A 72,089-nucleotide genomic window follows, 5' to 3' on the forward strand; every position below is an offset into this window, starting at 1 on the left:
ATAACATGTTGTTACTTATCATTGGTTTAAATTACTATCAACAAAATGAGGTTTTAAGTTACCGTTGAAATATTAAAAAATATTTGTAATTATGCATATTTTACATATCGTATTGTTCTTGCATTTAATTTCATTCGTTTAGATTCGAAGAAAGTGTCTGACAGGAATCAGTTTTTAAAAGTTTAAGAAAGTTCTTAAGGAAAATATAAAGAAAAGTTCTTGCTATTACGAAATGAATCAACTTTCTAGTTAAGTTGTTCAATTTTTTAAGTTTTGTTTATTGATACCTTTTCGATTGCATAAATGTCGGTATTAGAAAATGAGTTCACTAAGCGAAACACAACAGGTAAGTGAAGAAACACATACATTTTAAAGTGATCCATTTTTTCAAGAGAAATAGCCCTACAAGAAATTGTTGTGTCATTGTTTTACTTGGCGGAGTATATTTACAGATACTTCATGTTCCCTGCGGTCTGAAGACCGCAGGGTATTCGTATGCGTTTAACTTTTGATGCATGGAGGAGCACGTGACCTGTTTTCGGTACATGGAGGAGCATGTGATCTGTAAACCGTACATGATTGGTTAATTAACCTTTTCGAAAACCTAGCTAGATACTGTTTGCCGGTACGTACGGATTTACCTCTAGGGAATTATTCCGAATTACACTTAATTAACAACAAAAAACTATTACGTGATATTTCTAATTTTCTATAATTATTTTACCGTTTATTGGAAAAAAAATTTGAAAGATGTGTTTGAAAATTATCAATGTTTCTTGAGTATCTCTCTCAAATTTTACAAACAATAAATTGTTTATACTGAAAATCTACAAAATTAAAATATTCGTAGTGGCATCTGCCATTCTAAATAGAGATATTTTTTTGCTTATACTTGTGTGTTCACTTTTTTTTTGCTCGGAATTATTCATAATAATTGTTTTAAGTTCGACCTTCTCCGGTCTCAGGTCTCAACGGTCACCAGTTTCAAAAGACCTTCTCCTATATTGGTCGATTATTGTCAACTTTATTCCTGGTACAAACGTTTATATATTCCCCAAACAATATTGAAAATACTTAAATCAAACATCTTTATATCATTAAAAATGTTCCCCGCAGGAAACCATTTTACTTGTTTTATCTTACTCATGTTAAGAAGTTTTCAAGACTTGATAGGACGAGGTTATCTAGTAACAATACATAACACAAACATATGGTCGCACCTTCAAGCTTTTTTATCATAGTTCAGCAGTTTTAAAGTAACGGAGAGTGCTCAATAACTTATAAGTAAATGACTTAACCTCAATTTTTTTATAAGTGATATCCTCAGGCTATAAATAAAATGAAATCACGAGTTCGTGTTCTATTCACATAAACTTTCCCCACATTACACGAGCTTTTGTATATCTCTAGGGTAAATTACAAGAATGAGGTCAAAGATCTTCATCACGTTTAAACTTATTGCTCTTGTCTGATTTGGTTTAAAAAACTTTTTCATAATGTTGCATCTATGACTTTGATAACAATTACATTGTAAGGAATATATTTTATAAGCTACATCTAGATTTATCAGACTTATGGGTAATTGGACTTAAAAGAGTGCAGCATATGTATACATATATATGATTATGTGAACTAAATCAAAGGTGATTAGTTAAATGTATGACTTTAATCAAACAGAACCGGCAACATTTTCAATTTTGTAGTTTTGGGCGTTCTTTACTCTGATATAGACCGTCCGCTGAGCTAAATATGAGAAGCAACGGATTTCTGTGGTAAGGCGGGCTTTTCCCGTGACACATTTGAATTTAGATATTTTGTCTCTCCCTCTGACCACATAAATCATGGAGGATAAAGTAGTTGACCAGCTTTGGAGACATGGTAGTTATCCATAAAAGTTGGCTAGATGGACACACTGTCGAGATAACACAAACATTGTAACCAAATTCGGGGAAAAAAATCATATAAACAATCAAACATTAAGGAGATTGTTATTAAAGATATATTTATAAGATTGTTAATAACATATAACTCGGATAAGATACAAATAAATATACAAAACAAACAAAGTTCAAAAAGTGATTTATTTTAAAAAAGGTCTGATACTAGTGAGTATAAAAAGATCATCTATTTACGCAGTTTGCTGCTAGTGATAATTAATAGTGTATTGCTTAAATAAGTGCAACTTAATAAATAAAGAAAGACTGTACTTCTGCAATTAATAGCTAAAGAGTTCATAGCGTAAATACCATAATTAATGACAGTAAACAATCTAAATACACTTGTATTCATTTGAAGTTGAATCTGTTCTCATTGACTTTAAGGATATATGTAAGCATATCATTGACACTTTAACTTACTATGATATAGAATAATATTTTTGGAGTGAAATTGCAGTTATCTCGCATTGTTTGATTGTATTTGTCTAAACAAATAAACAAACAAATAAACAAACAAACAAATAAGTAATAAAGTAAACATAAAAAACGAATATTGCCGTTTTAGCAACATTAGTTCGGAACACAATTTCATACCTTAATAACATACATTTATAAAAGAATAACTTTCTGACTGATATATGCACGCACGATTCAAACGGATTAACTGAAAGTTAAATCGAAAATTAATGATATTTTATTATACATGTAACAACAATCTATATAAACATAGTGCATAAGTTATACATATATATGATATAATAATATTAATAATACTACAAAAATTAATGTTCTATTACTTCGTTAAAAGTATATTTTTCACTTAATTTACAAAATTAGATTTCAATTAACCAGTTTTTGTATTCTATCTTATTCAGCCACGTTCCACATTATTCACAGGAAAACTGTAGTAGCTGGAAATCGATTTTATTAATCTAATTGTTATGGAGGTAATTATTTGTAATGCACGCACTTTAATTCAACCCTATTATTTATTGTATGGCTTCAATAAATACATTGTGATCACTGGAAAGTTTGTCTATACACATAAAATAAATCTTAACCAAGTCAGACTAAGAAAGAATTTAACCATATTAGATTTTAGATTAAAATGAAGAGACGCAATAGGGCAAACTATGTCTCTCTATAAGTTTTTATTTTCAGTTTAAGCTACAGTCTCACTAACATCCCGGCAGAGCCCCGGTTGACGTCCGGGGTGATCCGGGATCGACAGGGGTACGACCTGGAACAACCGGGGATACACCGTAACACTGCCGGCAATAACCGGCATTCGACCCCGGATGGAATTAAATATTTAATATCACCGGGGTGGTCCGGGATGATCCGGGAAGTATAGCATTGCCGGCTTCATCCATAGGTCTGCCGGGAACGACCGGGGTTACACCGGGGAAGCACCGTAGCTATGCCAGCACAATCCGGGGATGATCTGGGGTATGATGTAGCCGGTAGAGCTACGGTAGAGCCCTGGTGAATGCCGGCAGAGCCCCGGTGAATGCCGATAGAGCTCCGGAGGATGCCGGCACAGCCCCGGAGGATAACGATGGAGCTACCGGTAGAGCCCTGACAATGCCCGGTTTATTTCAAAAGAATCACGACAATTTGCAATGGTTGCACTTGTTTGTATTAAAACCCTTCCCATTTCCCTTCTTGCATAAGGATTTTTCAGAAAATGATCATGAAATGCTATTCTGGAACAATATATATTATATTTAGTGAAAATTATGTATCAATGGAATCATTTTCGCGTGTTTTTAATCCACCGGGGTTCTGCCTGGATCGTCCTGGCCTCTGTCGGGGCTCTGCCTAGATCGACTGGGGCACTGCTTGGGTCAACTGGAGCTCTTCCGGCGTCACCCGGAACTACCGGGGAAGCACCGGCAGGAACAGTAGCTTCACATGGTCTCTACCTGGATGATCCGGAGCGCATCCTTGGTGGTTAGCTGGGAATTACCGTAGTGCTGCCGGGGAAAGTGTGATCTCAACAATAAGTTCTGCCCAGATCGTCCCGGATCATCCCAGTAACTTATCGGGATGGGCATGGGCTCTACCCGGAGTAAGTGAGACCGCAGCTTTATGTTGAAGCTCAAGAAAACTATAAATGTCTAATTAACGACAATAATACATGTTGAGAAAAATTCATAAAAGTTGGGCTAAATAATATCTGTTCTTTGGAATATAGAAGATTCAATAAAGGATTCGTTACACTCATTCAAAATCAAAATATAAGCACAAAAATCTAAAACACCACACAAATCAACAAAACAACAGAAACTCTTCATGCATAACAAACAGACAAACAACAAAAGTATAATTTTACAGACAATGCAAAGCGTATAAATTAGCATTTTCTATTTGTTAATCAGGAAGAACAAGAGATAATTAGTCAATAAAACATAACATTCAGGTACATATTCTTTTACCAATTTATTTATATTCATACACGTACATGCCTACAATTAAATATCAACAATGCTTAAAATACAGGACATTTTGTTTGAACATAAAAAAACGTTGTTTTTCTTCGTTTTTGTTTTAAATGGAATCATTTGCTAGTTGCTAATTGTGTTGTATGCTCATATGTATGAACGTGGCTTAATTAAAGAACAAATAAACACACATTTTTATCATTTTATTAAGTATTTAACTGGTGATCTCCTTAGAGTGAATAGGTCCATATTGGAAGGTCTGCAATGTCATAATTAATTATGTTGATAGTATTTACTATTATATATTGATGACAACAATTCGCGAAAGAATTCAATATATTAAATAGTTTTGAAACTATATAAAGGCTCTAAAAGAAAATAAATGTTCTACATGTTCTAGAAACAAATATTTTTATGCATTGTATAAATATTCACACTTAATCACTAAGAACCCAACAATTTATCATTATAATTTTTTTTTTCCACAGACATATTTAAGAAGAATACCTAAATGGTACATTTCTATTAGTTCTACTCAGGTGCCCGTTCGTGCCTGAAATAATGCACGGAAGGACATCTGAGGTCTGCCTGAATCTGCCCATTGTAGATCAATCCACTTGATTAGAATCATTTGCAAAATAAATCTAAAACATATTTTAATTAGGAACTTTATTAGATACATTACCAAATTATAAACGCATGGATATACATGTACTTAAAGAAACATATGACTTGTAACATTTCATGACTAAGTATATTTTCGTATTCTATAAAGCGTCAAGAAGCATAAATAACGTCATTGTACCTAAAAAGGAAAACAAGCACAATTGCTCGAGGAACGATGCCAAAACATTTGCTGACAAAAAAGAAAACAATATAGTTAATGATATCGGATTGTTATGGAGTGTAAATAACGTATATCCTAAAATGAGTTTTATGTATATTACAGTATTTTTGTTTCGTAAAAACATTTTGTTGATGTATGTACCAGCACATGTTGTAGAAAAACTTATTAAGATGTTTGTTTTTTTTATAATTTTCGTCTATATATCTATTAAGCAATAACTTCAAATTTCCCTGTAGGTTAGTTTAGTGTTACAAACATCAAGATAGAGGACTTTCGATAGTTTATCCCACTTTATGCTGACATATAATACACGATCGTTTGCATGGGAAGTACCATTAGTTGCATGGTTTTTTATAGATAACATCGGCGTACAGACACTTGTATCAATCATTCTGTTCTGTATCCTCTATGTTGTATGTTTTTCATAACTAATTACGTCTGAACACCACGTTGTTTATGAAGTAAAATGAAAGTTCAACTCAATTAATGCAAAAGTTTATAGTAAAATGAACGTGGCAGAGAAATATTTGTTAGTTATTAAATGCATAATCGTAATGAATATCGCTAAACAAAAAAAGAGAGAAAAGAACAAACAAAAAAAAACAGCAACAAAAGAAAAAAATAAAGAAAATAGATACAGTTATAAAAAGAAAATCTTACAATATTTAAGATGTATGCATAGGTAGCATTTTTAAAATTGTGTGCCCAAAACAAAAAAAGAAGACATTTTATACAAGTACGGAAACGAGTACGCAATAAAATCAGACAAATGGTATTTTGCTCTAGAAAATGGCGTTTTTATACAAAAAAGTGTACATTTTATTTAATTCAGAAAGAACATATAGCAGGTACAAAAAACGATCATTTTTGGTTTAGGGTTTTGTCGCTCATATGCATACGAATAAATAAATAAATAAATAAATAAATAACGACAGAGAAATTAGAGAAACGTATTTTAGTATTCTACAAATTTAAAGACCACATTTTTTGTATTTATTACTTAATAAATATATACGTCATAGTAATTTTCTACAGGAATAAAATAGAGAAAAGCAGAATCCTTTAGAATGCCAAAAACGACGACATTGAAAATGTTGCAGACTCGGTTGGATTGAATGTACCTAAAATATGACCAGACAAATAATGACTCATTTTGTCTCAAAAATAAATAATAATGTTTTCAGTAAAACAAGCGATTATCATAGGCGCGATTATCTTATTAAGGGATACAGCCTCTAAGACGTGGAAGTTAAGCACTATTTGCTTAAATTCTCATCAATCATAGTAAAGAATAAACCAGTATTCAGTATGATTATTATTACCCATTCCTAAGTATTGTTAGAGTTCCTTCTTAAATCCCTAAAATCTTAATTTCACCCCAGAAAGATTAAGAAGTATTTTTTGATACAGACAGAAAATCATTGCCACGTAGAAATCTTTTGGACATATTGCTTGGGTCAGGGCTTTTGTCTTCATATTTTGTAAAAAAAGATCCTCCAAACTAATACAAAAACGAATCTGCAAATGATTTCAATTTAATATCTGTAGTTTTTGTTCGAGACTTATTTCATAAATCGTCATTATCTTAGAAAATGCTCTAATTGAAGTCATTATTAAATTGATTAATCAGAATTGCTAGATAGTTTATTGATATTCTTGAGCTATAATAATATGATGTTTTATAGCGTATGCTAAGATTAAGGTGCACTTTACCAACTAGCATTTACCAAATTCTTGTAATCTACATTACAACGATGCCTGACAGAGTTTGAAGCAAAGTCCATTCTTTCCCTACATTATTTTTATCAGATTTTTGATAACGATTGTTATTTATATATGAATAAGGTGCGAACGGTGCAATTTGTGTACTCATGGTTTATAACACAACACTATTCATCTCACTTTTCATTAGGCTTCCGTATTTGAGCGGTCAGGTTCCCTGATCTCGAATCCCTTGTCCTTCACCTCTAAGGGTTCTTTCATGTGATGAAACTATCCAATCCATCTACCTCATGGAAGATCAATAATTCTACTAAGAAACCTTTTCGCGCTTGAAATAATGCAGGAAGGGGCATACCAGAATAAGTCCTCCTCGACCAATAAAGCCGAAAAGTCGCAGTATGATCAAAGTGGGACTTTGTGGCTAAAACAAAACTGTTACAGCAGTTCATTATGTTGTACACACAGCTGAAATGTCGCGATATGATCTAAGTAAGGCCTTGTGACTAAAACACAACTGCTACCGCTGTTAATATGACTTATTGCGACTTAAAACAGGCATCAGCAATTCACAGATAAATTGTACATAGCCCATTGACATCATTAGATTATCGGAGAAGTTGATCTAGTTCTGAATGAGGACTGAGGTAATTATTTATATTTCACGCAATTTCATTCAATGCTATTAATCATTCGAGGGTTACAGTTAATAGCCTGTGAATCGCCAGTTTTTGTAAAACATTACTGGTAATATTTTTGTTCACATGAAATTATTTTGCACTTTTGAAGATCAGCAAAATGAGAACATTTTATTCTGTTGTCTTGAAGGCAAAATATTGTTGTCTTTTCCCAGAGTATAAAGGAGTATGATAAACGGCAGCCGTCTCAAAATGACATGAAGGAACAGTATATCCGATTTTATAATTCGTTTATATTTGTAATATTTCTTACTTTTCGTTGAGAGTATTTTCAAAGAGAATTAAACTAATCTTGATTAAAATCGTGAAATGAATTTACAAACTTTTGCGTGTGAGATGTATGGAAAGAAATCTTTATTATCTTACATCTAATACAAATGATCATAATACGTAAGTACAAAGGCTATATCAATAAGTATATATAATTTTAATCTAATGATTATATTTTGAATTAAAGGATACAAAATAAACATCGTTGCGCATATCACATTTCGATACTTTAAAAATAATGACAATAACAACAATGAAAATGTTTACGCGCAAAATTTTCCTTTCTAAATATAGTTATACATAAACAAGCTAATTGATATCAATGAAATTATGCTAATGTAACATTTCTTATATAGGGTTTCCTTCATATTGTAAGACCAACGAGTTATTCTTAACCCATTGTTGCATTTTGTTCCAAAGCGAATTAATATCAAAGCACTAAAAGTGTTGTTAGCGGTAAGCCCCTAAAATTATCTTTCAAATATATAATCTAATAGAAAAGTAGCTGTTTAGCTTACGACTATTCCTGGTGTAAATCCGGTGGTAAATACATTTTTACGAGTGCAACCGTATGGGTTTTGTATGGTGGCTGATTTGGTCCGCTTCTGTGTGTCTAGTTGGCGCTAGCTACAACACGACAAAGCGCAAAACGGTGCGTTGTCGCGCTATCGTCTTGTCGTTCTGTCTCTAGCGCGGTACGCGGTACGCCAAACGGCGCGTTGTCGTGTGGCGTGTTGTCGCGATGTCACATTGTCGCTCGGTTAAAATTGAAGGATTGGCTTATAAGCCAAGCGACAGGGCGACATCGCGACAAAGCGCCGCACGACAACGCGCCATTTGGCGTGCTGCGCTAGAGACAGAGCGAGAAGACGACAGCGTGACAACGCGCCGTTTGGTGCTTTGTCGTGTTGTCGCTAGCGACAGGACGACAAGACGAAAGTCCGACAACGCGCCGTTTGGCGCTTTGTCGTGTTGTCGCTAGCACCAACTAGACGAACAAAAGCGTACCAAATCAGCCACCAAAGTTTGAGCTTACCGATGCCATTTTCCAGCGTCTGATGAAAGCGTGCTAGGGGTATTCTTTTACAGTACAAATGGGGCACAATATGTTACACATTCTAAGGTATATAAAAGGTAATACGTTAATGTAATTTCATATAGCATTTATAATACGCGATCGGAATGTGAAATAAATAAGTTTTAAAAAAATGACCAAAATAAAATTGGATACCAAAAATAAAAGGCTTAATGAAAAATGCTTAAGAATAGCTGAGTGGAACACATCCGGTAATTTTACATAACCCAAACATTTGGTCGCACTTTCAAACAAATAAAAATATTAGAATATTTCAGAAGTTTTTAATTAACGAAGAGCGCTTCCAGCAAACAGTTGTCAATAACTTTTCCTTAAACTTCTTTTATGTTGACCGCTTTCTGTTGTATAATTACCTGTGTTTATACATTTTTATACGATTGATTATCTATAGGATAAACATATAATAAAATTATATGCTTAAAACTAATTTATGTAGACACGTTTATGCTATATTCTCGCTATAATTTTCCCCACTGTTCATGAGTCAGGTTGTATACCTCTAGAGCGATTATAGGCAACGATCTTCACCATGTTTCAATGTACCACATTTTTCTTTGGTTTAGGGATCACTTTGTTTCCATATTTTTATACTTCACAACAGCAGGTGTCAAGTGCCGTGTGGCAGCTGTAAAAAGTTGCCCCAAACTTAATTTCAGTGTTGTTATATTTTCCTGGTCCTTTGGGATCATTGATGCCAGCAAGTGCGAGGGGGTCATGAGGGATGTTGCACTTATTCATAATCCCTCATGTACGGACTCAATCAAACCGAGTCTGCAATTCTTATGTTATTTTGTTATGCTTAATGCTTCCGAGGGATCACTTTTATAGAAGTAAAATATATATCTTTATGTTGCCTCGATCTGCAACATAAAAGATAATTTTGGTGATGGCGTTGGTCCGGTCCGGATCCTGGTAGTAAGCCACAGCACAGTTCAGCCACCGCATCGTTCCTGAGCATTCTGTCAAACAGCTTATCAGTTTAGTTGCCTTCACTTTCGCAAGGAATTGATTACTTCTGTACGTCTGTACGTACCAGAGTAGAGGTACAGTTCGAGTGACCGTAGAAAGGAATTTCGTGATCAATCACAACGAAAGTGACATGCACCGTCGGAAAATCGAACGATTCACAGTCCAAAACTCTACCGATTGAGCTTATAATGAAGGCATTTAGGTACGTAACATCTAGATTAATCAGGAATTGAACGTAGAAGAAAAAGAATGAAGAACAAATTATATAGACGTATTTACATAAGGTAACTTAAAGTTGTTATTTCTTCCAGAAACAGTTTGTGATAAAGATTTGTAAATTTTAACAAGAGGGCCATGATGGCCCTGATGTCGCTCACCTGTATATAGGCCCCCCACCCCGGGCCAATTTTTATCCAAGGGCTTTTATTTGTTTATTTGAACAGACTTGGTAGACACCCATAAGAAGATGTTTCATGCTAAACATCTAAGTTCTAGCTCATTGGCTTTTTTTAAAGAAGATTTTTAAAGTTTTTACTATACACATATAGTTAAAAACAATGACACCCCTGGGGCAGGGCCAGTTTTAACCCCCGGGCGTTTATTTTAACAAACTCTGTAGGTATTTACTTAAAGATTTTTCATGCTTAATATCTAAACTCTAGCTATTTGGGTTTTTCCAAAGGAGATTTTTAAGTTTTTGCTATACACATATAAGGAAAATCAATGACACCCCGGGCGGGGCCAGTTTTGACCCCAGGGCTTTTATTTGAACATACTTGGTAGACACCCATTAGAACATGTTTCATGTCTAAATATCTTAGCTCTAGCTCTTTGGGTTGTTTAAAAGAAGATTTTTTAAGTTTTTACTATATGCATTTAGGGAAAATCTATGACCCCCCTGGGGCGGGGTCAATTTTGACCCCAGGGCTTTAATTTGAACAAACTTGGTAGACATTCACTAAAAGATGTTTCATGCCAAATATCTAAGCTCTAGCTCTTATGGTTCTTTAAAAGAAGATTTTTTAAGTTATTACTAAATGCATATAGGGAAAATCAATGACCCCCGGGGAGGGGCCAATTTTGACCCCAGGGCTTTAATTTGAACAAACTTGGTAGACACTCACTAGAAGATGTTTCATGTCAAATAACTAAGCTCTTATGGCTTTTTAAAAGAAGATATTTAAAGTTTTTTTTCTTTTGGTTGCCATGGCAACCAGAGTTCTGCATGGAATTAAATTCTTTGAACAATTTTTAAAGGAGACCAACAAAGAAACATTCCTGTGAAGTTTGGATGAAATTGGCTCAGTGTTTTATGAGGAGATGTCATTTAAAGCAAAAAGTTACGGACGGACGGACGACGGAAGGACGACGGACGGACGCCGGACGAAAAGCGATCACAAAAGCTCACTCTGTCACTTTGGGACAGGTGAGCTAAAAATAAGTCGATACATTTTTGTATCAGTGGAAATTCGTGATTTCCTTTAGCGAAAACAATGCTCAGTACTTGATCCATGAACGGATACGAATTTTTAAGTGTCCATCACAATCGAATTAAATTCTCAAAGACTAAATAAACCAAAACAGGAACTGATTTTCGTACTTGATGAAAAATATAAGCAGCTAAAATGCTCCGTTTACCAATTATAATTATTATAAATTCATTGCTGTACATGCAATGCTGACCTCTCTGGTTTATTTCAACTCATTTCACAACAATGATGTATATAGGCCACTGAAAGCATTAAATAATCAATGTAGTTATCTAATTATATCTGAGCATTTCGAGGTAATTATCTATAATTCAAGCATTTACATTCATTGCCATAAATCATCCTATGGTGAATTTTAGTTGTCTGTAGAATATTATAGGAAATCACTTTGTAATCGCTAGAATTAAAAAACTTTGGACGTTTGAAGATTTTCAAAACATAAACACTAACTTGTTTTAAAGTCCTTGAAACAAAAGCTTGCTTTTCGTAAGCACAAAGAATTAATGAAGGGAAAACCTGCATATTTATACAGGAAATCAAAAACAGAAAAATATTTGCGACAACTCAAAATAAAAATCGAAAAATACTTTGTTTTTGTTTTTAAAAAGATCAAGTAAAACGAAATAGCAACAGATGTTTAATTTTCCTTAACCGTGTTTAATAAACATTTATTTGTATTCTGAAATGGTTTTACAAATGTTTGCATTTGAGCTCCATTGTTCAACTGGGGCTCTTCCGGCGTCATCCGGTAACGACCGGGGAAGCACCGGCATGAACCGTAGCTTCACCTGGGCTCTACCTGGATGATCCGGAACGCATCCTGGGTGGCTAGTTGGGAATTACCGTAGTGATGCCGGGGAAAAATGTAACTTACCGGGGTTGTTCTGGGCTATAATTCCCCCATTTACATTCATTGCCATTAATCATCCTATGGTTATAGTGAATTTTCGTTGTCTGTAGAATATTATAGGAAATCATTTTGTTATCGCTAGAATTAAAAAAACTTTGGACATTGATACAGGAAATCAGAAAAATATTTGCGACAACTCAAAATAATAAAAATCGAAAATAATTGTCAATATGTGAAAAATACTTTGTTTTTGTTTTTAAAAAGATCAAGTAAAAAGAAATAACAACAGAAGTTTAATTTTCCTTAACCGTGTTTTATAAACATTTATTTGTATTCTGAAATGGTTTTACAAATGTTTGCGTGTGAGCTCCATTGCAAAAAATCTTGATTACGTTACATGTTAAACAAAGGATTGCAAATAATTAAGTACAAAGGACACATCAATAAGAATATAACATTTCAATCTAATGATTACATATAGAATGATATGATATCAAAATTGATATCATGTAGATACAATATTACGTGTCGATCCCTTTTGAATCTACAAACAAGTTTCCAATATCAAATTGTGCCTAAATATTCTTGCTATTCAAGACGCTAAAACAATACACAGAAATTAATTTTATACGTATATAACACGCTATCTGAAATATTATTAAATAAATTCATAATATTAAGATTTGATGTTTTTGATAATAGTTTTCTCTCTCTCCCTCTATTTCTTATATTAAGTCATTATGTTAATCGGAGGACATCGCGTTCAAGTTTTGATTTATATTTAGTTCTTGAGAAAATAACAATAATAGTATTTAACCTTTTGATAAAAAATCTTACATTACAAAAACATATTTATGCAAACATCTGATGTTGCAAGAATAACCATACCTTGATATTTCATCGTATGCGAATCGACGTTATTTTGCTGACACCGGAAATATATCCCTGCTTCACAGAGCCATTAATAGTCTTTTATCATTTGTTGTTATTAGCCCCTCACTATTTTTGCAATGTTGATTTACCAGGCCACTGGGAGTTATTCTTACTGTTGATTCACGTGACTAAAGTTTTTGCACTGTTACATATGTAAAAGTACTTATTCAAAGTAAATATTTGAAAAATGAAAATCTATAGAAACGGGATAATAACAGTATTTTCCTCGGGATAATATTTTCTACTATTACTCTCAATCCGATGTGTTATTTATATACTGTTACATCACTACATTTAAATAATAAAAAATATTGTTTATGACCAAATCGTGAAAGACTACAGTGTCGCATAATATGTTGTTACTCATCATTGGTTTAAATTACTATCAACAAATTGAGGTTTAAAGTTATCGTTCAAATATTAAAAATATTTGTAATTATGCATATTTTTCATTAATATAAAGTTCTTTTATTTAATTTCATTCGTTTAGATTCGAAGAAAGTGTTTTACAGGAATCTGTTTTTAAAAGTTTGAGATAGTTCTGGGATAGTTCTAAAGTAACATGTAAAGAAAAGTTGTTGCTATAAATTATGAAATGAATCAACTTTCTAGTTAAAATGCTCAATTTTTTAAGTTTTGTTTAACGATACTTTTTCGATTGCGTAAATGTCGGTATTAGAAAGTGAGTTCACTAAGCGAAACACAACAGGTTAGTTTAGAAACACATACATATTAAAGTGTTCCATTTTTTTCAAGAGTAATAGCCCTACAAGAAATTATTGTGTCAGGGGTATATTTACAGATACTTCTTGTTTTATCTAACTCATGTTAAGAAGTTCTCAAGACTTGATAGGGCGAGGTTATCTAGTAATTATACATAACACAAACATATGGTCGCACTTTCAAGATTTTTTTAGAATAGTTGAGCAGTTTTAAAGTAACGGAGAGCGCTCAGTAACATATGAGTCAATAACTTAACCTCAAACTTTTTATACGTGATGTCCTCAGGCGGCTATAAATAAAATGAAATCACGAGTTCGTGTTCTATTCACATAAACTTTCCTAAACGAGCCTTTGTATATTGCTCTTGTCTAATTTGTTTTTTTTTAAAAAAACTTTTCATAATAGGGAACTACCGGGGAACGACCGGGAACAACCGGGGTACATCCGTAACTCTGCCGGCAACGTCCGGGATGATCCGGGAACATCCGGCATTCGACCCCGGATGGAATAAGATATTTAATATCATCAGGGTGGTCCGGGATGATCCAGGAAGTATAGCTTTGGTGGCTTCATGCTTAGCTCTGCCGGGAACGACCGGGGTTACACCGGGAAAGCACCGTAGCTCTGCGGGCAGCAACCGGGGATGATCCGGGGTATGATATAGCCGGTAGAGCTAAGATAGAGCCCCGGTGAATGCTGGCAGAGCCCCGGTGAATGCCGACAGAGCCCCGGAGGATGCCGGCAGAGGCCGGGAGGGGAGCTAGGTTGATCCTGGTAAAGCCCCGACAAAGCCCGGTTCTTTCAAAAGAATCATGACAATTTGCGATGATTGCACTTGTTTGTATTAAAACCCTACCCATTTCCCATCTATCCAGTCTTGCATAAGGATTTTTCAGAAAATTATTCTGAAACAATATATATTATATTAAATAAAAATTATATATCAATTTTTTCATTTTCGCGCGATTTCAATCCACCGGGGTTCTACCGGGGCTCTGACTGGATCGTCCTGGGTTCTACCGGGATCGACAGGGGCTCTGCCTTGGTCAACCGGGGCTCTTCCGGCGTCATCCGGGAACGACCGGGGAAACATCGGCATGAACCGTAGCTTCACCTGGGCTCTGCTTGGATGGTCCGGAGCGCATCCTGGGTGGTTAGTTGGGAATTACCGTAGTACTGCCGGGGTAAGTGTGACTGCAACAATAATTTCATCCCGAATCGTCCAGGATAATCCCGGTAACGTACCGGGGTGGTCCTTGGCTCAGCCGGGAGTAAGTGAGACCGCAGCTTTAAAGGAATATCTTTTATAAGTGACATCTAGATTTATGGGTAATTGGACTTAAAAGAGTGCAGAATATCTATACATTTATGCTTGTGGGAACTCAATCAAAGGTGATTAGTTAAATGTATGACTTGAATCAAACAGAGCCTGCAACATTTTCAATTTTGTAGTTTTGGGCGTTCCTTTCTCTGCTATAGTCCATCCGCTTAGCTAAATAAGAGTAGCAATGGATTTGTGAAACTGCAGCCGCTGGTTCGATTCTCTCGCACCCGTGACACATTTGAATTTCTCACCACTCACCACATAAATCATGGAGCGTAAAGTAGTTGACCAGTTTTGGAGACATGGTAGTTTTCCATAAAAGTCGGCTAGTTTGAAAAACTGTCGAGATAACACAGACATTGTGACCAAATTTGGGTAAAAACAGATCAAAAATCCATATAAACAAACAAACATTGAGTAGATTGTTATTAAAGATATATTTATTGGATTGCTATTTACAAATAAATCGAACAGGATACAAGTAAATATACAAATAAATATACAAAACAAAAAAAGTTCAAAAAGTGATTTATTTTAAAAAGGTCTTAGATTAATATTAGTGTATATAAGAAGAACATCTATTTATGTAGTTTGCCGCAAGAGATTATTAAATTATGTATTGCCAAAATAAGTGCAAATCTATAAATTAAGAAAGACTGTACTTCTCAAGTTAATAGATAAAGAGTTCATTGCGTAAATACCATAATTAATTATAGTAAACAATCTAAATATACTTGTATTAATTTCAAGTTCAATGTGTTCTCCTTAACATTAAGGATGTGTAAGTTTTATATTGAACAAAATCATTTAGAAAATGTTCACTTTTTGACAAACTCTTTTGTTCCAGTGAGTCCCTATCGAAAATCAGTGTTTTTCCTGAAGTTGAACATAATTATACTTGATTTATTTTTAAATAATACTACAAATGTTCTATTACTTCATTAAAAAGTATATTTTTTGCTTAATTTACAAAAATAAATTTCAATTAACCAGTCTTTGTATTATGTCTTATTCAGTACCAGTCCACTTTATTCATGGGAAATCTGACAGTTGCTGGAAATCGATTTTACTAATCTAATTGTAATGGAGATAATTATTTGTAATGTACACAACTTTATTTAACCCTATTAATCATTTTATGGCTTCAATAAATACATGTACAATGCGATTTATCATTAAGTATCACCGGAAAGTTTGTCTATGCACATAGAATAAATCTGATGAATAAAATGTTATCAAGTTAGACTAAGATATAATTAAAACATATTAACTCTTTCAGATTAAAATAGGGGAGCCCAATAGGGCAAACTCTGTCTATCCTATAAGTTTTTTATTTTCAGTTTAAGTTGATGCTCATGAACACTAAAACTGTCTAATTAATGACATTAATACCTGTTGTGTTGAGAAAAATCTTTGAGGGTGGGCTAATTAATATTTGTTCTTTGGAATACAGAAGATTCAATAAAGGATTCGTTCCACTCATTCGGTAATGATTAATTATATGAACATATGGTCATACTTTCAAAGCATTTTTTTGGAGAAAATTTGAAAAGTGTTTTATTAAATAGAGATTGCTTCCGGCAATTAATTTTAATTTATTTTCCCCCACACACAACTCTCTTTAATGTGATGTGGACGGATTTTCGTTTTAGTGTACGTGTTACAATTAATGGTTTTATGAGCGAGTCGTTAATGTTATCTTTGACATTTGTTCTCAAATGAAAAAAAAAGAAGATTTCAACATTACATTAAAAAAGTAAGAAATTAAATACATAAAAAATATCAACTAGGCATATAGTATGCACTGGGTATAAAGATAAACATATTGAGTCTGGAATTGCGGTATATAACATTGAAATGAACACAATTAAAAAATACTTATTTATCATGTTGCATTTATGTGACCAAATAAAAAAAATGTTGTTGTTGCTATCGTTGCTAGAAACTCATAATAGTAAATGTTCAAACGAAAGAGTTAATACATAATGATTAGAACTATGTTGTTAGCATTAAACATCTCTAACCAATTTTTCACAATGTTTTAAAAGTGTAAAGAAAATAAGGCTTAAATGTAATTAATATAGACTTGGAGTTACTCCTGATGTAAAAAATGCAAGGATATTAGAGAGTGTAATATTAAACGTCAAGAAATTGCCTGAACATGTCCATAATAAATTGAAAAAAAGAAAGGTAATTTGCCAGAATACAGTTCTGCGAATTCTGAAATGTATTCCTCATTAAGTTCAAGATTGTCCAGACGTATAAATATATCTCAATGTTTATCAGTAATTTGTGTAAAACAGATTGTCAATCTAATTAGAATTTAATGTATTTATTTTTTCTGTTTGTCATAAAAAATAACATGAAAGCACTTCACCTGTTTTATTGGCATTCTGTGAAAAGCAATTTGTTTATATAACCATTTCGTAAGTAAAAAATAAAATAATGTATGGACGTATTTTCAAAGAAGAGGGTAAAATGAGCAATACTGATTCGAAAGTACAGTGAAATCTCTGAATATATCAACATCTATCTTTGGTTGTTGTTAAGAGATACTGCTTTGTTGAGGTTGCACTGTAACAATTTAAATGAAATAAAATAATGATTGTTATAAAGAAAAAGAATTTATTGAAAATGATAAATAAATGAACATCTTTATAATTACTTCTATATTATATATTAAGTATTATATAATTATAGTAAATTAGTATTGAAGATGTATTGTTTATGCATTTCTATCAATGTATTATCACACTATGTATGATTATATACTATGTACAAGTCAAAATAAAATAATGCTCTGTTCTAAAAAACATATTAATACTCCTTAATTTAAATAGCCATGGTTCCGGATATAAATCAAGTTCAAACAAATTCGATTTTGTAAAATCTTACTCATATAACATGTTTATTTAAAAATTGAATACATAATTATCTCGACATCCAGAAACAGACAATTAAGTAAACAAACCAACCCATGTCTTATTCTATGGTTTTAAATATGTTAAATAAAATGACGAACATGAAAGATCAAATATCAAAACGCCCATGCATTATTAAGGCGGATTTTACCTCTCTTTGTATTAAATAATATCATCTGAAGAAAATACAACGATCCGTGGCATTGTAGATATTTAAATGAACTACTAAAATCGATCTTTTCGGTAGGATATAGTACAAAAAGTCTCAATAAAGTGTAATATCTACCGTAATACGCGGATGACCTTTTGTTAGCCTCAAGGGATATACAAACTGTAAAGCCATCTCGTGTATAACCGACCAACCCTCTAAACAGCTGAATTGTTTTGCACCTGTTTAATTAAAATGATAGATTTGTACATCTAGAATGCTGGTATAGAATAAGATACCATTGCAAAGTATTAAGATAAAATGTTTTGCATTTATTATTACATTAGCGCGACTTTGATAAAATTCTTATTGACGGAATAAAAAAAAAACGTATGGAATTTAAGTAATGGATTTGGATGTAGAAAAATAAAAAGAAATAGGTAAGTGAATGCTCATTGTTTGTTTAACAAATGGTATGAAAACAAAAAAAAAAGCTATAATTGCTAATTAAAACTTTGTGCAAACTGAATTAACACAATTATTATGTCATCACTTCACGAACAGATCAAAGACTATGGCATATTTTTAGATATATGTTTTATAGATCTAGCCTTTTAACAATGGCAACTAAAATATTCTAAATAAAGGGAACAAAAAGTACTTTTAAGTCTTCTGAGTTTGACTTTCTAACGAAGAATATCAAAACGCAATGATATATCTAATTTTATTTAAAAAGTTGATTACTTGTATAACTTATATATGAAGCTTAGAATTTTAGTTTTCAAAGATGGCACTCATATTAATGACAAATAAATATTCTAGTTTTAAAGAAGTTAATGATTGAAATATAAGAGCGAATGTTACAAACCTTGTCATATATAACCTGGATGACTTGCAATAAGTAACAATTGCTGTGAGTTGTAACTTGAAATATTTCCTAGATGATAAAGAAAATAGGGTTAAATAAAGCAATTTTAAATTCAAAGGGGGATAATGTTGTAAATGTTGGAGTCATGTGGGAAGTGTAAACGTTGTCATATATGGTGTCGATGTACAAACTGATGCGGGATAGAATGAAAATAAAGATAAAGTAACCCTTAAGTAATTAGAGGAGAGCAGGAAATAACATTTACATTTATGATAAAGAATTCTCAGACTTCAAAGGGTTAGTAATTCTTACAATATACCCCACTAGAGCCATAAAACATAAAATATATTGATATCGATGATGATACAAAATAACAGCATAAAATCTGAAGTAAATCTTTTCAGATATGATGATATAGTGTAAAACTAATATGATAAATTTGAAAGCAGGGTGAATTAGACAGCTCTCAATACACATTGTATAATAGAATTAATGTAGATAAGTATTTGTGTTAGGGATTTTACGCGTTTGTTATTTAATCGCATTCGTGCGAGATTAAACCTGAACTTACATTTTTATATTTCTTTTGTTTATTGTTATTTTTGCGGATTAACGTATAAAATTGCTGTTCACATGTACCGTGGATCAAAGCGTATATAAATATACAGTATTGGTAAATTCCAAAACATAAACTTATCGAATTTGTAATTTTGTAAGTAAATGTAAATAGGCCATACCATGCTATAAAATGAACATACAATTTATAATACTACTTATTTCTAAAGTCGCGTTTCATTGGTTAATCCTGACGTATTAAAACTCTTGATACACGGCTCCTGTCTATTTATGATGTATTTTCCCCCCAATACAGTAATTCTTCTATATAATAAATTTGTAATATAGATATCTGCTTTAAAGGAGTATATAAATAAAACTATCGCCTGGTGGCTTAGGTTACATGACCTGAGCTTTGAACCAATACCTTAACTTCCTTTTTTTAATTTGTGAACAAACCTATCTTGCTTTTCATTAATATACTTTCATGGGTAAATGTAAACTTTGTGATAAAAAAACGCTCAATGGATACAATTTGCTCAAAATTTATCTCTTTTGCTCATTCTATATGAGAAATGAATCAACTTGAAGACAATTTGTGCTTCAATAGTAACTCTCTAAGAGAACGACGGGGGGGGGGGGGGGGTGTTTTCGTCCGTTCTTTGCTCACCCAAATGCTATACCGAACCAGATGGATGATTTGATATTCGTTCCATTTTACAGGACAAGTAAAGTTGGTATTTTCTTAAAAAAAACTGCCAGTTATTTTAACGACACTATATATTTATATTGTGACCATCTATAGTGTGTACAGTTTTAAACGCTACATATCAACTTTGTGTAAAGTCAAAACATGTTTATTTCATATTTACAAAGAGGCTGTGTAGTAATTATATTATTATTTTCTGATATCAAAGTTGAGCATAGTATATCTTTAAAGATCCTGTAACTCAATTTTTTTATGGTTTAATATCATAAATCTGATACTCAAATGAAGATATTTCAATATTGTAAGTTCAAAAAAGTATTATTTGTAAAGATATTGTGAAATGAACATTTCATATAAATAAAGGGAGATAATTAGAAATATATTTTCGATAAAGTCTGAGCCAATTTTTCCCATTAGAAATGAATGCATAGATTTAAATGATTACTAATAATGCAAATAAACATTTGTTGTACATAGTAAACATATTCTTGGAGGTTTGAATATTGTTTAAAAAGAATAATTATACACATATATAAAATTTCACTTATAAATAAGTGTTGTTACCATGAAGAATCTTTAAATTTTATCGTATCAAGCTGTGAGCAGCGGTCATCACAACATGTAAAGTAATTTAAGTTTTAGCTACTCTATCGGACTTTTAAGTTTTTATCTATGCTGTTTAGTCGGTCAAAATAAATTGAATTGTTTTGTAAATTGCTTGTTGTTGACAGACTGACAGAAAGATATGCATATATTATTATTTAAAATCAGGGTCTACAGTTAATATACATGATAACAACATTTATTTAGTTTTATAAAATGTAAAAACATATTAAGCAGTTTTCTTGCAAGTTATGATACAAATATCAATATAGTTTATGGAATTAGTTTTAACAGATTAGGTTTCCATAGGAAACAGGTTGAGAAAAGTGAAAAGGTAGATTTTAGGACTTTTATTGGATATCGCCTATATTCAACAGACTATCTAATATCTATTCAATTTTAAATATCGATACGATTTAATTTTGTAATTGGTTTCCACTGGACCAGCTAGTTTATTCAATATATCGTTGATATTAAGCTCCCGGTCTATCGATACAACTGTTCCATCAATGACAGCTGTAGTACAATTCTATGAGATGGTCATAATAGACATCTAAGCCAATGTAAGTTTAAATTTCAGCATTTGTACAACAATTTACGTTTACCCATCTAAACGGGTGACATTGACTGTTTTCCTATTTTAGTACAGAAGGGGTTCACAGTTCAGTAATTAGAAGTCATAATATACGAGAATTCGGTGCCGGTTGTTAATGTGTATTGTCCTGGCACTTCATTAATTTCCGTAAAGGTCAGGTGATAAACAGTGGTATCTAACGAATATATCGATACCTTTATTAACTTCACACGTCAATGAGTTGTGGTGTATTGGTATAGATGCCTGACAACTAATCTGAAGTTCCCTGGTTCGATACCTTACCAACACTACGTTATGAGGACATACATTTTTTTTATTTCATTTTGAAAATAACTTGCAAGAATTAATTTGAAATCGTTTTACTATATCTGGTTTTTAGTATACCTTTTAAGTAGTGTTTTTATACAATTTTATTTTTTATTTCATTACATTATCTTTAATTATTAAAAGGACAGCACGTTCATAATACAAATTAAAATTCATACACAACCAAAACTCAAAACGTTTTGCACGAGTTAAGAGAGAAATAGCAATTTTAAAATAAGAACAAAATATAAAAGTGGCTGAACCAGGATTCGAACCTACGAGTGTGCGTCTATATTCTTGAAGTGAAAGCACTTTACGACCGTGCTAAGAGGGATTTGTAATTTAGATCATTTAACAACTGGTTATATACATTCATATCGGTTTACAATAGATAGTAACGTTTAAGGAATTTACCGACTATGGGGTCAAATGCAAGAGTGCCAGGTCAATGTTGTTGGACAATACACGTTTTTATGTGTTTTTTTGTTTTCTTTGTTTTTCTTTTTATGGATATGATAACAGGTAAAACAAGAAACAAAATTACCCATGAAAAGTGATAAATAACACATTTATCGGATAACAACGATTCAGTTACAGCCTCGTGATGATCGCGTCTACTTCCTGGTATCCCATAACAGGATCAAGTCAAAAATAAAAATAAAATAATGTACAGTGATCGTGAATACATACAGTAAGTGCTTGTAATCGGAATTGTAATCGGAATACATTAAATTTTACAGTGATTCCGTTCATACAATGTGTATAACATTTTGTGTAAATGGTTTGCGCCTATAATGTGTGTAGCAGCTAAAATACGGTACAGCTTCTTCAGCGGCAGGCAAACAAATTATAAACAAACAAAACAAGTAAGTAAATATGCATGCGCGTGACGGACAGGAAACAACAACAACGTATTTTTTACAAAAATAAAATTAAGTTCTTTTGTTGTAGGGATAGTAAGTGAAGCCTATATAAACATGAACTTAAGTTATACGTTTTGAGGGGAAAAACAACATTGGAAAATAGTTGGTTTGCATCAAGGCTTTAAATATCTAAAATTTAATGTGTTCGGGCAGTTGTAACAATTATTTGAATAAAATTTCTCATACTTTGACTAAAAAGCGGACATTTTAACATATAATGAAACTCGTCTGCAATACCGTGCTGATTGCAAAATGTACATTTTAACGGTCTACATAGGACTGCCATCACTTTGAACCATGTCCGAAAGCAATTCGGTTGCTTATAGTACAAATTTTATAGTGAGGATGTTATTAAATATTTGGCGCATCCTAAAATATCGTTTAGATTGTTTATTTCCACTTTAAATAACTATCAGAGTGCATTGTTTTCTAGAACAAATATTTAAAGTTTGTTTTGAAAAATATTTCAATTTTGGAAAAGAATTAAGATAAACAAAAATATATATATTATCGGTATTATCAACTATGTACATGACAAACCATTGAAAATTTAACCCGGATGTAAACATATTAAGAATAACATGATCTGGATAATCCTGTTTTACATAAACAGCTACCATTTCAATTAAAGCAAAATTTATCTTTTGTGATAAAATTTACTTCCACGTGTCGTTGATACATTAAACTGAAATTATATGCTATTATATTATGTAATATTGTGATATAGTTAGATATTATTAATACTTATCATTAATCAAGCATGTTTCACGATTTTATCATACGACAGCTAGAAGACTTGTTCTTCTGTAGCAATAACTTTTATAAGTTATTTGTATACACGATTGATAGTTCATATTCGATGCATATTATTAGTTAATATAAAGATTTTTTGATAGGCTTAATCTGGCCATGTAACCTGTCAAGAACATCTTTTACGAATTGATAATACAGCAAACTTCCCTTCTAACAGAATAAAGAAGAGATTTCTTCAAAAATTGGCAGCAGCTGTCTATATTATTAGTTGTAAAATTTTTTGACAGGTTATATGGCCCTATTAAACGTTGTTTGTAAATGTAACCCGAGCCGTTAGACGAGTGTTATATTGCAAACAACCATTTTTATACGGCCATATAACTTGTCAGAAATATTTATAACGAATTTATAATACAGCAAGCATCATTTTTCTTTATAAAATCGACAGCAGCCGTATATATAAAACTATATAAACGTCACGATTATCCATTCACCATTTATCATAGATACCCAAAGTCATCTAAATTAATATCCGAATGTGAATACATGTTCATATGAGCCGCGTCACGACAAAACCAACATAATGCGTTTGCGACCAGCATGGATCCAGACCAGTCTGATCAGGATCAATGCTGTTCGCTTACAAACCCTGTTACAAGTAGAGAAACTGATAGCGAACAGCATGGATCCTGATCAGACTGCGCGGATGCGCAGGCTGGTCTGGATCCATGCTGGTCGCAAACCCATTATGTTGGTTTTGTCATGGCGCGGCTCATATGTATTTAAATATTTTAATTATAATAATAACATATTAAATAGTATAGTACGGAAAATAAAAAAAATTAAAAAATTAAGCAGCCCTTTTAGATATCCAATGCAGAAAAAAATCTTGTCAAAAGAAATACAAGAAATAAACATTGATTTTATTGGTATTGTTTATCATTTAGACAACAATAGCAAACTCAAACATCATCATCTCTTATAATTACAATAAAACTTTTTACAATGCAGATAAAAGATTAAATTTAAGTGTAATACCGTAATCAAATTCTATTGACTGCAACTTTAAGTAATAAACATAAAAGGCTAACATTTTGTCATAAAATTTGACGATTTTCCTTCTAATTTTATGGCTACATTAAAGGCGCTCTGCAGAGGTCCAAGATCGTAAAACATAAAATTTGAAAACAAAGATCAATTGGGGCATTTAAAAAACGAAAAAATAAATGACAATTTAAAAAAATATATCAAAATTGAACTAACGCGATTTTAGTCCGGGTCGAGTTTTCAGCTTTGAAAGGCTCTTCATATTTAGATAATAATAATAATTCTAACACGACCCGCATTTTTCCCTATTGAACATAGAAGAACCGAAAGTGTGTGCTATTATGTTATAAAATCACTGTTTGACGTTCTATATTTAGACATGTGACGTAATCATTATACACGTGACGTAACAACTAAAAATGTGACGCGCTGACAATAAGTTCGAAACAAACCAGGCGCAATTAAGCTAGTTATAATGTACGGGAGCATTTATTTGTTGATGTCGTCTTAGAATCGAAATAATATATCCAAATCGGTGATTTTATTGCTTAATAACATCACTGTTTGTCGTTCGGATGCGCATCATTATATCACTCGGGCTACGCCCTCATGATATAATTCCCCGCATCCGAACTCCATACAGTGATGTTATTGAGCAATAAAATCACAGTTTGGGATATATTATTTCTTAAATAACCTGTATCCTTGAAAAACGTAGAGAGCGATTCATCTGAAATATAAATTTGCACACATGTTTTCGGTAGAGACCTTGTCAAATGGTTTAACATATCGGAAACATATTTCCAGTCCAGCAAAAAAATAAAACAACAACCTAAGTGGAGTCCCTTTAAATGTTTCGTAGACGATTGCAAGATGAATGATATTTGTTTTGCTTCTAATGCAAAAACAAAAGAAGTTTAATGGAGATATTGAAATAATGTGTTTTCCTATGCAAACTATAGAACCAATCAAAACCACTTTATTGGAATATGAGGACTAAGTAGTTAATGGTATCCGTCATTAAGAAGTATTTATAACATAGAAATGTGCTTGTTTAATCTGTATAAAGATAAAAACTATAATAAGCCATGCATTTATATTTGTTATAAACTTTTGTAACTGTATAAAACCGCTATAAATCTATTTAAGATTGTTTTATACCACATATTCTGCTGCTTCTGTTTATTTTTGTTGCACACGAAAAGTCAGTAATCAGTAGTTAAATGGCAGACTTCGATAATAAATAATAAGATATTCATTCATATTTTGATCCTTAAGTTTTATCTTTGATCCGAACCTTAATAACCTTCGAGTAGATGCTACGTAAAGTAAGGTCTGGCAAGGTTTGAAACATCAAAACTTGTATTGAATTTAAAGCTCTTCACCTACAGGTCCGGAAGTGGGTAGATTTACTTCCGTTATGGCGGACGGTCACGTGATTAACAAAATTGCGACGGTCAGTTTCTTTTATTTGCGTTATCTATAGAACCAAGCATGCCTTCACATTTGTGCAAAATGACCTTTTTCTTTATTATTAAAAGACCAGCTTGGGTATTTTTGCATTTCCGCCTCGAGAATGCCAAAATGCGAATACACGAAAGATACGCTGATGTTCAGCTTTGTAGTATTTTTGTATTCGCATTCGCTTTCTCAAGGCGGAAAAAACACGAAAGGATGAAAAAAAAAAAAAAAAAAAAAAAAAAAAATTGATATGTCGTGAAAACGTGTCTCCGCCTTTTATTTGTCGTATTTTTGCATTTCTGCATTTTCACATTGTTATATTTTCAATTCTTTGCATTGCTGTCTTTTCGCATTGTTGCATTTTTTATGCTTTCTGCATTATATATCTTCTTGTTTCGCGTACGACTATGCAGACATATTACATTCATGTCATATGCCTAAGTGTATGTAATACATGCTGTTGAATACAACCATAAAGGTGATTGACAACCGAAATTCGAACAGTTTGAGTTATATCAACATTTTAAATAAAAGTATATGTTATCAAAGTTTATAAGCTTTCGCCGTTGTAACTGATGTGCGCATGCGCTTGTACAACCGGCGGAACGAGAACATGCGACAATGTTACCGAACAATGCAATAAAATATGCACAATGCAACAATATGTGAAAAGGTGAAAATATAACAATGCGAACAAAATAATCGAAAACATTTCTCAAGGTTTTTGGCATTGCTGCATTTTCGCCTCGAAATACCAATCCGAGGTAATGCGCTCCACAGAAAAACAACAACAACAACAAATCACACGCAAAAAAAAACAACAACAAATAAAGAAAGAAAGAAACAAATACAACAAAATTATATAAAAGAAAGACCTGTTTTATGTGTCGTATTTGTGCCTGATTTTGAAAGTCTTTCGATCGAACCTTCTATGCTTTTTCACATTTTCGCACTTTCGTAGCGAAAATACGACATGGCATTCGACAGCCACCGTATCAATCAGCCAGGCACCATAGGTATATGATAAAAGCATTATGGGATAAAATATTGCTCCAATCTAGACATGTTTGCATTAGACATGCTGAGAATTTCATTCAGATATTTTTTTTCTTTTAAGGTAGCATCGTATAAGATTAAATTGAATATATCAGTCAGTCAGGTTGTAAAGACGTCATTAAGCCAGTTAGAAGTATTGTTACAATGTAAACTGATATTATATGTATAGAGAAATTTCAACATTAACTAGGTGTTTGTGATAAGGAAGGCAGACACATTAGCGATCCCGGTGGGTATATTATTCCCGCTTCTATCCCTATCTGTATAATTGATGTATCAATTACTACGTTTAAACTTAATTGACTCATGCAAGGTTAAAAATTATTTTCACAGGCGTACTAGGGCAGGTTTTTTTAAGAGACAAGAATCTGAGTTTGACGAAGAAAACGTAGAATAATGTAGATTACAAAAATAAAAGCCAAACATATCTGTTAGAAATCTAGAATTAACATCTGACATTTATGTTTCCAAATAAACACGTAGAATATAAAATGGACATACTTTAGTGAAACAATTGGCATTTGTTACAAGCGTAACACAATGTTACATCTATGTAACGATTACTACATCAGTAACAATTGTAACTACTAAGCTTTAACACCTACACCACATATTGTTCCTATCAATACTATTTTCCCAAGTATAACGTGAGTAAGATATATATCATATCACACTTTTCAACTTACTAAATAAATCCAGGATTTCTTTTTCCCAATTCCCTAGGAATATAGTGAGTAAGATATATTTCTTATCTCACTATTCAACTTAAGTTATCCAGGATTCCCTTTTCCCAATTCCCCAACAATACTGGTATAGTGAGTAAGATATTTCATTTCTCACTATTCAACTTAAGTTAGCCAGGATTTTCTTTTCCCAATTCCCCAACAATATAGTGAGTAAGATATTTCATAACTCACTATTCAACTTAAGTGATCCAAGATTTCCTTTACCCATTTTCCCTAGAATACAGTGAGTAAAATATATTTCATATCTCACTATTGAACGTTTGTAAGCCAGGATATCCTTTTCCCATTTTTAGATGAATACAGTGAGTAAAATATATATAATATGACACACTACATCTCTACGCCTCATCTCTGTACGTCATTCTTACTTCAATGTTTTTCTTGGTCAACATGCATGTCAATAAATTATTAAGCAATTAGGCTAACGTTTGTCAACACATTTTTCGAATGATTCTCATCAATTGGTAAACGACATTTCAATAGAAATCGGATATTAATCCGATATTCTTGTTTAATGACGTAAATTGGAATGCATTAAGGAAAACCTTTTACCCCATATCTTTTTATAATATCGTATAACATAATTTATAGAGCTTACAGCTCGGTGGTTTTCATTGCAACTTTATTGAAATCAGTTCTAAAAGAAAGAAAAAAAGAGAAACATATTTTAACACTATTTCAAACGTTGACAGTTCCTATTGTAATTTTACAGAATTTGTAATACAATGAGATTTATAACGTACATTTAAATGTGTTCGAAATAAGTTTAACTGTGTCGATTGTTTTTACTCTTAAGTTAAAACATAACCATTATTTTTATATTTCTACTTTTTTAAATTATGATCTCATAAATTTAATAAAATTGCTTCCTAAAAATATAACACCGTGGATGAACAAGTTTTGTCACGTGACCACAAATGCAAACGTCGATTTGTGATTTTGGCATACACGGACACGATTTCAGGTAATCATTTGCAGATATCTTTTTTTCCACTGCGAACACAAAAATAAGACATAGACCGTAGGACCAGGCGTAAATTAAGCTTTCATTTTATGTGAGTAGTCACTACTAGACTTAAGTAGTTTTTTAGAACACTTCGACACAAATTTTCTTTTTGCAAGGCAAACGCCGATAGCTTTTATCTTTTCTAATCTTTTTTGTTCACTGAAAACCCATGTAGAGGGAAAATAATAGAAGATATATCTTTTTACAAGAAATTCTCGTCCCTAACTTATTAATAATTCCATTGGCATGGTTATATTCGATATAAACACATGTTTTTTCACTTAGTGTCGATTTTGCAAACGTCGTTTGATCATGAGAAATATGCAAACGTCGGTTGGTCATTTGAAATATATACAATGATAAAGTGATCAGACTGTAATAGAAGGTGTGTTAAAGAATGAATGTTGATAGTATTTCGTATCAGACAATGCAGATTCTAGAACATTTGCCCCGGACAGTTGCCCTCCGGATGTTTGCCCCCTCTTTTCCCTTATGATTTGTCACTTGTCATCTCGTGCATAGATTTTTTAGTATTATTGTTTATGATGCTATTTTGACTTTCACAAATTTGCGCGAGTTTTTGTGTATTTAAGCACCATGAAATTCCCACAATAGGCGATGAATTATGGTAGCAAACAATTCAACAATAAAATATATTTTTGAACAGGGAGGGGGGGGGGGGCAAATGTCCGCCCCTTCCAAAGATAAGAGGGGGCAAATGACCGCCACTGCAAAAAGGGGGCACACTTTCGAGGGGCAACTGTCCGAAGGGCAATGTGTGGATACCTAGCAGACCACGAAAGACTTACATATGTATATTGTTGGCAAGTGTAAGATACATGAACCGAAACTATATCTTATGTAGCAGATTATAAAGTGTTCTGGAATAAAATATGATCGTTCATCATAAAATGTTTTAAACTAAATCAATTATAACTTTATAAACATTTTAAAATCGTAATGAGTATGCTGTGATTTCTGCTATATAGTTTCATAGATATGAACTTGAAGCGTCCATTTTGTTATATTATGAACTTAATTACAGAATAACTATTACTTTAAAAATGACGCGATTAAATAAATGTTAAATGTGTCCTAACTTTGATATGCTACCCATTTTTTTATTCAAAGATTGAATATAGGGATGCTGGAATAATTTCTTAGTTAAAAGAGTTTTAATATTTGATTGCATTTCATGTTTTCTTTGTCTGCGCATAGGCAGGTCTATTTTTTCACGTGTATTTCATGACCGGGTCTGTCTGACTAGAACAGACCTGTGCACGTGCAAAAGATAGACATCATAACGGACTTTCTTTTGTTTAAACAGGTCTATCCGAAAAATATAGACCTGTCACAAACAATAGAGGAGGTGTGTAAGCAAGGATAAAGTGTAGCTGTCGTAAAAAATTAACGTAAACTATGTATAAAACTCTGGTGCCGTGCAAAATTAATTATACTACATAAAAATAAACTTAGACAGGAAAATACATACAGATATACAGTACGATTTAGATTGCAAAGATCAGAAAATACCACAGAACTTGCAGCCCTTTGATTCATTATAAATATACATGCTTATAGTAGGCTCCAGGACTATTTACATTTGTGTTAAACAACAGTTCAAGTCGTTACAAGCCCTAATTTAGAATAATATGGTTTTCTTCAGGCCGTTCACATATAAATTCACCGTGGCTGAAGGGTTTTAGGCAATATAGTGGAGACCTCAATGATGGCTGCAGTGGTGAAAGTTTACGTTTCGTTCTATTTTGAATTTGGTGTTGGCTTGGCGTGAGTTTTCGTCCGAGGCGTTTACTTTTATATAAAGGTGAACGGTATGTTTGTGCGAACGGTGATTTTCTTGGTGAAAATTTACGCTTTTTCAGTGATGATGGCTTGGGGGAAAAATCTTCGCCGGTGTGAAAATGTCCAACTTGATAAGATTTATGTTTGCGTTTTGGGCGATGCAACGCAAGTTTTGACTTCCTCTTCGCCATCTAAAATAAAAAAAAAAACAAACTAAATTTAATTAAGCAAACACAATATAGTCCAGCGTTCAAAAAGACATCAACGGGCGCTTGTATATATTTCAAATGACCAACTGACGTTTGCATATTTCTCATGATCAAACGACGTTTGCAAAATCGACACTAAGTGAAAAAACATGTGTTTATATCGAATATAACCATGCCAATGGAATTATTAATAAGTTAGGGACGAGAATTTCTTGTAAAAAGATATATCTTCTATTATTTTCCCTCTACATGGGTTTTCAGTGAACAAAAAAGATTAGAAAAGATAAAAGCTATCGGCGTTTGCCTTGCAAAAAGAAAATTTGTGTCGAAGTGTTCTAAAAAACTACTTAAGTCTAGTAATGACTACTCACATAAAATAAAAGCTTAATTTACACCGGGTCCTACGGTCTATGTCTTATTTTTGTGTTCGCAGTGGAAAAAAAGATATCTGCAAATGATTACCTGAAATCGGGTCCGTGTATGCCAAAATCACAAATCGACGTTTGCATTTGTGGTCACGTGACAAAACTTGTTCATCCACGGTGATATAAACTCGTGTTTTTACTAAGCCAGTGTGGATTTTTGTAATAAAAACACACGTTTCAATGTGATGTTGCTAAGTTACCGCGTGTCGTATTAAACGTGTATGAAATAAACATACAACATGTCAAGTTATTTTTTCTTATAGTTTGACTAGTAGAAATACTCTAAAATGAGTCCTTAATAAAAGTGCTAGGCTTATGAAAACCTTTATAAGCAGACGATAGAAATGAATCATACATTCATATGATGAACATTTTGACCAAAACCGCTGATCAACTTAAAGGTTACACGTAGCATCTGTTTCTGATGAAGATGGAAAACAAAGTGATCAAGCGATTACAATGCAAAAAAGTACAAATGTGGCATAAGAGCTGACCACCGCAACGATATGGTTGATACCTGAAAAAAATACATAATGTTTAATGTTCCTATTATTCCAACAGACATTTTGAATTCCTTCATGAGGTTATCGTGAAGAAACGAGGTCCCTTTTAAAGCTTATATTATTATCGTCCTTTGAATAAATAAAAAAATAATAATTATAAAAAATAAAATTTAAAAAAAAATCAGTGACAATGCAACATTAATCTATACAAGCAAACGTTCAATTAGTGTCTGCGACATATATATCATGTAAAAGCATTTAGCCCCGAAGCGCGTTACTTCAGGTCTGACGTAATGAACGTCAACGTCATAATCATGTGCGCTGTCCAGCAGTTGCTTAACATTCTTTAAAAGTACATAATTCTTCAATCTCTATAAAGGCAGGAACTTACGTACATTAAAGTGGTCTTTTAGTAAGAGAAAGTATATTTCTTGGCGTGGGGTTAATTTCCGACTTTTCCCTGTTTCCGTTTCTGAAATAAACATCATATCCGGAAGATATCGTCATTAATTTTATTTTGCGCTTTTTTTTTATAATTGACCATTAGTGTCTGGACAAAATTGTCATAACTATTTGGACGTTATACCCGCTAAGTAAACGTTTATAGATCTAGTTACTGATTCGATTACAAATTGAGATGGTTAATACAACAATATGCTCGTTTTACTTTTATAAACAATAATGTAGCAGCATTGTCTCTTTTATTGGTCCTTTTTCAATAAACTGATAGAAACTATCTTTAACCCTTACCACGCTTGTCAAGCTTTCAATATGGCCAAAACAATGAATCATTTCAATTTGTTATTCTCAAAATATAAACCGAATGAAAAGCAAACTAATTTGCGAGCTGATCTTGGTGTGCACTGGTCTCAAAGGGATAATTAGTTGGTGCCAGTATTCAAAGCGTAAAAAAGCGTAAAAATAAAGAAAATAAAGAAAAACGGAACCCCTAACGAACGCCCCAAAATAGCAAAATTACAAAATCTGCAGACTTGATTTGATTGAGCCTTTTCATGAACTCTTTTGGAAATTGCAAGCTAACGTACGCGTACACAGCTCTAGCACCGTCTTAAGCAGAATTCAACAATAAGTCAATAATAACATGGAAATTTTCAATGCAAAATGGTCCGCCAAATGTGTTCGGAGTGGAGATAGTTCATGTGGTTAAATATATACTTTGCATTCCCTACAAGAACGAACGAACAATACTTTTAAATACTTTGAGTAACGGCACGACCGAGTGATAAACGCATTGAACTAGTAATCTTAGAATTTCTGACAGCGGTGGTTCAAACCCCGTCAGTGACAAGCCGTTATTTCTTAGAGCAAGAAACTTTACACTTATTGCTTAGTACTGGTTGGTTCCAACAACGGATCCAAAAATGTTCCAAAAAGCTAATAGCGTCCAACACAATCAAACTAAAATAAATTTGTATAAACTTATACTTTATTAACTTGTGTTATATGTTATTTCGTTTACATTCTTCTAGAAATGCTTTCATGGTCGAGCTGCTTTGCGCCCTACTGATGATAATAATGTTATGCAATATGATCAAAGGCCATTGAACTTCTGCTCTTTCTGGATAATCTGATCATCATAGTAAGTAACTAGATAATTCTAGCGTAAAAACATAAGTTATGTATACATGTGCAAAACAAAACATGTACAGCAATTACATACAGCGACTTATTTTGTTTTGACCGCACAGTATTATTATGACAGATGCCGTTAATTACCAAACTACTTTTCATCAGTGCCTAATTAACCGTAATTGATTGTTATTAAAAATGGCAAGAGAAAGTAGGTGCTTGTATTAACACCACGCGTTTGTATGATATTAAGAGAGCAAAAAGCAGGTAATTTTTACAAACCCGGATGCTTTCATTTTAAAACCTTTCTGTCTCTAATATCTAGAAAACATTTTAATCTGATAGCGTCCTGCTTTCAATGCCTTCAGTGGCACCTGTCGGAAGCCTTAATCTTTTACACATTAGTTTCAAAGAAAAAAGCATCTGCCAATATCATTGATTTAAAATTTCTTTTTGATCAAAACAGACATTTGTTTCTTTCATTGAAAAGAGCAGCTATTTTAACAAATTGCATATTACGTAAATTTCATGCTCAAAGTTTAGCTATGTTTACAAAATAAGACGAGCCAATTAAAGTAAAGAACGCTTTGATTATTCCGTATTCTGTTTTGTAAGAAAAAAATCGTTCTTGTTAAGTTAAAGAACCGCTTTTCGACATTTTACGGGTTTTCGGTATTTCACGAGTTTTCGACATATTACGTTCTTCCGTCATTTCACAAGTGTTCCACATACATCGGGCTTTCGGCATTTCACTTGTTTTCGACATAATACGGGTTTTTTGCATTTAACTAGTTTTCGACATTTTACGTTTTTATTTGGAAGACAATATACTTATTGAACTGTATTTAATTATCAATTGAGTTTAAATCACCAAGCGATGATACATAATTACACAAAAACTCACTAGTTGCTGAATAATTTAGATGTTAATTCATTCTGGTTTTATGACAATTGTTATAACATATTTTATATCCGATCTATGCCAATAAAATAGATTATATATTTTTATGTCTTATTTGCAGTGTATCTACACAATAATGTTTTTCGATTTATTTTTAAAATTATGTTATTAAGTGAGCGTTCATTGTACCGTTCAATATAACAACAAATTATTAGACGAAAATTAATAATTCAAGACAAGGCAAATATTTTTATACACGTCTCACTTTCAATTAATAAATTTAAGATGTCGGATAATTATCTAATGTAATTATTATGTGCCAACTTATTTAAAGTGACATTATGCTCATTTGTTCAGTGTCAGTTTCAGCTAAATTGACTATATATCTCAAAAGTTTGTCTGTGATTGACCAACAGTTGATATTGGAAAATGTTCATGATAAAATTAAAATAAATCTCCCTAAACCTTTAAAAGACTGTCCCACTCTTTTTATAAACTGAACGTTTATAAACTGAACGTTACATGTAAAGTCTGATGGATATTTACAAAAAATTTCCTTAGGTCATGTGAGTTATTTCATATTTCAAACAGTTATTATCTATAATATGCAGGTTTATTGTCATAAAATGAAAAGTTTGGGACAGGCTTTGGCACTATGAATAGCAACAAACATACAGTTGAAAGCCAAAAACTATGAACTTTCTTTCGTCGTTAAATGTTTTTTTTGTTTTCCTATGTCATTATAAACTACTTGCTTTGTTAGTGTATAAAACTATATCGGACAAAACATTTTCAAAAAAATTAAAAACATTAGTATCATATTGTTTTAATAACCTCATGGTAATTTCCCAAAAAGTTAAAACAAAGACTATCTTGTTATTTAATATACTGTCTTATATTTTATGTATTTTGTAGATATTTTTAACATAATATAAAGAATATTTTGCATTCCAAAGATCTCAAATATATAGCTTTATACACTTAAAACAATTAACAACTAATTAAGATATAAATTTCGTTTCTTTCATTGATTAAAGATTGCTGTTGATACAAGACACTTTTATTTAAAACTTTAATTCTCACTAAATGGTCGCACTAAATACAATAAATTGTCATTTTTATCGCTATGCTATCTACATCAGTCACTTTCGAGATTTAAGGATGGATCATCCACCGAAATAAAAAAATGTAAATTTATGACAAGAAATATAGACAATTACATTAAAAAGATAAACGTCCTATCGAAAACCCCGAAACAGATCGATCGAAAAAAACACACAACAGAAACCAGGCCTGTTTCCGAATATTATTACTTTTTTCCGGAGTCATCAGAGTGTAGAACTTGTTATAAAGCTCTTTAATCCCTTTCAAGAGCAAAGGATGAATAAAATGTAATTGTTTTACGGTAATTGTAGAAAATTTTGAACCATTCCTCTGAACAATGTGTGAACCTATTATAAGTTACTATCAATATCCGATAAAAAAAAAACACACGATGCATTGGTGTGTTGGGGCTTTACTAGTGGCAAATTTATTATTTGTACAGGGGAAAAACAACTGTTTCTTTAGCCTTTGATAGAGTAACAGAGAGATAGAGAAAGATTTCAGCAGTTCAATTTGTGAGTACCACTGTATTTATGAAGTATAGGAGAAGGCTGTTTCCGTTATTGAATAAACTGAAAATCCGTAGACGGACCGCTGTGTATTAACGGAAAAGTAAATAAACCACATGCACGGGTTTCTCTGATAACTTGTAGATAGCACGGGAGATTACAAAATTAGCTAGTGCCGTATGGCTAAAAATGACTTTTGATCATGGCAGAAATTGCCTAGATGGAATTACAATTTATATCTGGAATTTATAGTAATAATATTGGTTGTTAAGAAGGAATATAACACCAAAAAGGCAAGTGTATCATTTGAAAAATAAAGAAAAATTCATTTTTTAAATTTTGAAAACAATATTAAGTGCTAAATTTAAATTAAATGCATTATTAATTGAATAAAGTATAATCGCTTAATATTTGTTTTTATGTTTCATGAATGTTTGATGGATATTTTTGTAACAACTATTTTGTTTGATGAATCCATTCATATCTTAAGTTACTATGCTTATTTTAGAAAAAAGTAACAACATATTTAAGATAGATTATTTATAGAGCACTTTGTTAATATTAACCTGAAATATCACACTTTGTATATTATTTGTTCAATTAATCGGCTGATTTACCAAGTAGGTAAATACTTACGCTCATTTTTAGAAAAAAATTAAAAATAAATGATATAAAAACAAAATCAAAATAAACAATTTATATAAAACTTAGTTAAGTATTATTTATCAGAAATACAACAATTTTGTATATTATTTGTCAAGTTAATCAACTGTTGTAACAACACTGTTAAATGCTGATTTATACTAAATTTTGTGTTATTTTTTTTTCTGTTATATTTTTAATCAAGTGCGAAAGAAAATATTGATAAAGCTTATTTACTTAAAAGATGAAGAAAGAATCTAAACACTAAATAAACAATAATCACAGATATATAGAACCTTGCAAAAAGCAATTCGCTTGCTAGCCAATCTACGATCAAACGTTAATCCGTGCGGAAGCAATTTTGTTCACAGACATTAAATTAGCAAAATTAGTTATAGCATTAACGAAGTGTCAGATAAATATTATTTCAACGGATAATCTCTGATGTAATAAAGATTACCCCCCCCCCCCAAAAAAAAAAAAAGCCAACAAAAAACAAACAAACAAAGAAAAAAAACAACAACAAAAAAACTAACCTCGAAGAGAAACCCCTACCAAAAACAAATAAAACTATCTTCTAAGACTTTCATCCATTTTAATTGTTATATTTTTTATATTTTTTTACATGACATTTTGTATCTTATTAGTGTTGCACATTCAAATTTCGTTCAACAACAGTATTCAAAATTAACAAAACAAAGCATTCTGATGTAGACAACAGCATTTCTATACCGAACTTAATAAAATACACTATTGTAATTGTATAAATGATCTTTTAAGAATCTAATAGTGTCGTTTCAGATATATTCTAACGCATTTGTATATTTTAGTAACACTTGAATTTGTAGGAGTAACAACATGTTTGATATATAAGTTGTAATAATTTATATTATTTAACTAATGCTGTGGCTGATTATTATATTTTCATTTAAACATCGTCATTTTTTTTCATAGGCAGCATTTAAATTTTGAAGAGACCAAAACCATTAAAATAATATCAAACCATTTACCTTTCTAACTTAACGTTGATCTGGCTTTGAAAAAAACCACGAACAATAAAAAAACGAATAAAAAAACAACAACAAAAAACAAACAGATCCGTTAAATTACTGGTCCGATTCTTATTGAATAGTAAATGTAACCTTCAAGAATAATAAATAATAAACAACATCAACAACAACAACAAAAACAAAAACACCCCCCCCAAAAAAAAAAAAAAAAAAAAAAAAAAAAAAAACGAAAAAAAAAAAAAACTAGAAAAAAAATACAAACAAACAAAAACAATCAAGGTCAACGTCAACGTAAAATAACAAATATTTTATTCCATAGTTAGTTATATTAAGTCATAAAAAGGCACACCAGAAATATTTGACATTTAGAAATTCAAATTTGATTAAAAATAAAAGGTGTCGTAAGTTATTTTTATGAATAGGTTAAAGGCATTCTTTCTTATGTGGTTACATGTTTTGTGTGAAGATTTTGAAGTACTTAATTTTTATATTCATGTCGAATAATTATTATAACTTTAGCATAAACAAAAAGAAAAATGTTTTGATTACTTTTATTCCTTAAAATTAAAAAAATTAGTTTAATGAAAAAATTAATTTTTAGAGCTTGAATTAGGAACCATAAAAATATAAAAAAAAGAAAAGGAAAGATGGCATTTTTTGGCAATAAAACGTTTTGCCAAAAATAACTGCCCCAAAAAGAAAAAACTTTTATGTTGCCTTAAGAAGAAAATAATTTTTTTTTAGTTGTTAAATTATTGCTTAAATTAATTAAATGTTTTTGAAAATTGGCTTTTAAATTTTAGAAAAGGGTCTTTCAAAAAATACAGAAAGGGAATTTTTGGGGGCCTTGAAAAAAAGTATGAAAAAAGGTGGATTATCATTTGAAGAGGTCATCAGACCTCTCCACAGTGTTGAGAATGATTGCTGGCGGCATCCATTTTTGCGTATCAAATTGAAGTTAATGAATCTCATTGAAAGCCTAAAATCATTAGAATCAGTCTTCAAAAATTGTTTTTGCGCCTGCTCCGCTCCAAAATACGACTTTACTTAAACGAAAAATTAACATGGGGGTGAACAAATCGGTAAAAGGAAATAATCACGTTTTATCTAACGCTACAAACTGTGGTTCATTTCGTTGCGTTTGAAGAATTTCCCGCCATTTTAACAATTACACAAATCTTCCACAGCTGTAAAAAGAACTCTTGCATACTTCCTTATTTATAGAAGCAAACTTATATGCTTTTTATGTGACTTTTTTGTATAGTCTGTCTCAATAGAAGTTTTGTAAATTTTGTGAAGTTTTTTAATGATAACGAACATTAATGAATCGGTCAATATCGGCTACTTTCGGATAATAACGTTACTAACAAAAAACGAAACCGCTCGAGCATTTTTTCAATAATTTTCAAAAAACCTATGTCAGTACATTTTAAGTCACGTTAGGGTTTTTCTTTTACAAAATAAGACGTCATTATATGTGAAATTCCAATTTAGCATACATCCTTATTGGGGTCCGTAATCCTTTACTAAATTTTCTAAGTTACCCTTAAAAGGGGTCTCCACTAAAACTTTTACAAAACAATTAAACAAAAAAAATAAACCCTCAGCAAAAATTTTAATACAAAGTGATCAGAACGAGTTTCATCAAAACAATGTGTATAGACACGTTAATTCGCAAACTTATATCTTTTTAAATAAACCTTTGAATTTTAATAAGAAATACAAAAATATATGATGCTAGGGAAAAATTTTTTAAAGGCCCTTTAAGCCTATAATATTTTATTAGTCTTTTTCATTTTGGATATCTTGTTAAAGTTCAAATAAGTAAGCCATATTTTGCATCTTTTGCGTTTTGTAAGAGTAGTATTTTGTATCGACGTTAAAATATTTTCTACCTTTATCACATTTCATTTCGCAAAATCTTCAGGCGATATTCATAAGCATCTTACTCTTTCTAAATGTATTATTGCATCATTATAAAGCACACATTTACTCTTTCTAAAGAAAGAATACAAATTAGTTTCTGAAGTATAAATGCCTTTTAAGTCATATATATTAAATGTATAATAATAAGTAATTCAAAATGATAATATATATTACAAAATAAAAGCCAATTTTGACTTCTTTCCCAAGATTTTTCAGAACTGAACAAACAATCATTCCAATGCAGGAAATGACGTCATAGATAATTACAGAAAATATCAGTCTAATTCTGATGCATCAATCACGACTGCAGATGATGTACATCAATTGCATAATCTATTTTCTTCCATATGGTTTTATAGAAAATCAACATACTTTGAGGCATGGTTTTTATATAATGTAAATCAATATTTGTGAAGTTTTTTTTACCAGTCCATTATTAACTGCTTGAAATAATCTTGCATCCGTGTTAAATTATCTGTAAAAACAATTCTTAAAACGTCCGATAAAAAAATAATATATATCTTTAGATGATTGCTGTGATACGTTGATATGTTTTTGGTACGTACTAATCTATTACACGTGAATATCTTAGATCTGATGGGATGATAACAGAAACAATTTGTTCAGAACAACGTTACTATCATTATTCATAGAAAAACAGGAAATTGATTTATTTCCCTGTTCTTCAAAATATATCTACAATACTCTTTTAGACTTAAACTATTTTGAAAAGAATGTGTGTTACAAAACACATACCGACAAGTGGTTGTTACGTTATTGATTAATTCTGCATTTTTACAAGAATATGACGTCATTTTGATCGTCATTTTGTTCAAATGACGCAGCTGTTGCACGCGCGTCGATCAATTCAATCGTAATAAACCGTTGCAAACTCAGTTCCGTTTGCATTCCGCTTAGTACTTTTTCACATCGATTGGATATGGGGGAATTCTTGAATTTGTACTAAGCAGCATTTTTTCCTCCGAAGATTGCTTGTTTGATAATATAATTGCCTGCACATTTCGGCATTTAATTGCGTTTTTCATTACGATTCCGATACTTAAACAAGGCTGCTCTTTTCATCAAAATGTGAGCGGAACAAATTGTTTATTACTATCATTAAGCACAATTATTTTTTTTAAATCCCGGATGATCGAGTACCGAAATGCAGTTTTGAAACGGAATGAGAACTAATTATCAATGTAATAGTTATTTCTGCTGTTAACACATCATTAGTCCTTGATATTAATCAAGAAGTACAAAAATATCAGGAATAGTTTGAACACGTGATATTAGCTTATTCGAAATATAATATAACCATGAAGCATTACTTACTTTGCACGTGTTTGATAAATTAAACATACTTTGCACGTGTTTAATAAATAAATATAACATTGCAAAAACTGTGATTTTGCCGGTTTTAGGACATTTACAAACTGACTGACATCCGTTATGATTTTCCTTAAGCAAAACAGTTATTCGTGTAAAGTATTTTCATAAACTAGTTTAATGCAAGCCTACATGCTTTTTTCAGTCACGTTAGATTCTATATAATATTTATAAAACGTTATGTATTATATTATTTAATTGTTTTTGATCTTAAGTTTCAAAAAAGAAGAATATTTGATTCAAAGAATTTTTTTTCCATTTTTTTTAAAAAACAATTCTTTGAAACACGGTATTAAAATTAAATATGCCAATGAAAAAGGTACAAAAAGTATGAAAGCGCATTGAAATTTCTAAAACCAAGTTTTAAATCAACCAATATGCATGTTTCTTTCAAATTTTTTCAGAAAATAACCAAATTAATTTATAAGCTCTTCTTGAAATATTACGCATCTTCAAATATAAAATCAAAAATTAAAATTTTAAAAAAAGTAGTTATTTAATCGTTTGGGGGCACACACATTTGTTTTGTGCTGACCAATGCCCTTTTAATGGAATGCACTTACGTGTAAAATTTAAAGTTTATGATGACTGCCATATGAACACATCTGTGGATGTTTCAAATTCATAATTTTACCTATCCCTGTTAAATGTTAAATTCTGATTTAACCGGTGCGAGGGGTGGGGTTTGGGGGCTTTGGACAGTAGCTTTACCATTTACCATTACCCTCCATAAACAGGTTCAATCAAACCGATTCTTCAATATTTTCAATTGAAATACTGGCTAAAATATTAAAGGCATATTGAAATACCGCTTAAGGTGAATTGATCTACACACCTTTCCCTAATAAATTAAAAATTTATAAAGTCTATAGAATTATATGGATATGAAATAAATTTTTTTTTCTTAAATAAATTATTGCTTGGATTAAAAAACATAAAATAGTTGTAAATGATTTATATGGGCTTTGTATTGATAAAGTAAAAATTTGTCTTGGAACAATTTTATTTTTGCTGTGGGAAGGGATAAAAAATATATTGGTAATTTTTATCAACGTATTTTCACAAAACACTACAAAAACATTAGTTTAAATTTTGTTGGTGGTTCTTCTTAATTGTTGATATTATTACAATTTAATTAAAAAACCATAACAAATTCTTTTAGACAATTTATTTAATAGTAGTTTTTTTAGCATAAAAATTAAAAAAGGCTGGGGACAATTGAAAAGATTAATACTATTTTGGCTTGGTATTTGGGCATAAAATACTTAAAATTTGTTAGTGGGATGATATACTAGCTTGGCTTGGTATTGGTGGCATCAAAAACCACTAACAAATAGGTCTAGTAGACATTGGTATGACAATACTAGATAAGCTTGGTATTGGTGGCATCAAAAACCGCTAACAAATAGGTCTAGTAGACATTGGTATGACAATACTAGATAAGCTTGGTATTGGTGGCATCGCAAAATAGCTTAATGAATTAGTCTAGTAGTCTAGTAGACATTGGTATGCTAATATTAGTTTAGCTTGGTATTGGTAGCATAGAAAAGCGCTTAATGAATACTAGTAGTCTGGTAGACATTTGTATTTAACTACTAGCTTGGTAGGCTTGGTATTAGGTGGTGCATCGTATGAAAACCCTGGTAAATGTTCAAAAAACTACATATAGTGTAGAGATTGTATTACAATACTAGATAAGCTTGGTATTGGTGGCATCGCAAAATAGCTTAATGAATTAGTCTAGTAGACATTGGTATGCTAATATTAATTGAGCTTGGTATTGGTAGCATAGAAAAGCGCTTAATGAATTACTAGAAGTCTAGTAGACATTGGTATAATAATACTAATTAGGCTTGGTATTGGTGGCATCGTAAAACCGCTTAATGAATTAGTGTAGTAGACATTGGTATGATAAAACTAGCTAAGTTTGGTATTGGTGGCATCGAAAAATCGCTTAATGAATAAGTTCAGTAAACATGTTAATTAGCCGAGTAGATATTAGTATGACAGTTCTAGTTAAGCTTAGTAAAGGTGGCATCAAAAACCGATTAATGAGACATTAGTATGATAATACTAGATAAGCTATCCAATAAATATTGTAAAAGGCGGCATGTCAAAATACTGCTTATTGAAATTACTTATTTAATGAAAGTTTATGTATATAATATACTAGTTCAAGCTTAATAAAATAACTCGTTTAATTAAAGTTTATGTGTATGTTTATTTATACCAGTTCATCTTTATGAAATGGTGTAACTCTCCAGGAACGATGGTTAGGAAACTATCCGCCTATATGACTGAAATACTGTTGAGAAAAGGCGTAAAATGAAACAAACAAACAAACAAAAACAAAAATCTCAAATTGTTCAGTGTTTGTGCATAAAAAACTAGTTAGTTCAGTTATAATTAAAGAAATATTGTTTTTGTGGAATCGATATAATGCTTAATTGAAATAACTTATTCATATTATATGTATGAAAATTTTATTTATATTATCAAATAAATTATGTAAATTATGACAATTATGCCACATCAAATTTCCTACCCATGTGAATGTAAAAGCTAGTTAAAATTAATCTTGTAACTCGAAACATCGAATTACCGCTTAATGAAATAACTCAAATCTTTAAGTTTATATGTATGAAAATGCTAGTTAAGTTATTAAATAAATCTTGTAACTTATTATTATATCTTTTCATTACCATGCATAAAAATGCTAGTTAAATTAAATCTTATAACTAATGACATAGAAAAACCGCATAATGAAGTAACTCGACTCTTGAAGATTAATATATGTATGAAAGTGCTAGTTAAGTTATTAAATGAATCTTGTAACTTATTATATTTAAAAACCGCTTTATGTATTTACTCTTAAATATTGTAACCAATTGCATCGAACTACCGCTTAATGAAATAACTCTTCTCGTACAGTTTATGATACAGTTAATTCAATAATATGCCGTGCTAAATGCCAATAAAACAGCTTGTAAAGTCATAAAACTGCCGCGAAAATTGAAACAGAGCAACGTATCAACAAATATTACGATATGATCTTTAACACCCAATAAATCTCTGAAGAATAATTGAAATTCAATCATTTATTTTAGTGATAAAAATCATTAGTAATAGTAGTCCGGAAGACAAGTAAAACCAATCATGGCATTAAAACCATCCTAAAGTGTTTCGTTCTGTTAATGATTTTTGTGTACTTTCTAAAAAGTAGGTTGTTATTTAGAAATGCATAAAAAATAATTGTTTTGCAAATGTTGGTAGGGGCGGAAATGGTGTGCTCGTGATGATTGTACGGTTTAAACATTATGGTTCAAAATGCAACTTGGGCCCTTTGTATAAATCTAACGAGTGTTGTCTTTTCACAAAGTCATATCTTAAACGAGTTTAAATAATAATGATAATAATAATAATACAAAATAATAATAAATAATAATATAATAATAATAATAATAATAATAATAATAATAATAATAATAATAATAATAATAATAATAATAATAATAATAATAATAATAATAATAATAATAATAATAATAATAATAATAATAATAATAATAATAATAATAAAAATAATGATAATAATATTATAATCATCATCATTATCATCGTCATCATCATAATCATAGTAATTATAATCATCATCATCATAATAATTATCAACATAATAATAATGATCATAATATTAATTATTCAAATAGATATTCAAATGTAAGTGAAATTATAAATGTACATGTATGTACATGTATAAAGTAAAGAATGATTATTTTATGGCACAGAAATTAGGCGATGTTGTTTATTCGGAAACACTTTCAATTATTTGGAATTGGTCATTTCGTTTTTTATGTAACCGTGGCATTTTTTTGATCAAATATTTAATTATTTTGATTTTTGAATGTTTCAGTCTCTCAAAAAGCAGCATGCTTCCAGATTCATGCTATCTTCTATAATACTTTTCAAAGTTATTTAAAAGTACAATATTGTGAAGTAAACAAAGCAAGTAGTTTACACGTTGAAAATCTACAATATCCACGCAAATTACCTAAATAAGGTCGAAATATTAAACAATTGCGCCTACTGCGTTAGTCACGTGGTAGAAATATGATGATAAATACTGCAAAGTCAGTCATTTTAAATCGTGCATAACATGCCAATTATTATAATTATCAATTAAATATATTTTATTTACTTAAAATCTTTATAAACATTGTTCTTAAATTTGATTTTTATGGAATATTTGGCTAATCTGGAGGCAGCATGCAGCTTTAATTCTATGCCCGGTTAAAGATTTGATAGTTATTTTTAAAACACTATAATGAATTGTTCCGGTGTGTTTCTTTTGTAGTTAAAATAAAGATCTGTGACAGGTTATATGGCTCTTACTAAGTAAAAACTTTTGTAAGTAATTTTCATTTCTTAGTTTTTAATTTTTCATTCATTATTCTGTAAATGTCCTCAAAATGAATACATTAAACAGTCAAAGGAACAAAAGCTTTTTCTTTATAAAGAATAAAATGTTGTTTTCCTAACTTGACTCGCGTGGGTCAGGTTAGAGCGCTAAGATTCACATAGTAATAATAAGAAAAAAAAAAAAAAAAAAAAAAAAAAAAGATTTCACAATAGTTGTCACAGTGAACTCTGGAAACGTTAAAGAACATGTGAAATGAATGGCTTAGACTTGTTTTGATCATAAAATATCCACAATATATGTTATTGTAAATTCCAGGGTTTGTTCAAGTCACATGACTTGTTTTTAATTTATTCGGTGATTCTGTTGGCGTCTAAATTTCGTTCAACATAAATAGATATATTCTAGCTTCAAACCCAAAATATGTAGATTTTATACAGAAATTCATACTTGGACTTTAAGAAATGTCATTTTAGCGCGGTTTGAATACATAAGATCTTTTTTATATTTTTGTCATTATTTTGCCTGAGAATCCCTTTAAGGCGAGAGGTATATGGCTTACAACAGTTTTCACACGAATTAAAATTTTTTGCACTTTTCCTTTATTTAAGAAAAAATGAAAATAAATTGATAATTTGACATGAGCCGTGTATATAAATTATATTAACTTAGATAAAGCTTTGAAAATCGACATTATAAATAAAAGTAATCACTGCTAGACTGAATTTATAGCACTATTTTATCAATATATCACATAACTTTGTAATTTAGCTGCGGAACTAAAACCAGGAATCTTAGAAAACATCGAAGATATATTTTCAGTTTAAATCAGAAAATCTGTTTGAAACAATGTTAAAAAGTAAGAACATGATTACGTCCCATTATGATAATAGAGGTTGTGTAAAATCTTTAATTATTACGATTTGCATTGCTTTTGCAATATAATAAAAAAGTGGTATTGGTTAGAACGTTAAGCTTATGACAAATGATGTGTCGAGTTCGAATCTGCTATTGCGCACCTTTATAAAAAAGATTTTTAACCCCTTGACATTTCTTTTAGCTTGTCAATGAGTGTTCATTACCTGGTAATATCATTGTTGTATTCTAATCAGTTTATTATTTTGCATATAGTTGTAAGTTAAACTTTAAAAGCTTAAGCAAAGTTGTTTTGATTTTTTAAGTTGTTAAAAAGATTTTAAGATTATTTTTTCTTTAGAAACGCTGAATTGCATAACAAATTTAGCAAATTTGCTTAAATTTTCTCAAACGATGTTGCGTGTTTTAAAGATTATTGCTTGTACTTAACGACAATTTTTGTATAAGATGATGATTCTTGTATAAGACTTGTATGATTGTACTAAACAATGATACATGTCTTAAACAATTATTCCTGTATTAGACGATACTATTTGTATTATTATTAAACGATACCTGTATTAAACGAACAATAATGCTAATACTTATATCAAACGATAATAATTATATTAAACGAAAATATTATATTAACGATGATCGCTTTTATTAAACGATTTCACATGATACTTGAATTCAACGAGAATATTTGTATTTCACGAACGTTGATGCTTTTATTAAACAATTACGGAAGCTTATTAGGGCCTCCACTTATCTAAAAAATTCACGTCATGTCAACTTGTTTCTTCTCGTTTTGACCAAATACATTCCATGAAGATGTTATGATTAATACGTAATACATAAAAATATTCTATGAAGACATTAAGATGTATACGTAATACGTAGAAGTTTTTAATCATTGAAAAAAAACTTTGTTGAATTACGTGAGCTATTTGTCAATGCGAGTAACGTCTTTGAGTCTTACTAAATATTTCAGCAAAGTCGTGAAATCAAGAAGTTTCGACAGGATTTTTGTCGCAGAGACAACAGCTTCAAGCAAATCGATAAAAATTCAGTTGCAATGCCTAAAAGCTTCTCATATTTGTTAGTAAATTTTATTGAGAAATGCAAAAACATCTTATCAATGCGAATAAAAATAAGTTGACTTGGCGCAAAACATCTCACCGACTGTAGGCCCTGATACGCTTCCGTAAACAATGATGCCTGTGTAAAAGGATGATGATTGTATAAAAACCATTATACCTGCATTAATTTGTGATACTTGTATTAAAACGATGGTACGATGACGATTGTATAAAAAACGGTTATAATTGTATTGAAACGATAATGATTGTATTAAAATAATGATGATTGTATTGATACGACGATGATTGTATAAAAAAAATGATACCTGCATTAAACTATGATGCGTGTATTAAAACTATGATGATTGTATTAAAACGATGATGATTGAATAAAAACGATGATGCTTGTATTATGACGATGATGATTGTATTATGACGATGATGATAGTATTATGATATATGAAACTATATGAAACCTTAATGATTTATTAAAACGGTGATGCTTGTATTAAAACTATGATGCTTGTTAAAACGATGATGCTTGTATTAAAACGATGATGCTTGTATTAAAACGGTGATGCTTGTATTAAAACGACGATGCCTGTATTTAAAGCGTGTTGCTTGTATTAAAACAATGATGATATCGATTGTATTAAAATGATGATGATTGTCTTAAAATGATGTTGATGATTGTATTAAAACGTTAATGCATACATACACTACAATTCTTGTATTAAACGATAAACAATGTATCAAACAAATCAAAAGAGAACAAAAGGCCATTTAATGAAAACGTTTTTAGCCAAACATGCTTATTGCTCTTGGTTTTCTTCTTTTACTTAATTAAAAAAACAAATCTATATAAATGTGAAAAGATTCATATATTCTTTCTAACTTTATATCTTTTAATACTCGCAGACAAATGCCGAGCAAGCAAGAAATACAAAACATATCTCCAATTCAAAAGAACGCATTAAATTCTAATTTATCTGACAGTTGATTTATTGACGATTAATATTAAACCTGAAGTCTGTTTCGTCTTGTAAGGGCAAATTTGATTTATATTAAATGAATTCTTGATAAACTCCCATACACACCCTCATCACTCAAATGCGCCTCAAAAAAAGAAGATTATTTTTAGAAACGAAGTACCAAAATAGCAGTATGATGACGTAGCATATTTATTTGGAACGACATAATTCACGTTATTATAGCAATGTCATCAGTAAATTTTCTGCAAGTGTGTTGACCTTTTGATTGATGTTTTTGTAATAGGCGCCAATATGATTCGTTTTAAAGATTTAAAAAGGCACAAAAAGCGACGTAGGAACGAATGTAGCTGTTTAAAGGCACATGATGAACCAGAAGCGATTATTTTCCTTCTGTAGAAATGACAAACATGATTTTTATCAATATGATTAAGTATTGGTTCAAAAGCGTTTTAGATGCTTATTATCAGAAGAAAGTAGCACTGAATTTTGATTTTATGTGTCGTTAAAGAAACAGCATGTAAACAAAGTAGTAATTTGACTTTCTTATGAAATGACTAAAATGACTGTATTCCCTGCTAAAAAGTAACAGAATTAGTACATTGTTCAGATAATTGGCCAATGAATAACTTTAATAGTGTGTAACAGGGCACAAAAAAAAAATAAAAAAATAAAAAAAAAAAATTTTGAGAAATGAAAATAAAAAGAAGCATTTCTGGGACATAATGGGCCTTTAAGAGAAGTTTAACGTGATGTTAATGTTATAAGCATCTTACTGATTTAGTCGTAGACGTACTTTTTGAGAAATATATTTCTTTTTAAATTGAACTTTTTTACTGAACGAAAAAGTAGAACAGAGACTTAAACATAGTCGAAAAATAGACTTTAATAATTAATTATGATATAGGTTATTCATGTACGTAATGCTGCATGTTCAAATATTGACACATGTGCTGCTGTCAACATTGTAGTCATTTGAGGTTGTAAAAAAGATATTTAATGATTCTAATCATGTTTCAAGTTGATTATGTAATCATATCATCACAATAATGAAAAAAGTACAACAAAAAACCCCCAAAAAACAACATACAACACAATCAGGTGTTTGTGTGAAAAGAAAACAAAATATATATATTTTTTTATTTCTTAAAATGCCTGGTGTTCTAAAACAGTCTGTGAATAACGATATCTAATCATACTTCAGATTTACGGAGGTCAACGAACATTAAAAAAAAATAAAACAAATAAAAGAAATTAAAAAAAGACAGCAAAAAAAAAAAAACCCAAACAAAACCCCCCCCCCCACCGCGAAAATAAAAACGAAAAAAAAAACAACAAAAAAACGAACCAAGAATATTAACCGCCTCCCCTAAACCCAAGACACATTAAAAACTAAAACAAAAAAATCACGAAAGAAAGAAACAAACAAGTAAGCATGCTAAAAAAATATAAAAAAAAACAACAAACAACAAAACAACAACAAAATTCAACCAACGAACAAACAAAAACTAAACAACAACGAAAAACAAACTAAAAAGTAATTAATAAATAAAATGAATTAAACAAAATGAATAATAATAACAACAAAACAAAACAATACATACTACATCAGAAAAATATCTCATTAATGTTAGAACTGACTTGACCTCATCAAATTGCCAAGGAATCTTTATTTATATGCTAACTTATTATGCTGTCGAGTGTATGATTCTTAAACATATTTTTGCCACGAAACAGACTGATAAGCCTAAGTGGTGCAACACGCAGTTTACAAAATATCATCCTAGTGCAATAAGTGTTCCGTGCAAAAAAAGTTAATTGCTGCTAATATAAATATCATACTTCCCATGTTTTGGGACTGTTTTTAATGGAATACTTGAGTTATGATTTGTAAAAAGGCACATTGCATCATACGCGATGTACTTTCAAGAAAACCGAGTATTACCGGCGGTGCACTTGTGAAGACAGTTAATAATTCATAACATGTACCGCTGGCACGAGAAAACAACCCATTACGTCATTTACAATTCTAAATATAAATTGAATACTTGCTACTTGAAAATAACCACTATTAAAATAAATAAAATCTTCTTAAATTTGCTTATTGTGACATATTCATTTTAATCTTTAACATTTCAAAAGCAGTTAATTGGTTTACTTTTAACGTCACAAACAACGTTAACGTCTTTTGACGTCATTTGTTAAATGGCGTTAAGGGTGATATTCTTATGCCGGCGTCCGTTCAACAAAACGATGTTTTCTGACTAGTTTAACTTTCAGCGTTCTGTCGGCATCAGATTCATGCATTTGTCAGAATACCAATACCAATTACTAGTGTGCAAAATTTACAATCATCGCCGGCAGGAATAATTATCTTTTTGTTGTTCAAAATGACCTACAAATGAAACGTCTCACTAAAACGAGTTTCGAATCGCGCTAACATTATATTTTCAATTTTAATTCTAAGTATATTTCTTTAATATACTTTCATACTGTTTTACCGTTTTATTTGCACAGATTAGGATTCAAGAAATATATGCTTTTAATGTTTTGGTCCTCATTGGTTGGAGCCCCCCCCATCCCCCCTCATTGTGTAAAACGATTATTTTTGATCAAATGGTTTTATAATAATAATTAAGATACTTACTCATCAATTTGCAAATTTTATTGCTTAAACTTGAGTCTTTTATTTTTTACGACATACACGTTTAAATGTCTCAAATAGATTGTCGTGCCGTTATATTTGCAAGGTTGTCATAAAAGGACAATAAACTTTCATGCTCATGAAACATTCATGCAGATGACGTCATCGCAATCCATATGTGATATAACTATTTTTTGTAACGCTCAGTTCACTATTGTAATCCAAAACGCTATTGCAAAAGTTTTACTTAGTGTATTGAATTATTAACTAATCTGCATGAAAAACGATAATTTGAAATAAAGATAAACTTGTAAACGGAGATGATTTTGCTGTTTCTAGCTCGAAATGATTGGAACACCTTTGTTACTTTACAGCAGCATTGTACTATTCGTAATGTGAACTTATGTACCAACTAAAAATGATATAAATAATAAGATATAACATTTCCTGATAAGAGATTGTGTAAGCGAAATGTCTGATGATACACATGTTATTTAATATAACTGTACTGCTAAACCTTCTTTGAATATTAATTCCTAAAAATAACTTCATCCTTGTCAAACATGTATTCATATATATTTATGAAACAACTACTTTAATGTGATAAATATTATGTAAATTATGGCAACGACTTCATCATCATCGTCGTCATCATCATCATCATCAAATTCATCATCATCATCAAATTTATCATCAAATTCATCATCATCAACATCATCATCATCATCATCATCATCATCAAATTCATCATCAAATTCATTATCATGAGTATCATAAAAAAATCATGCTCATCCTCAGAAGTAACACCAAAATCGTCATCGTCGTCATCATTATTATAATCACAATTATCATTATAATGTGATAGATATATAAGAGTAAAAGTAATGGTGTGATGATAAAGTTGATAACATACATGGTTTCTTCTATTACAGATATTGCCTTGAGAAAAAGCCTTGAATGAAGGATGCTTTCACAATAAAAATCCATATAAAATGCAAGCAAACATTAAACATTTTGTAAGTACGGCAACAAAAGATATGGGACCTAGTATTGCCGGATAACATCGACGCCAAGAGATTTGAGTCTCCGGCACTTCCTTGGACAAAACTTCTTTTAAAAGGTGATGAACCTTTTGAATTAGCTTATTTAAACATAACCCTAATGACGCTAAATACATTTCAAATTAGTCTATACTAAATTAAAAAATTAAATTTACTTTAGTTCGATTGTGTTGGAAGCTATGAGCTTATTGAAACACTTTCGAATCCATTCCTGGGACCAACCAGTACTTTAAGCAATAAGTTTTAAGTTTCTTGCTCACGGCATCAACGGCTTGCATTGCCCCTGAGAGATTTGAACCAATTTGGCCACACCGCCTCTCACTGACTTGTCCATCGTTCTTTACACATTCGTCATTCAGGGGAAATAAAGATATCTATTGAATGAATCGCGAACAGTGCATCCCTGACAAAGAAGTTGTTACGTATATACACACAAAAAATAAAACAAAACAATGGAGATTTTATAACGATTTTTATTATGTAGTAATATTAGCAGATTTCTTTCCAAACCAATATTCAAGTCATTCCTTTCTTGAAAATGTAAATGTATCGTATTATTTAAACGATTAAAGTTATTAATAATAAGTTTACAAGTAAACTTGAAGAAGAAATTAGATTTGGGATAAAAAACAGTTTATGGCGGAAGCAATCGGTTGTTTTAGTTTCCAATGATATTAAGAGACAAGCTTATGAAAGATATATGGAATATTGTTGACAGTTTAATATCATAAACATGATATTTATATAGTATGTTAGAAAATAATATAGATCAATGATTTCCTTTTGCAGAGGAAGCTTAAAGCGTTGAATCTGGCTCTGGGATATTTGTCTTCAACTATTGAGAAGATCGCGAGTTATGAGCAAAGATCTCCAATGTTTGCAAATACGACAGAAGCAACTGAAGAGGTTGTATTGGACCAAAAACATCCACTTGTGGGGGTCGTGCTGGCCATGTTCTCCTTTGTCACCGTTCTAGGAAACATGCTTGTCATCGCAGCGGTTGTGAAGGAACTTTATCTTCGAACAGTTACTAACTATCTAATAGTCTCTCTTGCCATAGCGGACGTTATGGTTGGGGGAATTGTGATGCCTTTCAGTATTAGTTTTGAATTAAATAACGGAGTGTGGCACTATGGACCCGAGTGGTGTGATCTTTGGCATTCCTTCGACGTCTTAGGTAGCACGGCGTCCATTCTAAACCTATGCATTATTTCCCTTGATAGGTATTGGGCTATAACGGACCCTATTGCATATCCAACAAGAATGTCGCCGTGTAGAGTGTCTATTCTAATAACGTTTGTTTGGTTATGTTCAGCGGGCATATCATTTCCCGCTATTGCTTGGTGGAAAGCAGTAACCCCTGCAAACTTGCCTTCTACGATGTGTGTTTTTACAGAAGATAGTGCATATTTGATATTTTCCTCGCTGGTGTCATTCTATTTTCCTACAATTGTTATGATATTTGTGTACCTACAAATTTACCGAGCAGCACGCAACCAAAGAAAAAGTATTGAAACAGGGACCAAAGTGTTGACATCCAATCGTCTTTTTGGACCGAGTGGTGTCATGACGTTACGCATACATCGAGGGGGAATGGCTAAACTTCGTTCTCCCAGTACTACACCGGAATTATCGCCATTCAAAAAGCATAGTGATAGTGACGATGAGGACACGGAAATGACGTCAAGTATGACGCCACATCATCAAACACCCATACATAGTAACAATCATGAAATTCATTCACATGAAAATAATGCACATGAGCATTCAAATCAGCACCATAATCAAAGACCAATGAAATTCATAACAAAGAGACTGCGACATTTAGCATTAAGCAAAAAATTATCAAAACTTGCAAAGGAGCAAAAAGCGGCTAAAACACTAGGAATAGTTGTTGGTGTTTTCACAATATGCTGGCTTCCGTTCTTTGTGACAAATGTTCTGCTTGGAATATGTGGTGAATGTGTTACTAAACCGGATGTTATATACCCTATATTTACTTGGTTAGGATATATAAATTCAGGGGTTAATCCTATTATTTATGCATTGTCAATGAGAGATTTTCGTCGAGCATTTGGACGGATTATTTTCTGTTGTTGTCCAAAATACAGATTTTATCAGGCGAGACGGCGACAGAAAACATATAGAAACAGTAATGTTACGACATCTAGCTTCATCGGGTCTGCCCTCTTATAGCATTTGAATAAGTGTTTCTTTAATGTTATCTAAGTATACTAATATCATCCGGTTTTAATCCAAATTAATTCCTTTCTTTATGTTTGGTAAAACCATATCCATTTCCTTGTATCTAAAAACCTAATTGTAGCGAAACAGCTGCACTTTGCGAATAAACGAGAAAACTGTAATAACTTTGCAATGTTTATTATAAACTAACTAAACAATGAAAATGAGGCACATAAATGTTAGTTATATTTTGTTCATGTTTCCTGTAAGGTAATAAACCGGTATGAGAAAACAACCCATAACGTCATTTTATTATTTTTTTCTTTATAAATTGACATATTTGATTCTTAACAATATTTATTTCTGTTGCTTTTGGAATACATAAAATCTTCTGAAAAATTATTTTTACATTTTTATACTTATCTTCAAAATTATTCTATTTCAAAAGCGAAGCACATTTTTACTTTTAACGTCAAAGACAACGTTAACGTCTTTTGACGTCATTTATTAAATGATGTTTACGGTCGTTTTCTCATACCGGCGTTCTTTATGTGTTAAATTAATAAGTATTACAATGACTTTTCTATGGTTATGAAAATATATTTAACGTTCTGTTTTGTTGAAAAACGATTTAATGCTTTGACAGCTTTAAGCTTAAATAACAAAAATATAAGAGATTAAAAGTTTGTATAATTTACTGAATTTCTTTTATTGAAGGTGGTATATATATATGAAAAATTCATTATTTGTATTTGTGTCACAACTGTCTCAAAATCTCAAAACAAATGTTAGTTATATATAACTTTAACATTTTTAATATATCTCGTTCATATAAGAATACAACGCTTAACTTACTCACATTGCTAATTGAAAAATTTTGAGGGGAGAGTTTGTTCTGTTTTACTGATGATATGTATTGGCTTTGAAAAAATACAACCTTTTTGAAACAACTCCTTTGGATGAAGGACCAAAAGGGTATAAAAACAAGATCTACACCATTGTATATGTTCTGTAAGACATATAAGGCCAAAAATAAAATTATGTTTGTTTCCAAATTAAAATTAAGGTTGGGTAGGTAGGAAATCTTTTTTTATATGTGCATAATGATAAATAATCTGCATATATGTTTAATGAACAATTGAAATTACAAAAAAAAGTGCACTAGTATATGTACATGCATTACCATATTCACAACTGACATATGCAACAATTTATTAACTATGCTAGCTGTCTAAAATATCAGATGAGATTGCACCTATTGTACTCTGAAAGAAAAAATACTTTTATCCCCTAAGAACCTGAAAACATCTTTTGGTTAGGCGCATATTTTCCGGGTTGGTAGGGAAGCGGAAACAAATTAATTTTTAGGCCTAGAGTATTTGTCAGTGTATGTCTAATACAATTAAACAAATATTAACTGAACGTTAGAAAATTCTTTATTTATATTACAATACAAGCTATACTGACCGACCCTTTGGGCATGAATTTTGACGTGTCGTGGATGTGTACTTTCGGTTCTTAAAAGACAGGATAGACCTACACAAGCTTTGAATATATGCATACAGATCGTCAACATATAGAACATTAATTTCTACACTATCTACTGTAACAACAGAATAAATTCTTAAAAGGAGACAAAATGTACAAAAAACGAGAAAAACAAGAAAAAAAAAAAAAAAAAAAAACATAAAAAGAAACTTTAGAATTAATTTTTCCTCCCTTTAGCAACATCTCTTAGAGACAACCACAATCTTTGTCTACCGAAGGGTGTCGCACTGCAAAAGTTTAACTTTTCATAAGGCGGAAGTTTGAAATAATTAATATAACGAATAATTATAGCACAATGGATATATGAAACAGTGTAAGATGCAGGAATGTTTCTATTTCTCATGTAACTTTGAAGTTAACGTAAATATTTCTCTAAAATGACAAGTTTTTGTTTTTATGATGATAAAAATTACATTTACCAGAACTATGTAACTGTTACATTTTATGAGCGATTAAACAATAAACACATTAAAAGCAAGCCGGGAACCTACATTCTTATTTACCCCAATTTAAACACAGACATCGACATATACCAAACTACAGATGTTTTATGATGTTTATACAATGATAATGGGTTGAACATAAGGTATATAAAACAATAGTGGTATGTGTTGAGTGATAAGTTTATTTTTCCTACTTCCACTACTAATTTTCTTCAATTTGAATTGTAAAGGAGGTTTGGCTGATACGTGTAAGACTTGACCTGAAGGTCTAAATTAATATCACTTAAAAACATTCTGTTTATTGCCGAATTGTGTACTTCAGCATACTTCGCTTTGTTTTTTCACTGAGTTAAACGTGGTTATATATATAGGACAGCAAGGAATGTTTTTCATTCAAAAAGGTTCTCAGGCTCTTATGCCAATATTTATATATTCTTTTAAATATAACATTCATTGAGTTTAAACTTTGAATTATATTTTAAAAATAAAATGAAGCGAAAATGACTTATCGGATGACCTAATAATTTATATTCAATTGTTGCATATGTCAGTTTAACTCAGTGAAAAAACAAAGCGGAGTATGCTGAAGTACACAATGTTTTTAAGTGATATCAATCCAATTCAATAAATGCATAAATTATAATTTAGACCTTCAGGTCAAGTCTTAAACGTATCAGTCAAACCTCCTTTACAATTCAAATTAAAGAAATTAGTGAATGTGATGCAATAAGAAATAAAACACAATCGATTAACTTTATATTAATATTTGTAAAATCTCCTTCAATTTGCTTTGAATGCTTTGACTGTCTTAAAAAGTTGTTTTCATATTTTTTGATATCTTATGAATTGTCCCTGATTTCCTCGTCTGCTTCGAAAACGATCGATTGAGCAAAACAATATTTCAACAATTTTGTTTATGCACCAAATTAACGATGTGCTTTTTAAGTTTATACTTGTATTTTTATTTGAATCGCTTAATATGGTAATTATTAGGTCATCTGTTTAGTCATTTTCGCTTTATTTTCATTTTAAAATATAACTCAAAGTTTCAACTCCATGAATTATGTATTTAAAAGAATATATACACATTTGCATAAGAGCCTCAGAACCTCTTTGAAAGAAAAACGTTCCTTGCTGTCCAGTATAACCTCCGTTGCATGTTTAACGACGTTTAACTCAGTGAAAAAAAACGAAGCGAAGTATGCTGAAGTACACAATTCGGCAACAAACAGAATGTTTTTAAGTGATATCAATCCAATTCAATAAATGCATAAATTATAATTTAGACCTTCAGGTCAAGTCTTACACGTATCAGCCAAACCTCCTTTACAATTCAAATTGAAGACATTAGTGAATGTGATGCAATAAGAATAGAACACAATTGAGATATGAAACCTGCAAAAAACATTTCATTAAACTTTTGAGCTGTACGGAACAAATAACAGAACCTTAAAATCTACTTAATCTGCTATGCCAATACTTTGTTGTTTCTCGAAATTAGAATCTTAAATTGTGTTCGAAAAAATTAGATTGAAAGGATATTGAAAGTACACAAAGTCGTCTGATAAATTGAGACTATTTTAATAAGAAAATGATGAAGGATCGATCAGTTAACTTTCAATTTGGTAAATCAATCACTAGGTTTTTATTTGTAAAAAGTTGAACCTAGTTTTTGTAAGACGATCTGATAATTAAGACATATGCAAATGAGAATGAATATTTTACAAACACCTTGCAATCTAAAAAAAGTAAGTTAAACTCAACAACAATTTATTGACTTTTATTACATGCTTTTCGGTGGTTTATAGAAATATATCAGTGATATAAAACTGGTAATTTCACTGTTTGAAACAGTGAAATTACCACTTTGATAATTTCACTGTTTCGAATATAAGCCCCTTACGTTGTTGCAGTGAAATACCAGCGTGCACAGTACTGGGTACCAACTTAATGACGTGACGTCGTAAATGACGTCACGTTGTATTATCATTTGGCGCGCTTTTCATTCAGTATTAGGTTAAATGTGTTTTTAAAACGTTCTTTGCAGGTAATAAAAATAAAATTTGTTTAGTTTAGTGTAAGATCGAAATAAATTTCACCTTGTGAACACCAAAAGTTCATATTTCACTCGTGGCTGGGCCACTCGTGAAATATACCTTTTGGTGCTCACTCGGTGAAATATATTCCGATCTTACACTGATTTAAATAAATATCCTCTATTTATTTATAACTTTAAAATTCTTATTTTTATTTAAGGCCGATTATGCCTCAAAACTGCGTTTATTTTTATTGTTTGAAAGCTTTTATATTTGGTGTACTTTTATAGATTCTAAAATGTTACTCATTGGTTAATTACCTGAGTAATGTTTCCGATTTGTAGTTGCTTTTTGGCATTCAGTACAATTATAATAATGATTTACTATTTTGTGTGAAAGGCAAAATACTTTTTTGTTACACTTTGCTAATTTTATGACAAATTATTTCACATTTAGAACTACTTACTTCAGATAACAATATTAAACATGCTCTAAAACCGTTATCAAAATGTAATAAAATTAATGCTTACCCTTTCTAAAGAAGTGAAAATGTTTTTGCTTCTAAGACATATTGTGCATTTCATAACTTAAAAAGATGGTTACTGTCCCGAAACTTGTGACCGTCCTTATGCAATTAAATATGAAGAGCCGATACTTTATGAAAACTGCAATCATTGCTTCAGAAGGGAATGAAATTTTAAGCAAAATGAGTTGAAACCATGTTTAGAATTATTTCCAAATATGATACAAACTAAACGGTTTAGGGGATTCGTAAAGTTTCGAAGAAATCTTTAAAAAAAGTTGCTGCTTCAGAAGTATTTGTATAGCGCTACAATCATATGATTACAAGCGCACAACAAAAAAGAAGCTTTCCAAAAACATGGATGAGGACCAATTATTATTATGAAAAGAAAGATGAAAGGCATCGTCCTTTAAAGAAACGTTTGGTTCCGAAAGTGATCAACCTTTACACTGCCATCCTGTCCAACCATGCAGATTTACCAGGCTCTATACCTACCACGCGAAACTTGTATGTTTTGTATTTCAAATTAAAATCCAAATAAATGTGTAATGGGCAGTTCAAAACTTAAAACAGCATAATTCAAAAATTCAATAGCTCATCAGGTTTATGGTTAAGTTATAAACGTCAACATCTGAAGCATCGAAGTGATTATTTCTGTTGTCGGTCTGTAGTTTGAAAAACATTTCAATTGACTGATCCTACTCTGACCTTTTACTTGAATAATAATATATTAACATGTGCTCTGTTGTTAACAAAAATGTTGTGGTGAAATTCTAAACGTTATCAATTAAAATCAAACAGGCAAGGGACTTATGTAAGATAGGACTGTATCTCAAGATTTTTCTTTCAATGCCTTGCAAAAGCGATGTATTAAAGAAACACGTCTTTTGTATTTTGTTTTGTAGATATAGCAACTCAATTAAAAAATGACTAATAAACTTATTATATTGCAGACAGGTTTACTACTTTGTTGTTATAAAGCTCTATGTCAATGGTTCATAAACTATCTGTTACCTGTGTGAAGACATGCCATGAACAAGTTAAGAGTTATAATTATCATAAAACATTATAACGAGTTTTTTGTAGTAAAAATAAAATGATATATAAATTTAATTTTAAGTTTTTTATTTTTTATTTTGACGCATTGTAAATACTTTCTTTATATATAGGCTTTTGAAGAAAAACATACAAAACATTTAAATCATTTACATCTATATCTGATCTGAATCTGTTAAAAGTACTATAATGAAAATAACAGAAACTTGATTAGATTGTTGGAATTGGCAAAAAGATGCGCAAACCTATAAACTTTTGATTATAATAATAAAAGAATACTCATTTGGATAAAATATTGGGAAATCTAGTTAAAACAATATCTTATTTCAATCAAACGTATATACACAATGAATACACACTAAAAAAGATAACACGATTCACTAGAAAGCTAAAAGCTTTTTAAGTACCACTTTTCTTAAGTATTGGAAGATTTGCAAATCTGGCACTGAAATGTTCCAACATGATTCCATGATGTTTAAGCTGATCTACTTCAATAAAAAAACAAACAAGAGTCAAAGAAAGACTGTTTAAAGATGACATATATTGTAGCAAAAGAAAAATAGGAGACAGCTGCTTTAGAACTACGATTGCTCTTGCAACGGGAATTGATCGCAATAAAACTTGTTTTATACAATATCGTTGAGCTATTTTGGTCTAAAACATTATTTAACTATCTCAAAAATATGGAATATTTCTGTCATTTATGATAGAAGAATAATTTGCAAATTAATATCTTCGGAATTTCCGATGTGTTAACAATTATAGAATATTTCTAGACGATATGAGTGTGTGTGCAGAATTGTAGTCATATTGAAAGATATCTTTTGAAATTGATTTGCATAAAAACGGACATTTTGCATAGCAATTCTGGTTAAACTGTATTTTTTCATCTTATTCTTTACCCTTTTACGAATGCCTTAGTCATCTACGTTGCATGTTGTTTACTGAAAAAAAAACAACATTTGTAACTGTGCTAAAATATACAATATATTAGTCTATGGACAAAAATATGACAATTGTCATGTAAAGACATTTGAGACAAATTGTGTACATATAGTATTAGGAAGAAAAAAAAGCAAACACACAGAGAAGGCATTTGTGAATGGATCTGAATGAATCTTTTTAATCATAAGGTAATACAACTTTTTGAAATTAACAATTTGTCAAATTATAATCTGCAAGTACGGCAATAGCATATTGTTTTCATCAGGACTACATGTACACTTTTCCAATCTGTAGTTATAACGTACAGAAGTGTCTGAAGTTAAACGACGAAAATAATGTCTCCTTATAAATGTTCAGCAAATAGAAAAGACCTTATTTTCGGAGTTTTCATCATCAGATATCATTTATTTACCTTGATGCAATAACTTATTTGGCAACATTTTCTTATCTTTCTGCTTCGTTGACCTTGATATGTAAATTCTAGTTGTAGACACAGATATTCTAGCAAAGGGCTTTACTAGCCATTTGTTCGAGAATAATGTTGTCTCCTAACAGAAGAGTTTAATCAATCAAACAACTTCTGTAGGATATCAAAAAGAATATCTCATCACCATTATCAACCTTTATCTAATTAGATATATCTGATTCAGAGATTTGTTTACTAGGGGTATAAGTATTCCAGTTACTGAAAAGGGAATAACAAATAAAAGTTTCAGGAGAGAGTTTCATATAAGCTTTAAGCTTTCTATTCTATCCTGGATGCATCTTATATACTGTTTTTTTTTTGTAAATATGGAAGAAGAAATAGAAATAGATATTATTACAAAAACACGTTGAAAACACTAAAACGTATGATAGTAATTATAAAATAAATCTACTCGAACATGAAATACTTTTTACTTGGAATTTGATATGTTCAAGATGATACTGAATTAAAAATAATCAAGATCTTAGTATTTTGTTAGGTACACATGAGTTATCAAAACATAACGATAATGTTTCTCTTTTGGCAGTGCGATTTGTTCTGAAACATTTTTATGAAATGAATCATTATGGTAATAGTTTACAAGGTACATCAACAACAAATTTAATTTACCACGACGACCACGACGACGACGACAACAACAACAACAAAAACAACAATAATTGCAGTCGAAACGTACATTTTGATTTGACCTTAATAATGAAAAGCAAACTTAAATGGTATAAAGCTATATCTTAAGAAATATATTTATAAAATCTATCAACTGTTGTACTATAGAATGAATCTGTTATTAAACAGTCATGAACGTGTATGTAAAACGAACAAAGTGTTCCGGAAGAAAATATAATGTTGCTATTTTAAGTAGTGTTTTAACCATTTAACAATGTTTTCGTGCACGTGCAATGCAATATACTACAATGATGTCTTCTTATTCATACAAGCATTTTGGAATTCTTTATTAAAATTCAAACAATAATTTTTGCACCAGATACATGTATATATATCTTTATAAACTTTCAAATGTAAATCTACAAGAATTATAGTGTCACCGCTTTTCATGTTAGAAATACGGGTAAACACAATTGTAAATGTGTGCATATAATATGAAATCAGACTGTAAGTTAATCATGAAAAGTGTCTTGCATTTTAAATTCTACATTTTATGTGTGTGTATTTGTATATAAATCTGCTATACTTGATAATATATTAAATAACAAAATTACTTGTTGTTATTTAAAAGACCAACATGTTCCAAAGTACCGTAAAAATATATTCTCAACGTTGTTAAACATACACTTCAAAACAATAAACACATATGAAGTATGCCTGGAACTTCCTAATTTCGTACTCTCTCAACAAAGAAATCGACATGTTTCATAACAACAAAAGCTCATCTAAGTTGTTTATCGTGTAATATACAATCTTAATGGGAAGTCAGTAATGGACGGACGTGAAAACAATTGCGGTTTCATCTCATTTTCTTGTATACGAATAACAACTGTGTAAACAGCATCTTTGACAAAAAAAAATGTTGTAAGTTGTAGGAATGTAGTGTTCAAATGCAGTTAATATGGAATATAACTAACCATACATATTAACCTATAGCGATCCAAAAATAAGTATGTATATAGTATTTTCGCATTATTGCACACGTGAAATTTTCTTAAATGAACATTGAATAAAGTTTATACACATTTAAAACATTTATAACATATAACATGTTTTTGCGTAATGTTTTTGATTTTTTTATAGTTCCCACACAAAAGCTTTATTTTTCAGATGACAGGTTCGAGCTGCGAGTCATGTCGTTCAAAAAGTTTGAAAATAGATAATTTAGGTATATTAATACTATAGTGTTATGTATCGTCCGGCTCACTCCTCACAGAAGCTGCAAAATAATACGTTACTATACTAAACAGGGAAAGTAACGGCAATTGGGACTTTTAAAAGATGACCGAATCACATCATTAAGATACAGACTGTTAAGCAAACGCCGAGAGGCAGTTAGAGATAATACATAACGTGTTTTTACTTGAATCCGTATGTTAGGCATAACACATGCCTTAACTATTGGAAAAGCATCCGCGATACGTTTTCGTTTACATCCAATTATTACAATTTATTGTCCTATTTTGCTAGTTTGTGAGGTTAATTTTGTTAGTATCTACAAAAGAAATTAGATTAAAAAACAAAACCATGCAGTTTACTTACAGACACTGCAATTGGGAGAAAAATAAGTTTGACAAACTGGAAAACATCATCCATTAACCTGAATAAAGTCAATAACAAGATGCTCATTTGTCGTTTGCTGATAAAAACGTATATTTGTAAGAAATTTCGATATCAAAGACAATTACCCTAGCAATAAACCTTTAAAGAAGAATAAATATCTAGAGATTGCATGAAAATTAAAACTTTAAATTTATACAGCAGAGAAAATAAAGTTTGAAAATTGAAACATCCATTAATGAATAAAGTGAATAAAAGATGCTCTTTACTTTACACTAAAACGTATTGTATTAAAGAAATTCGAATTAAGCATTAACCCAAAACTGCGACTTGGAAACAATTAAGGAATATTCTTTGAAACGCAAAAGTTGATAAATTTTGAGTTGCTTCATTAAAGTAAATTTACAGAGGAAAATAAAATAGTTTAATTTAACTTCGTAAAAATAGAAATGATTTGATTGATTCTTTATGAAAGTTGAACCTTACCAAAAAGCATATCATTTAAGAATTAGAAAACAATAATTGATCACATATTAATTTTTTCCCCATCTAATATTAGAAAATTTAGATGATAATACACTTTTATTGTTATCGAAACTATGAACGTTGTAAAGCAACCTGATGATAATAGAAACAATAGCTTAATCATTCATAGATTTTATTAAGTATTAACCTTTAAAAATATATATATTTATATAAAAAAACAAAAAACGCATCAAACAAGAAACCAAAACAAGCAACCAAAACATAACGGAAACAACAATAACAACACTAACGACAATAACAACAACAGCAACAAAAAGAAATTTGAGGGGAATACAATTTAGACTTACATACAAAGGAGGTTGACAGGCATGCATATAGAGAAATACCAAAGATTTAGTCGTTACGAAGTAACAGCATATTTGATTGTCTGAAAGAAAAGCAGGTTGTATCAAAATATAATACAAGATATTTGTTAAGGAATAATGTTGTCTCAACAAAGAGACATTTAATCAATCATATACGTTTTATGGGATACTGTTGAGCTATTTTGGTCTACAAATTCTTTTCAATTACTTAAGACATAATCCCTGATGCTTCTATGAATCTATGTTAGAAGATTATTTGATTTGTTAAACCCGAAGTTAACACAGAAATACACAATATATTACATTGAACATCAATATAATAATCGTTTTGTATAAAACAGAAATGTTGAATTGTTTTCAGTCTAAAATGTACTGCCATGTTTGATACAATTGAATGGTATAACTATTTTTCTTACAAAATATTTTAACAGATTTGTAACGTGATTGCACAATATTCTTGCATAATAACTGCGGTGGCAAATATATATTAAAGGAGAGGAAAACATGTATTACTGAAGAGATTCTTTTGTTGCACGTTTTTTAATAGTCATGGTTCAGGGCGCTACGTTAAAACCTGCTTCATGCAATGACTGTCCGTATCACAACAAAACTATCAAATGACATTTCAATGGTAAGTAGAAAACATTGCACAAAGTATTGGTTACACTTTACGAAAAACAGATAATAAAACGCCGAATTACGGAAAACTTAAAAAAAATATACTCAAAGTTAAATTTGTACGATTCTTAGCCCCAATTTGAGTAAAAAGTGTTGAAAAGTTTTTTTTTCATATTTGAGTCATTTTGCACAACCTTAAAATAAATGTTACCTCTCTTAAACAACACCTCTAAGAAACAACAACAATCTTTGTCTACCGAAAGAAGGGTTTGCTCTGCAGAGATTTTACTTTTCATAAGGAAGTTTGAAACATTGATATAATGAACAATTATGACATTGATTTAATGAATAATTATGACCAAATGAATATATCAAACAGTGTAAAATACAGTAATGTTTCTATTGCAGCTGTTGTTATTTTCAACAAAGGTCTTTTTGCCTGACAAAACCAGTTTTTGTTGTATGATGATAAAAACTGCCATTTACCAGAACTATGTACCTGTAAAAATTTTGGAGCGAACAATAAACACATTAAAAGCAAACCGGGAACTTACATACCAATCTACCCCAATTTCAACACAGACATTGACATATACAAAACTACAGATGTTTTATGGTGTTTATACAATGATAATAGGTTGAACATGAGGTATATAAAACAAAAGTTGTATATGTTGATTGAAAAGTTTATTTTGTCTACTTCCATAAAGTAATATTTGTTAAATATCTTTCAATATTGGCTCTTGTAATGGCTCTTGTTATAATGATTAAGGTTAAAATTTCACTGATTAATGATTTGGATGTCTTAAATCTCTTGCTTTCATTTGATTTCCTCTGCTGTCGGTTACCTCGCCACTGCTTCGAGAATGATCAATTGAAGAGAACAATCTTTCAACAATTTTGATAATGCGCCAAACTACATAAACTAACGTTATTTTCTAAGTTAATACTTGTATTATTATTTGAAACGCTGAATATGGTAACATAACGAAAGTATAATGGAGAACATAACTAGGCAATAAACATAATTTTTTGAAGTGATATTAAACCATTTCAATTAATGCACCGCACGTTAGCGGGCATTACATAATTGGGTATAGAATGTACAAATCTTAATTGAGACCATCAGGAGTATTTAACGTAACAGCCAAACCTTTTTAAAATTCAAATTGCAGAAATTAGTTAAATTGATACATTAAGAAATTAAACACAAATGCTTTTTAAAACTTTAGAGTGAATATATTTATGCATAAAGTTTTACAAACGTTTTGGTCAGTAAATATTATCAGTTGTTTTACAGTTAAATTTATTTGAGTTGTATTTATTGTGATCATTTTTATTAACTTGAAGCATTTTAGTTGAGGAAATAATTGCATTAAGTAGCTGATGTAATGTGTGACTGCTAGAATGTAGAATGATTTGAGAATATTGTCTTTAGTGATACTGTCACGGCGAATAATGCCGCTTTCAGAATTTGAATGTGTAAATCTGAGCTCTACAGAGCGGACGCGCATCCCTGAGACGTTGGGTAAAAGTTTTGATTGCTGGTGTTAAAAAAGTGTTGCCATGATAGCGTCTCAATATAAGGACGATAATCCCTATCAACAAGCTATAAGATAAATGCTTATGTTTAATGTACCCGTGCAATAGCTGATTGTTTACAAGAAACGGTGACTCAATAGCTTATATGCGCATTTGATTTGCAGGTAGTTTGTTTGCTCTCTGCATTGTAAGCACGTCTATGTAACCTTTATAAACCTTTTATTAAAGGTTGAGCTGTTCGTTAACAATTAACTGAACCTTAGAATTATTTACATTCATTTCCAATAGTTTATTGTTTCTCGAAATTAGAATTTTAAATTGTGTTAGAAAAAAATGAAAGGAAATTGAAAGAACACAAAATCGTCTGAGGGATTGAGTCTCTTTCTTATATAAAGAAAACAAAAAAAATATCGATCATTTCATTTTTAGATTGGAAAAATTAAAAACCAGGTTTTCATTTGCCAAAAGTGAACCTGGTTTTTTAAGTCCGTGCAATAATTAAGATGTATGCGCATGAAAATGAATATTTTCAATGGTGTGGTCCTTCTGTCGTTGACGAAGACCTTGTCATCTAATAAGAATAGTTTAAATTTAAGAAAAAAATAAGCCATTTGTTGAATTTTAATTTTATGTATTAATTAACACTTTAACTTGCACTTTCCAGTATCGTCCATGAACAGGCTCAATCAAACCGAGCCTGCAACATTTTACAATTTTGCCGTGTTGGGCTTTCTTTAGGGATTCTGTTTTTCTGTATTTTAAAGTTCTTATTTACGTTAAAGGCCCAATGTGCCTCATAATTGCGTTTATTTCTCGAAAGTTTTAATTATTTGTTGTACTTATACAGATTCCAAAATGTTACCATTAATTAATTTGCAAATTACCTGAATAAACTTTATCGTCTGTTGCTTAGATACAATCATAGTGATTTAGTTTTTTGTAATTAAGCAAAAAACGTCTTTGTTTACATTTTATTACTTTGATGGTAATTTATTTTTACATGAACAGCTACTTCTTTTAGGCAGCAAATATTCGCATGCTCTAAAACTTAAAGAGTTATCTATGTAATAAACTTAATCTTTACCCTGAAGAAGTGAAAATTCAAATTATGCGTTTCTGAGGCATAATGTGCCTTAAATAAGTTTTTTCATTTGACAAAGAAAGTTAATGTGCTGAAACTTGTGAGCGTCCTTGTGCAGCAACTTTTTTGAAAATCGCATTCATTGCTTCAGAAAGTAAATGAAATTTTTAGCATAATGAGTTCAAACCATGTAAAGAATTCTTTCTAAAATATATAATAAACTAAGAGGTTAAGAGGATTCGTAAAGTTTTCTTATGATCCGCTTTTAATATATCTTTAAGGAAGATGCTCGCTACAAATTATCTTATGGTGTACAATATGAGTACATGATTGCAAGAGCGCAACAAGAAAAAATCTTTACTATTGTTTTTTTAAGAAAATGGGTAAGAAACAATGGACAGAATGAGAAAAATTATTATCCCATAAACATCAACATCAGATGCATCGAAGTACCTCTTTCTGTTGTTGGACTTTAGTTTGAAAATAAATTCAAATGATTGATCTTTACTCTGAACTTTTCTTTGAATGATAATAGACTTAATCACTATCATTGACATGTTAACAAATAAGTTGTTGTGAATTCTTATCATAATCAGTTTATCAGATAATTATAATTAGATAGGTAAGGGATCGATGCAAGCTAGGTCTGTACCTCAAAATTGTTATTTTAATGCATTGCAAAACAGCTGCGTATTAAAGAAATACGAGCTTAATTTTGTAGGTAAAGCCATGACAATAAATCATTCACTAAACTAATAAACTAATTATATTGCAGGAAAGTTTATCCCTTTGTTGTTATAAAGCTCTATGCCAATGGTTAATACAATTATCTGTTACCTGTGTGAAGACATCCCATGAACAAGTTATACGTTGTTATTATAATAATATAATGCGTTGTTTGTAGCAAAATAATATGAAATATAACTCTTTTATTTATTATATACTTATAAATCAAATATTGATAAGATTAAATGCGTATATTCATGTTCTGCTAAATTCAGCCATTTTACACAATTTAAGTTACAGTCTTTCAAACTGTGATGTCAAAATAGAGAAAATGTTTATATTATAAACAGACAATTCCTTTTTTCAATTCTATAAATAAAGGATATTATTTTCATCTTGTGCTATGAAATTTATCATATTTCATAGGACGCTACCGCAACACACGAACTATTTATTTTCGTACCACTCGATGAAAATATATCCTATATTGATAGAAAAATTCCTTAAAGCTCCTCTATTTATTGTTTACTATTGACGTGTGACAATATGTTGGCTTTTGAAGTAAAACCTACAAAACATGCAAATCATTTACATCTATGATATATTAAAAGAACAGTATATAAATAACACATGAGTTTGTGGGTAACAGTAAAAATATCATCCCGAGGAAAATACTGTTACCCGAGGCGTAGCCGAGGGTAACAGTATTTTTACGAGGGATGATATTTTTACTGTTACTCACAAACCCATGTGTTATTTATTTTATTACCCCGAACAAAAATACTGTGATGATCTGAAATTGTCAACTAAATCTTACTGTAACAAAAATAAACCAAGAGTAACAATAACTAAACTGTCCTTACCTTATAAGTTTTAAGTGTACTTTAGGCCTACTTGAGAAGTTTTCTTTTTCTTTTATTCTTTAAGCAAGTGATGATATCTACAAATCATAAACATACAATAAGCTAGGTTTTATTTAGAAAACAAAACACTAACCCATTTACACGGTTATGATCTGTGAAATCTTATCCTTCTGTTCCCAGAATATTCTTAGCATGTTTTTTGACAAAATAACAATGATATCCTATGTCTGTCCACCGTAACGTTTCACTGATTAAAATTGTTAAATAATCCTTTGTTGCATGCTTAAATCGTCTGCATGTTCCAGTTTGACAAATAATTATTTACATTGCAATTACTTCCGTTGAAAACGGATGTTCACTTTTTGACTATTCAACAAAAAGATATTTTATACGCGAAAAGCACACCAGGGTGCGAACAACTAAATTTTGTGAGTGTCATAGTTACTGCAGAGAAGAAATTGATGTCCTATCGGGGTTTAACGTCGAAAATAAGATGAATCGAACAAAAAAAGGCGGCCATATTATGTCATTTTATTTAGAAAATAGACCACGTGAACACATTTTTTTTACTGTTAAAAAATACTGTTACATATGTAATAGTACAAAATTCTTAGTCACGTGGTACACTTGCATTAACAGTAAAAATAACACCCAGAGGCCTATGGGAAATTAGCATTACGAAAAAAGTGAGGGGTAATAATAAAAAAAAAACAGAAACTTGATGAGGCAAAGAAGCCATTTGTTTTAATTGTTAAAAGCATGAGCAAACTTAAACACTTTTGATTTATATCATAAAAGAATACTCATTTTGATAAAATATTGGGAAATCTAGTTGAAAAATTATCTTATTTCTATCAAATGTATATACGCAATGTAAGTATAATAAAACATAACAAGATTGAGTAGAAAGCTAAAAGCTTTTAAAGAACTCATCTTCTCTTAAGAATTGTAAGATTTGCAAATCTGGCAACATGATTCCATGATGTATAGGCTGATCTACTTCAATACAAAAACAAACAAGAACCGAAGAAAGACTGTTTAAAGATGACATATAGTGTAGCAAAAGAAAAATACAAGACAGCTGTTTTAGAAGAATAATTGTTCTTGCAGCGGGAATTGATCGCAATAAAACTTGTTTTATACAATATCGTTGAGCTATTTTGGTCTAAAAATTCTGAAACTATACAAAAGAAATGCAATATTTCTGTCATTTATGATAGAAGAATAATTTGCAAATTAATATCTTCGGTATTTCCGATGTGTTAGCAATTATAGAATATTTTTAAACGGCATGAGTGTGTGGAGGATAAAAGTAATATTGAAATAGATCTTCTGAAATTGGCATGTACAAAAATCGACAGTTTGCATAGCGACGAAAGTAAAGCTGTATGTCTTAATTTTATTCTTTACCCATTTTCATATGGTTTCGTCTGCTACGTAACTTATGATAAAAGCATATGTTAGTAAACAAATAAAGATATTCGTTCTATTTGAAGAGGTTAGGACAAATTGGGTCCAATACAAACTATGTAAAAGTATACAATATATTAATCTATGGCCACAAATATGACAATTTTCATGTAAAGACATTTGAGGCAAACATTGTGTACATATAGTCTTCGGAAGAGAAACAATAAGCAAACAAACACACAATACAATCGGCAATATCATTTTGTTTTCATCAAGATTAAGATTACACTTTTTGTATCTGTAGTTGTTCAAGTTTCTTGAATTCAAACGACAAAGGTCATCTCCTTATATAAGTTCAGCAATTAGAAAAGTCCTAATTTGAAAAGTTTACATCAGATATCATTTATATACCTTTAATGCAACAACTTATTCTGTAACATTTTCTAATCTTTCTGCTTCGCTGACCTTGATATGTAAATTCTAGTTGTAGATACTCCAGAAAAAGGCTTTTCTAGCCAATTGTACAAGAATAATGTTGTCTCCCAAAAGAAACGTTTAATCAATCAAACAACATCCGTAGGATATCAAAAAGAATATCACATCATCACTATCAACCTTTATCTAATAAGATATATCAGAGATTTGTTTACAAGGGGTATAAAATGGCCAGGAGCGGAAAAGTGAATAACAAATAAATGTTGAAAACACTGAATCAAAGATATAATGGCTTGAGAAGAAATACTTAGAATATATAAAACATGATGTTCAATTCAATTAAATCAGAATCTTACGTTGTAAGGCACCAATGAGAACATAAAGACATTGTTTCTGTTGTGGCAGTGCGTTTGGTTCACCCGCCCATTTCAAACAACAACCATCGACACTCTAATTTACAATAACAAGAACAACAACAACAACAATAACAATAATAATAACAATAATATAACAACAACAACAACAATACAACATTAACTGCGATCGGCGCGTACATTTCTACTTGACGTTCTCAATCTAAAGCAATCTTGAATAAAATAAAACTATATCTACATGTAATATATATCTATTTATATAATTTAGCTTTATCTTATAAAATCTATTAACAGGTGCAGCATAGAATTTATCTGTTATTAACAACCATGAAAGTGTATGTAAAAGGAATAAAAATGTTTCGGAAGAAAATTTAATGTTGCTTTTATTTAGTAGTATTTTAACCATCAAGTAATGATTTCGTACATGTGTTATCTGCTTTAATGCAAGATACTACTATTATCTTATTCATACACTCAGCATTTTAGAAAATTCTTAAAGGTACAAACAAAATTCCTGCAGAACATATATTATAGATTTGTACACTACAAATACAATTCTACAGAAATGATAGTACAGGAATAGTTTGTAAGTGTTTATTTTATAGAATGACATTGCTTTTCTCTTTATAATTAATATCATCGGCTTACATGTAATAAATGTGGATGAAGAACATTGCTAATATAT

The 72,089-nt window shown here is 30.8% G+C and overlaps 1 protein-coding gene across 2 annotated transcripts; it reads left to right on the plus strand.

Annotated features, from left to right (window-relative positions):
- The first annotated feature begins 18,692 nt into the window (after positions 1–18,692).
- On the plus strand, positions 18,693–54,703 carry LOC132716541 (dopamine receptor 2-like). Of its 2 annotated transcripts, none has more exons than XM_060699837.1 (3): positions 18,693–18,809; positions 51,928–52,115; positions 52,846–54,703. In XM_060699837.1, the coding sequence occupies exon 3, from the start codon at positions 52,930–52,932 to the stop codon at positions 54,250–54,252; it is 1,323 nt and encodes a 440-aa protein (XP_060555820.1). In that variant the 5' UTR covers positions 18,693–18,809; positions 51,928–52,115; positions 52,846–52,929; the 3' UTR covers positions 54,253–54,703. The 2 variants fall into 2 exon arrangements, with proteins under 2 accessions (XP_060555820.1, XP_060555819.1); XM_060699836.1 differs by lacking the exon at positions 18,693–18,809 and adding an exon at positions 22,649–22,871.
- The last annotated feature ends 17,386 nt before the right edge of the window (positions 54,704–72,089 follow it).

Source organism: Ruditapes philippinarum, unplaced genomic scaffold (assembly GCF_026571515.1).
Source record: "Ruditapes philippinarum isolate M1 unplaced genomic scaffold, ASM2657151v2 ctg3397_1_1_1_1, whole genome shotgun sequence".
Lineage (NCBI taxonomy): Eukaryota > Metazoa > Mollusca > Bivalvia > Venerida > Veneridae > Ruditapes > Ruditapes philippinarum.

Bases quoted from the DNA above. Each gene is read 5' to 3' on its own strand.
- LOC132716541 (XM_060699837.1), top strand. From the start codon at position 52,930: ATGTTTGCAAATACGACAGAAGCAACTGAAGAGGTTGTATTGGACCAA.